Genomic DNA, 60,948 nt, shown 5'->3' on the forward strand with positions numbered 1-60,948 from the left:
TTGAATTATGATTTGTCTTTGCATTGGTTAGAATTCTTAAGACTTTCAATGAGGTTTGTCTTTATAATGTTGTTACTGGAGGAATTGCAGTCCTAGTTTTGCTCACTTCACTTCTCATCATTCAATCTTCCCAGGATTCTCTGAAATCATCTCTTTTATCATATACTTATAGGGAGTTTTCTAAGCCTAGTCCAAGATTAATCATTACAATCAGTTCAACTTGATGAACTGAGAAAATGGAAATCCAGAGGAGTTTGATCATTCAATGAAAGTTAGTTTGATGACCCTCAGTTCCTAACTACGAAGTTGTTATGGTGTCTCCTTTATTTTCCCATGACCTCAAGGAAGGTGATGCCATGCTGGGTAAGGGATTTATATTTGAGTGAGAGGCATCTGGATTCAGGGGCCAGATATGGAGCAGGATGACTGGAGATGACCTGCAACTACTAAGTCATTGGTTCTCTTCCCTCCTCTCACACTGCCTCTAAGAAGAAATCTAAGGGGGAGGAAAGTGTTGGGTTTAGACATATTTTTACTGGTAACTAGTATATCTGACCATCTATGACTATCCATGGCACTCCAAATACCCATAATTCTTCAAAGTTTTACATACTTCATGCTTTGTAATAAACATGAAGAAAAAGATTTCACTTACTGAGGTTAAAGTGGTGGTGCTGCAAAATAACCCAAATATTCTGGAAACCTATATGTTAGAATTATACTTTATTTTTTTAGGTTTTTTGAAAGGCAATGGGGTTAAGTGGCTTGCTCAAGGCCACACAGCTAGGTAATTATTAATTGTCTGAGACCGGATTTGAACCCAGGTACTCCTGCCTCCAAGGGCCAGTGCTTTATCCACTGTGCCACCTAGCCACCCTAGAATTATACTTTAAAAAAAATCCACACATGCTCATATCTCAGTGATACCATTATCAATCATTAACTTCAAGCACATCAAATGGAAAGGTTCTCTATATACAAAGATATTTATAACATCGTTTTTTGTCATAGTAAAAGAACCGAAAGGAATGTGAAGGGTGAGAGGCAGTGCTCTCACTAAGCTCAGCATCAAAAAGGGGAACCTTCTCCCAGGATGAGGGGAACACCAAATTACCCAGGAAAGGACAAACTAGATCAGGTAGGAATCAGAGTAGTTAAAACTCTTGTGCTGATCAATAGTAGGCCATTTATATAGTCCCTGAATTTCCAATCTAGGTGGTATAATAAATCCAAATTTGATAAACCCAGACTTAAAAATTAGAGCAGTATTATGATTTGAAAGTGCTTTTTATAAGAGACACACAAAGGCAGTATATTTGGAACTGAATTATAGGATCACACATTTAGAGTTAGAAGGGATCTTTGAATTAATCTAACCTGATCCTTTCCTTTTTACAAGGAAGTTGAAGCCCAGATGGTTATCTATAATCTCTCTTCCCACCCTCTCTATACTGTGCCAAACTAATCTTCCTTATGAAAGTATTTAGTCATGTCCCTCCTCATGCTTAAAAGCATTCGTGGCTCCTTTATGACCGTGAAGTGACAGAAAGACTAGATGTGAATCATCTGAATGATCTTTCTCCCAATCATGGGAGATATACAATTCTATTACAGTTCAGATATACAATTCAGATATACAATTCTATACAGTTCAGATATACAATTTCTTTAATCAAAACAAATTCAGCAGTTGTGAGGGATCTTACCTGTAATCTCCAATATTAGGGAGGCTGAAGCTGGTGGATTTCTTGAGCTCTTTATGGCTAAAATCTGATATTAATGGGGGGGGGGGGGATAGGATGGGAAGGGGAAGACTGCCTAAGGAGCGATGAACCAGGGGAGACTGAAATTGAAACAGGGAAGAGCCATACCAGTCAGTGGAAGGATCAGACTTGAGTGGCCACTGAACTTCCAACCTAGAAGAGTTTGGGGGAATCCATTCTTAAAAAAAAGAATCCCCCCCTCAATTTTGATAATCCCAGATAAAAACAATTCACAAGTTCCCTGGGTTCTTAGGAGTCCCCCATCACCACCAAGTCCTAGGGTGGACATTTAATATTTATTGTCCAAAGGACCTATAGCTGGATCCCAGATCTATCTGTGTTGTTCAGTCACATTCAAATCTTTGTGAAAATGTGGACATGGCAGGCCAGTACTGTCTATGGGATTTTCTTGGCAAAGATATTGGATTGGTTTGCTACTTCTCCATTGGATTAGGACAAGTGACTTGCTCAGTGTCTAAGGTTGAATTTGAACTTGGGTCTTCTTCCTGAGCTTCCTAGCTGCCTCTGTAGTCCATCTGTGGACAAAGCTATCTTAAACTCCTCCAGTTCTGCTCTAGTCTTGGCTCGTAACAGCCCTGGTTTAGTGTTTTAGGAGTGAAGAGTGCTTACTTTAGTGTACCATTTCTTATTTTAAAAAACTGGGTTTGAATTTTCTCATTTGAAAAATGAAAGATTGGACTAGAATTGGACTGGGATTGTTTAGGACCCTTTCCTTCTCTAAATTAGAATGCAGGCTTCTTTGCCTGACTTTCAAAGCCCTCTGTGGCCATTCCAAGTTTTTACTCATACCTCCCCATACATACTTTATGCTCTAGCTGTCCTACTCCTTTCATTTCCTAACAGTTTCCCAGGCTTCTAATATCTTCTTTCCTTACTTTGCAGACTTCCATCTAATCTTTCAAAGTCTCATTCAAATGTGACTTTGAGATTCTGTCTTGAAGATCCCACAGGTAGTGAGAGGCACAGTGACAATCAGCATAGCACCCAATCCATGGTGGGCCTGTTTCCACATTCAGTTTTCCCACAGGGGAATGTAAACTCCGGGAAAGGATGGCACTTTAGTTTATATGTGTAGGTTTCCATCACCAGACCTGAGACTTTGAACACATCAGCACCTCTTTATTGAACACATGAATGGTTGGTTTCCTCCATTTCAGCCTTTCTAACTATGCTGGTTCTGCTGGGGCCCAGGTGGCCAATTTATTGTCTTGGCTTGGTTTTCTCTGTTTTTAGTTTTTCTTTATAAGAGAGGTTACCAGGCCACGTAAAAGAGGCCAGATATTGTCATATTAATCTTCTTTAATTGTAACAGCACCTTAGATTTATGAACACAAGGTTTCTTCCAAAAGGGAGTTCAAAGTTTCAATGATAGCATCTCATTAATGCCCAGTGAAAAATAAATCAGTACAAAAGTCGGCCAACTTCCCATCCCACATTTAGTGCCTCGGTTAGTTTGAAACTATTTTTTGTTCGTCAAAAAGGGCAGGATGTCTTAGCAATACTAATAATCTAAGGGGCTTGGACAGTGGTTCTCAGCTTTAGAAAATGAAAACAGCTCAGGGTGTGGTGAGAGTTGTGGCAGCTGGGTAGGAGTTGGGAATAGAGATACTTAAATAATAAATTATTAGAATGTAGCATAATTTCATCTAATGAACAATGGACCAGGAGTCAAAGGACACGAATCCTGATCGTAGTTCCACCATTAGTTGGCTATATAGCCTTGGACAATTCTCTGGGCTTCTATTCTCTCCTCTGCAAAGCTCTTTTTGGCTCGTATCCAGTCTTCTTTCTACTATCAATATTGTGAGGTATCATCTATAAGATGGGGGTGATAATGAAAATGATCTCTTTCAGCTCTAGATGCCTATTAGATTGTAAAATCATAGGATAACCTCTTTGTGTGAAGAGGAATTAACCTCTTTGTGTGAAGAGGAATTATCTTATTATATTCTGTAAAGTTACTTTTATTTTTTCCAGGATGGAAGATGAATGGAAATGTGAAATTAAAGCCTGAAGTGGGTTTATGTAAAAGAGTTAGATGGGGGAAAAGTTAGGAAAAAAGAAAAGACTTTTAAAAAAAATTTATTTTTTTTCCAGTTACATATTAAGATAGTTTTCAACACTGATTTTTTTGTATGATTTTGAGTTCCACATTTTTCTGCCTCCCTCTCTTCCCGCCCCCTTCCCTATGACAGTGAGTAATCTGATATGGGTTATATATGTACAATCATATTTAACACATTTCCATATTAGTCATGCTGTGAACGAAGAATCAGAACAAAAAGGGGGGAAAAAGCATGATTAAAAAAACCATAAAACCAACTTTAAAAAGTGAAAATTGCTCTGGTCTGCAATTAGGCTCCAGTTTGAGAAAAGATTTTTTTTAAAAAGAAATCTTAAGTTAATTACTAATGGACATAAAATCATTCTTGAAAACTTAAATGCCTTATTTTTTTTTTTTGGTTGATCCACTGATGTCCTTTTTGGAACCTTTCAGTTCTAGTATAGTTTGTAACAGAAAATCAACTCTTGAAAATTCCCTCTCTGAGCTGTACTCAGGGGTCTCTCAGAGAACCTTAAGCCCACCCAGGCAGTCCTTCTGTTCCAGAAATCCTTTAAGTTCTCAATGTTTTAATGCTGTGAAGGCCCCTTGGGAATTAAAATGCTTTCATTAAGTCACTTCCATGATTTTAACTGATAGCATATGTCCTTTTATATCAAAAAAATTGATTTCATCAGACCATACCCTTTCTGCTAATGCAGATTATTTTTTCTGCTTGACTCAGAAGAGCTTTGAGTTACTGGTACTAAAACAGCCCATTACCTCTCCACCCCTGGTGATAGAGCCTATCCAAACCTAGGTTGATTGGTGCCTGAACAATGTAGTTGGTCATTGCAATTATGCTTAAGATATTCCAGAGCTCAGGTTGATCTGACAGAGCATTTGAGAAGGTAGGATAACCTTTAGTCCAAAAGAAGAGACCAGAAGATTCCAATGAACCACATATACCATATACAAGATATGTAGTTATTAGAGTTTAAAAATGGACCTAAGACTACATTTCCTTAGAACAAAATCAGTTTTTCAGGTACTCAGGTTGTACTCTTCCTACCTACTCCAACTAGGTTTTCCTGTGACTACAGTGGGTGTGGACACCAACACAAGGTCAAGATTCACCCTTTTGAAGCTTGATTAACTCATTTCTAGAAGGCTGAGGATGGGGAATAATCATACTTGTTTTACCCCCAGAAAAAGACTTTTCAAACTTAACATGTGAGAGAAACAGATAATCAATTCTGAGCTATCTGAATGGAATGTTTATAGCAAAGTTCCATACCTTCCAACAACAGCCTTCAGTCTTAGACAAGTGTTATTTCTCTGAGATTTTTAAGAAGACAACGACACTTTCAGAGAACCACAACTTTAATCAACTGGAGGGAACAATTACATTTATATGTATACACATAACAAGGCACTGCCAGAAGTGACATGCCTGCTGTCCCCACTCTGCCTCCTTTACACCAACAGCCCAAGAAGTTCTGAAAAGGTCTCTGATGGAATTTTTCCTCTAAAGATGGTAATTCAGAAAAATGATGCACCGGGTAACAACTACTTAGAGGGATGTGCAGAGTAATGAAAAGTGACATTTAACATTCAGTTGCTCTTAAGTATTTTGCTTGAACCTTTCGCCCTTGAAAATGGGCCTGAAGTTCTGTCTCCCAGGTAAAACTTCAACAATGACATTGGCAAAGGTCATGGCTCCATTTATTTGAAGGGAATAAATACTCACAATACGGCAAAAAGTAAAGGCTAATCAATCAATCAATCCACAGTTTTGGGAGCATTTGCTGGGCTGGCATCTGCAATGGTAGCCAAATAAATGAGATTCCTGTGCAAGATATGTTGGTACCTATGGGAGGTAAAAATCATAAACTCAATCACAGGAAGAAAGCAGCAGTTAAGCTCCCAGAATAAAATAAGCAAATAAAAGACAAAGTTCATAAAACTGAATAAAAGTGGAGTTAGCCTGACTATGGAAGCTGCAAATGATGGTAACTATGATCTACTTTAAAGGGAAGGTGTAGCTGCCACATGGGCACAGAGAAAAGTGGAGGGCAACTCAGAGACCACCTAATTCAAGTCCCTTATTTCACAAAGGAAAAAATCCCAGAGAGGTGAGTGGCTCAGCATCACACAGCTACTAAGCAGCAGAGAAGGGATCTGGAGGCTTCTCTCTGGAGCAAATTCTGAGTTCCAGTTTTTGTCTAAGAAATGCAGCTGATGAAGAAATTTTATTTAGGTCACTCCCACAAACGGGATGAGTCTACTGAAATGACTAATCATTTACTGAAGGTAACTGAACTTGTAGTCAGCTGATATGGAATGATGGAGTGATGATGGGCATATGATGACATCCCACAGCCTTAGTTTCCTCAACTGTAAAAATGAGAGGGTTGGCCTAATGATCTCTCAGGTCCCATCTAGTTCTAAGTCTATGATTCTAAAAGTGGTTCCCACTCACCTGCTTTCCTAGGCCTGACTGATAAGACTAAAGGCAACTTACTGTGTGCATTCTGCAGCCCGGCCCTTGTTCTGATACTCCACGATGCACCGGATCAGTTGGTCATTTTCCTCCAGCAACTGAAAGACATCAGAATCACTGCATTTATCTATGGGGAATTTTATTTCATTCAACAATGATTAACCACCTTCTGTGTACAAGTGTTAGGAGAGAGATAAAAGACAAAAATTGACATGTAAGGAGTGCTTGCTGTTTATAAGAAGTTGGCTGGTCTAGATACAGATAACTAATCCAAGTTACAAAATGTAAATGCTTAGAAGGTCAAAAAGAGCAGCTGGAGATAAGCATGGAACAGCATAAAGAATACGGGAACTGGGCAGCTAGGTGGCACAGTCGATAGAGCACAGGTCCTGGAGTCAGGAGTACCTGAGTTCAAATGTGGCCTCAGACACTTAATAATTAACTAGCTGTGTGGTCTTGGGCAAGCCACTTAACCCCATTGCCCTGCAAAAACCTAAAAAAAAAAAAAAAAAAAAAAAGAATATGGGAACTGAATTTGGTGGTCCTAAAAGTTCAAATTCCAAGCCTACTCTGTAAGACTTCTGTGACCTTGGGGAAAGTCACAGACCTCTTTGAACTTGTTTCCACCTATGTAAAGTGAAGCTGGACTAAGTAAAGTGAAGCTGGACTAAGTATCTCTAAGGTCCAGTGAAGCTCTAAGTCCTATGATCTTCTAAAAGATGTGTTCTTTGGATTGAATTTAGCAAAGGAAAGAGTTTCTGGGCACTCACTATCCAGAAGTGCTGGTACAGTATTAAAGATTTTATTTATTTTGAGTTTTACAATTCCCCACACACACAGAAAGCAATTTGTCAGTCCTTACTTTGTTTCCATGTTGTACACATTGATCCAAATTGAGTGAAGTGCTGGTATAGTACAGGCATACCTGGTGTGTTAAACCCCAGGTGACCTGTCATTCTATAAAAAGGTCTCACAGCCCTTGACTTGACAGCTTTTAAAAAGGCAGATTTCTTTGGTCTTGCTTAGTGGGATTCTAATGACTAATTTCTAGTCATCTTTATTTTATTTTTTGTTCCTGGCTTTACAGCGGCAGGATAGCCCCCCTCTTCACACTTCCCTAATCTCAGTGAACGTCAACTTGGTTTTACAGAATCAGAGCTTTGGAGCCCCGAAAGGCCTTCAGAGGCATGTAGGCCAGTCCCCTCCTCCGAAGGCTGAGGATACCAGTCCGGGAGGTCACCAAGGTAGGAGAGGCGATGGGCCTGGGCCCTGAAGCAAGGCCTCTGCTCACATGCAGCATCCTTTGCATTCATGCACAAGGTGCACCTTGTCAATCTGCTCCAGGACCTCCCCAAAGGGGGAATGAAGACAAACAGAGGCTGCGGACTGGCTCCTGAGCCAGGCCTGGCACAACTTGGGCGCTGCCAGGGTCAGGAGGATGGGGAGGGGGCGTCCCTCTGCCCCCGTCACTCGGCCCTGGGCATTTCTGGCGCTGACGTCGATCTCATTTCCCCTCTGACCTTTTCATGTGGGGCACAAGGTTCAGACCCAAGGCGGAGGGGCCACGAGGGCGGCAGGGCCGTGCGGCCCCGGAGTCTAAGGGGCGGCAGGACAAACACGGATGCTGTCCCAGGAAGCATGGGCCCAGGGCTCGGGAAGAGGCCTGGGAGGGCCTGGGCCCTCGACCTCCTCCACAGGGGCCGTCCCGGGCCGCGGACCCCCCGGGCGGGGGCAGGAGGCCGCCCGCGGGCGGGGCCGGGCACTTATTTTGGATCTACCCGGGTGGGTCCCTGAGCCCACATGGGGCCCCAGGAGAGGAGGGACGAGGCAATTATGGACGCGGAGGCGACCGAGTTGAGGAGGCGGAGGAGGCCGGGATGGCCCGGCGAGTCCGGCTGGCGCATGCGCAGCCCTTACCCGCTGGATGGTCTCCTGGTTAACTTCCGCCTTCCCCCTCAGCCGCTCTGGCACGAACGCCACCGACATCCCGGTCTCCGAGCGGCAGCGCTCAAGAACCGTCGCGGACGCGTGCGCGTGCGCACGCACGCACGTAAACACTCACGGGCACGTGAGCTCGCCTCCCCGCCCTCCCATAGGGCTACGTCAAACTCGAGCTCCAATCAACGGCTGCCTATGGGAGAATAGGGGTGGGAAGAGGCTGCTCGGGACGCGCGCGACGCTGATTGGTTCTCTGGTTCCGGGGAGGAGTTGAGAGGTCGAAGCTGGCGATTGGCCGACGGCGGAGGGACGCCTCTTCCCCTGACCGTCTCTTAATTTCTTTTACTTTATCCCTCTCCTAAGCATTTAATTGATTCTCTGATAAAATTTGACCGATGCATCAAGATCTGCAAGTCACGTGGCATGACTATCTCTCCAGCACCCTTCGTTTTTTCTAAAATATTAAATCCTATAATTGTAAGGTGCTTAGTATATGAGCTAAATCACTAAATATGGTGCCCAGAACTAACCCAATCCTGAATGCGCCGCCGCCCTAAGACTGACAGGCCACACCTGTTCGTATGGGCGTCCCCCACGGCTCTGCCTCGGATCCTCTCTTCCTTCTATACCTTTTCCCTTGGTGATCACATCAAGTGAATTCAGCTCTCATCTCTACGCACATGATTTTCAGATCTGTCCTAATGTCTCTTATCTCCGGTTTCTCATCTTCAGCTACTTATTAGACTCTAATAGGAAATAAATTCAACATGTCAAAAAAAAAATGCGAATTCAACCCAAACCTCCTCTCCTTAACTTCCCTGTCATTTTTTAACTTTTTATTTTATTTTATTTTTTTCCCTGTCACTTTTGAGGGTCCCCTCCCCTCAATCACTCAAGCTTGAAACCGAGGGTCTTTTCTCAACTCTTTATGCATTAATTTCCTGAATGCTCTCTTACACTTCCTCCACCCTAATGTCAGCTCTCATCACTTCATACTCAGACTTACTTGCAGCAGATTGATGGTTGCTTTCTCTGCCTTGATTGATTTCTTCCTTCGTTCTGGAAGAAGGTCATGACGTCAGGCTGGTGATGCCACGACAAGCAGGTGAATTGAATTTGAATGGGGAGGGCTTTGTACGTCATCAGCCTCACTTTTTCCTCCAGAACCATCCGGATCCAGTGGCCGGATAGGAATTAGGAGGACCAGAGATGACCCTGGATGTGAAGTGGTCGGGGTTCAGTGACTTGCCCAAGGCCACACAACTAGTTAAGTGGTAAGTGTCTGAGACTGATCCTCCTGACTCCAAGGCCAGTACTCTATGCCTTCACTGATAAAGTGATCTTCCTAAAGCACACATCTGATCTAGTCAATAAATTCCAGTGGCTCTTTATTTCCTTCAGGATCAAATCCTCTGTTTGGGTTTTCAAGCTCTTCATATTATGAAGTTACCTTTTGTACACCTTATTCCCTTCCATGTACTCTGAGATCCAGTGACTTGATTCCTACTCTCCATCTCTCAACTCTGCTCGTTTTCATTGGCTGTCATCATGCCTGAAGTTCTCTTCCTCTTTACTTTTCACCTTGATTATACCTTCTTTATGTATTTATTTATTTTTAGGTTTTTACAAAGCCACACAACTACGTAATTATTAAGTGTCTGAGCCAGATTTGAACTAAGGTACTCCTGACTCCAGGGCCAGTGTTCTATCCACTGTGCCACCTAGCCACCCCTTTTATGTATTTATTTTGTAATATTGTACATTATATAAACCGTCTGTTTCACAAACCCTACTTTCCCACCACTCAATTAGGCTGTGACTTCCATGACATTATAAACCATCCTAATATAAACTTTGAATATTCTCTGGTGCTGTGAAAACAGTTGTTTGTCCTTTGTTTTACCAATGACATTATGTATCATATTGTGTATGAATTAGGATTTAAGTGAGACAGAATTGTGCAGACTTGGCAGACTCCTCTCTTTTAGAGTCATCAAAGTTCTGTAACAGGAAAACAGAAGGACAGGCGATGGCCCAGGCTGTGGTAATTTACTTTGGTGTTTTTAATGTCAGACTGGGCTCTAAGTACTCCACAATGCCTACTATATAAGTCACCTTCATGGTGGTTGGAACAAATTTTTCTTATTCACCTACTCCACAGGGGAAGTCTCCACATGCTTGGGAAAGACATCTCCCTATCTCACTGATGGATTTGAGGCTTGTTAGTTACCCTCCACCAGGTTTAGCCTGTCTTCTGGGATGGTTTTATTGGAGTATGGTCACTGTACATGCTACAGCTTTTTGGAACCACAGGTGAGAGTTGGATAAAAGTGGACACCAAAGGTGGATGAACAGTCCTGAAAAAGGGCTCAACAAACCCTCACACCAAAGGAGCTAGTCCTCTCTGAACACACAAACTCTTGAAGTAGGTATTTAATAAAAGTTGGTTGCACTTTCATAAAAGTAAATGATATGGGTAGAGATAATACAGCAGTAGAGGGTAGTTATGAATCAAGGATAAGCATGTTGTTTTGGTTATTTTCCAAACCAGAGTAACGGAGTGAAAGGATGAAAGAATTAGGTAGACCATCTCTCTTCTTCAAGAATTAATAATTGTTTCTTTAGCAACTTGATATTAGGTTGAACAGAGATTAATTAGTTCCATAATCTCAGTGTTAATGTGGTAAAAGTAGTAAATTGCAGATCAGATTTTAAACTTAGAATTTCTCTACTATCTCAAGAAGTATTGGACTTCTCAACACTGGACATCTTGAACTGGTCAAGAATGTTATAAAGGGGGTTCTTATTATTATACAGAAGAAGAAATGTCCTAATCCTTTTGCCTATGCAATTTAAATTGGTTTTTCTCCTGAAAAGGAACAGAGTTGTTTTAGGGATTTGATTGACCCAGAACTCAAAGGCTCAAGCAACTGCCCCATGACACAGGTTCCTGGAAGCCATATAGAAGGTATTATTGAAATGGCTTCTTTTTCATCTAATGGCATAAAAAAGGATCAACCAGATAGAACTGGGGTCCTTCGAACTTGGAAGATACCCCAATACGTTAGAAATCATCCCCACATGTTTCCAAATAGTGGGGTCATGTCTACCCAAGGTAAATTCTAAGTATCCTCATTGAATACTCTTTCTGTGGTAATAATGTTGCTTGTCCTTTATTTATTTTTTTGCAAGGCAATGGGGTTAAGTGGCTTGCCCAAGGCCACACAGCTAGATAATTATTAAGCCTCTGAGGCCAAATTTGAACTCAGGTACTTGAAGTCAGGTACTCCTGACTCCAGGGTCGGTGCTTTATCTACTGTGTCACCTAGCTGTTCCCATTTGTCCTTTATTCTTGAAGAAGACATCAGGGAGGTGATGCCATTACATGCATATGGAATGGATTTGAGTGAGGGGGTACTGACTTGCTATGGTATAAAATAAAATGAATTTCCTTTTACTAATTGTTGAGATACCTAGGAGTACCTCATTTCATTACAACACTGAACCTGAATAACTGCCTAAGTCATTTCCTTTCCAATGTCCTAATTCTGTGCCTCTAGATTCTCTGCTATTTCCCACTAGACCATGTTGCTCTAAGAAGATATAGCACATCCCAAAGACATAACTAGAGGTACAAAGCCAAGTCAATTTTTTCACAATTAATATTTTATTTTATTTTTCCAATTACATATTATGAAAATTTTTCAACATTCATCCACATGCATATGTATATTTATAAGTTACATAATTTCTTTCCACTCTCCCTTCCCACCCCCTCCCCTCAGTGGTGAACAATCAGGTGAATATTGTACTTATACATTTGTGTGTAAATATGTTTACAGATTAGTCATTTTCTGTATAAGGAATTAGGACTAAGGGAAAAGAAAGAAAACTGTGGGATAGGAAAGAAAAACATAAGAGAAATTTTAAAAAGTGCATGTAGTGTTTATTCAGATTCTGTAGGTTTTTCTTTGTTTTGTTTTGTTTTCCTTTGAATGGGGATAGCATTGTCCATAACAGGTGTCCCAGGGTTATCCTGGCTTTCTGAATTGCTGACAAGAGCTGCATCCATCAAGGCTGATCAACTCACAAGGTTGTTAGTATGTACATTGTTCTCTTGATTCTGCTCCCTTCACTCAGCATCAGTTCCTATAAGTTGTTCCTTGCTTCTCTAGAGTCCCACCATTCAAAGCCAAGTCACTATTACAAAAGTATGCTGAATGAACTTGCTGAGGAAAAAATTGATAAGATATGATCATGAAACTCAAGTTCAGAAAATCTAATAACAAAGCCATGAATAGATACGTACTAGAGGTTCAAAAGTCATACCCCATACTCAGTATTGGGGATCATTGCTTAAAGACAAGGTAAGAATTTTGGAATGGTAGGATCCTAATCATTTTTCCTCCAGTCTTGTCCTGCCTGGCTCTCACCCAGGCCACTATTTAAGTCTCAAAGAATGCTCAATGAATTTTGGCCTGTTTGGCCAGAGTTTGTCTTAATAATAAATGTTACCAGAAGTTTTGGCCTTAAGAAAGAACAAATCAGAATTAGGTTAAAAAGCATATTCATTGATTTCTCTCCAAGTAGAGAAAGACTGGCCTATGAAGGGAGAGTCCAGCTAGAGTGCTAGATGCCTAAAGATGGAGGTCTACTGTCTGCTCTTTATAGTTTTGGCCATCAGGAGACATGATCACCTTTTCCACTCAATAAAGGGTATGCCCTGCCCCCGCCCCCCCCAGCCTGGGATGGGGTAACTCAAGAACACAAGAAAGGGAAGTTGACTGATATCAGACATTCCAGTAAAAGGAAAGCCTTATCCTCAAAGATCTTCAAAGCAATGAATAGCTACCTATAAGGGCTCTTGATGAAGTTAAGACAAGCCTTTGTTCTGTTTTCAATTAAGGAAGTCTTCTTTAAGCACCCTTTTCACTTACTAAGTTGACTTGAATACCAGAAAGCCTTTTTTTCTTATCTAAGTGAAAGTTTGCCAACACACACTAAACTCTATTCTTAAAGACCCAGAAAAATTATTAAAAGGGTAAAACTAACTGTTGACACTACCCATATGACTTGCATACAAAATTCTCCTTTGCTGAGCCAGGCCTAGGGAAAGGTGATCAGAGCTTTGTCCTAGAAATTCAGAAGATTGTGCAATTCAAATTCCTCAACAATACAAGAAACTAAGACAATTCTGAAGGACTTGAAAAATGCTATCCACTTCCAGAGAAAGATTTGATGGAATCTGAATGCAGACTGGTTTATTAAAAAAAAACTTTTCCCTTTTTTTTGTTTTTGTTTTTTTAGATTTTTCAAGGCAATGGGGTTAAGTGGCTTGCCCAAGGTCACAAGGCTGGGTAATTATTAAGTGTCTGAGGCCGGGTTTGAATTCAGGTACTCCTGACTCCAAGGCCAGTGCTCTATCCACTGTACCACCTAGCTGCCCCTCTTTTTTCTTTTTTTGTCTTCATTTTTTTATAACATTGAATTTTTTTTTGCATAACTACACATATGATCTATTATCAAATTGCTAGCTTCCTCAAGAAGGGGAAAGAGGATTTAGTACTCAAAATTTTAAAAAATGAATGTTAAAAATTGTTTTTACATGTAATTAGAAAAAATAAAATGTAAAGTTTAAAAACAAAAAATTATTATATACAAATGTTGAAAGAATTGGGCTAAATAATTTCAAAATTCATAAGGTTCTCCAAATTTCATACACAGGACAAAGGCTTTTCCCCAGGTACAAATTGACCCTTCTCAACCCCACCAGGTGTTCATAACCATTAGTGTTACAAAGGAGCTGGAGGAAAAGATGTTAGCAGCTCAGCATGATTCATCCTTAATAAAACACAATTGGAAATCCATATTCCATTGAGAGGGACCAGGATTATAGGATCATAGAATTTAGAGCAGGAAGTCTAAACTCTTCATTCATTTTAACAGTAAAGAAACTGAAGCCAAATGAAAGGTAATAAGTAGCAAAGGTAGCATATGAACCCAAATTCAGGATGCTTTATGATATATCATTATGAAATCTGACCAAGGCCTTTGATACCATCAGTTTGAGGACTTATGGAAAAAATTATGTCAAGATTTGGTTGTCCAGAGAAGTTCATCAGTATTGTACATCATTCTCATGACCACATACTTGCCTGGGTTCCAGATAATAGACTATGCTCTTGTGATTTTCCAGTCACCAATGGAGGGAAACAAGAATTTGTCCTTGCTGCCATACTTTTTAGCATGATATTTTCAGCCATGTTATCAAATGCCTTCAATGAGGATGAACGTGGCCTCAAGGTCAGCTACCGCACTGATGTCAAATTTTTCAATTTGAAATGGCTACAAGCCAAGACCAAAGTAGAGGAAGTGTTGGTGTATGATCTTCTGGTTGCAGATGATTGTACACTCAATGAAGACTCTGAAGCTGAGATGCAACAGAATATGGACTGATTTTCTGTTGCTTGTGCTAATTTTGGTCTAACAATGAACACCAAGAAAACACAGGTGCTCCATCAGCCACAATCACACCATCCATATGTGGAACCATCAGTTAAAGCAAATGGAGAAGTTTTGAGTACTCTGGACAAGTTCACTTCACTTGGCATTGGGGTTGACATATTCATTACCAGAGCTAGCTTAGTATTTGGGAGGCTCCAAAAGCAAGTATGGGAGAAAAGAGACATTGGACTGACTACCAAACTGAAGGTCTACAGAGCTGTTGTGCTGACCTCATTGCTATATGCCTCTGAAACCTGGATACTCTACCAGCACCTTGCCAGGAAACTGAATCACTTCCATTTAAACTGTCTTAAGAAGATTCTGAAGATCACCTGGCAGAAGATAACATTCACTGTGGTCTTTTCTTGAGCTAAACTGCTGAGCATTCCAACATTACTACAGAGAGTGTAACTGCAATGGACTGGGTATGGTGATAGAACGCCAGACATACACTTGCCAGAAAGACTATTTTATGGAGAACTCACACAGGGCTAATACAAGGGGGTCAGAAGAAGTAATATTGAGACACCATGAGGGTCTCGTTAAAGAACTTTAGAATTGATTGTACAGCTTGGGAGATTCATCAGTGAGGTGCTGCACTCTATGAAGAAGGCAGAATTGAAGCAGCTCAAAGAAAACATGATATACTGTAAATTTAGAATACCCATCCCAGGTGTTCACATGGACTACTTGTGACCAGCCTGTGGTACGGCATTCCAAGCTCATATTGGCCTGATCAGCCACAATCAGACACGTTGTAATTTGTCTCAAGCATAGTGACGTCATTTTGGTCTTCTTTGATAATGAAGGACAAGAACCAACCAACCATTTAGTGATTTGTAGTAATCTGTCTATGATCCAAGCTTCTCTGTCAAATTATCTTGTATTATTGGAAGCTGTGTTCAAAAAGACCCCAGATTTTAGAGCAAAAGGGACATGTGGCCAGTTAACCCAATCCATATTTGAACAAGAATACTTTCTATGACATAGAAGACTAGAAATCATCTGACCTCCAGGAAAAAAGAAGCTACCTCCTCTGGAAATGCTTTCTACTTTGGGATTGCTTTGAGTATTTATAAGTTTTCCCTTACACTAAGTCCCACTTGAATTCACATTTATAGACTCCTGGTTTAATGTTCTTTCTATCATGGTAAGGTATGTTTTAATTTACCAAAATTTTTGCTGCTTTGTTCTGAGTCATTCTAAAAATCTTTAAAGACCTGTCAGAACTGACCTGTGATCTGCAACTATGATCAAAGAACAATAAAACTGATTATGCTCTTTGACCCAGCAATACAAATATATCTCAAAGAAATCATAAAAAAGAAAAAGTCTCATGTGTTCAAAAATATCTATAGTAGCTCTTGAATTGAAAATCGAGGGTATGCCCGTCAATTAGGGAATGGCTGAACAAGTTACAGTATATGAATGTTTTGGAGTACTATTATTCTATAAGAAAGCATGAGTGGTTAGATTTTAGAGAAGCATGGAAAGAATTACATGAGCATCAATTCATACAATTCTTTCTATGCTTCTCTAGAGTTCAACCACTTATTATTTGCTCGTGAAATGAGCAAACTTAAGAGAACATGAGTACACATTAGCAGCAATATTGTGATTTGATCAATTGTGAAGGATGTTGTTCCTCTCAGCAGTTCAGAAATCAAGGACAACTCTTAGAAACCTGCTATGGACAGTGCCTTTCATATCCAGAGGGGAAAAACATGGAGTCTGAATGTATCCTTTGTTCACTTTTTAAAAACTTTTTATGATAATCCTTCCTTTTCATAGTTTTTTCCCTATCCCTTTAGTTCTAGTTCTTCTTTTACAACATGACTAATATGGAAATATGTTAAACAGGATTGTACATGTACAACTTTTACTAGGAAAATTTGCCATCATGGAGAGGGGGAAGGGAAGGGAAGGTGGTAGAAAAATGTGGAACTCATAAATTTGAAAATTTGCATGTTATTGGAAAAAATAAAACATTGCAATTTTAAAATAACCTGTGAGAAATGACTCTTTTGGTATATCAAAGATAATAGGTATGAGTATACTGATTTCAGAGTATGGAGCAGGTCCCCCATTCCTAACTATAGTGTATCTCATATTTCGGAATTGAACATCAACTTAAATCTATGCCAATTTTTCTTACCTGAATGCTAGTGCTAAGATCTGCAACAACAGAGGGCAAACAGCCTAGAAGAGAACTAGATTTAAAGTGCTGAGGGTTCATAAAACCCATTTGGATTTTGCCAGTCAACTGACTGGGTTATTAAGCTACATATTAAATGAGATTACAGTACATTGGAGGAAGTGCATATTCAAAGACTTTTTCTAAAAAGTGAGCCTTAGACTGCAAGCAGTTAAACATCTGACATCTTTACTCTCATTTTTAATCTTCTGGAGGCTACAATCTTTGGTGCCCCAAAGGTTTAAAAGAAGAACTACTTAATTTTTCTCTGTGTTATAGATTTTAAATAGACTGGTGAAGTCTTATGAACCCTTTTCAGAATGAGAATCACAGAAAAAGCTAAATTGAATACAAAGGATTACAAAAAGAAATGAAATTTAGTAAAAAAAAACAAACCCATATTTTCCCCATCCAAATCATAAATGTCTTAAAAACTATTTATCCCTTAGAGCTCCATGGATATCAAAGTAAGAACCCCTGTTTTGAAAGAAAGTTCCAAGCTAGTGATGTAATAAAATGAATGGGAAGGTGGGACTTGAAGCAAGGAAGACTGGGACTAGAGTCCATCTTCTGTCATATATATAGATTGAATGACCCTAGGCAAGTTTCTAAACCTCTCAATGCCTCAAGGGATTGCTGATGCATAATCCACTTTGTTAGAGGAAACTCCTCCTTTGGAACTCTCAGCCCAGTGAAATCATAGGTCTGGGCCCCTAAATCAAAAAAAGAATTAAACAAAAAGTTCAAAACACACCTCCATGAAGGGAGTTTCTTCCCATTGATTATATAGTATTTGTTAAGTTTTTCTTGCTCACCAGTGCCATCTCCTGCCTATAATAGTTTATGTAAAAAAGTGGTCAACAGTTGCCCCAGAAAAGTAGTTTTCAATCTCAGCAGACATAACTCAAATCTCTTCCATTTTTTGGCTGCCCTCCCCATCCCCACTTTCTTTGATCCCACTCTCCAGTTTTCTCATGAGACAGTACAGATGTAGAAAATAACTTGGCTAGAATGACTGGACAAAATCTATCATTTGGTATCTCCCTAGATTTATAGAAGTAGATATATAAGATGTACATAGCTTAACTTCATAATTCTCCTATAAAAGTACTAATATGAACATCTTAGCATATAAAGGGCTTTTCTTTTCTTTTTTCTTGATGTTGAACCATTCTTTTATCCTTGGTATAGGCTAGGCTTAAGGGCAGTCCTTGGTAGTTTAGGCTGGATATTGGAACAACCCAAAACATTCATAGGTCATTCAATAATTAACAGAAGGACATTTACTTAGCCACAACAGGAGGACTTTGAACGGGAAGAGACATTGAGAACTTCTTTTATTGATTCAGCTGAGCTGTTCAGCTGTTATTCTCTCCCATGGTAACCTATCAGCCAAGTACCAGAGAATTCTTCCAGCTCCTTGTAGTTGCTTTTTTCCTCATCTTTCTTGATGTTTCTTAAGATTATTAAGCACCCTCTTCTCAATATTTACTTCTTTCTAGGTTTTTGTAATACTGCTCTACCTTGATTCTCTCCTTACCCAACTGACCACTTTTTCTCTGTTTCTTTTGTTAGATCTTTATTTATGCTGTGCCCATTAATATCAAGGGTCTCCCAAAATCTTTTTCCATACACTTTTTCTCCCTCTATTATTTCATGTGATCATTGCATTAGCTCCCATAGTTTCAATGATCATTTCTATACAGATGACTCTTATATCTATTTCTCCAACTTTTAACTTTTCTCCCCGCCTCCACCCTCTGATCTTCAGTTGTCTATTGGACATTTTGAACTAGATGTCTGATAAACATCTTTAATTCATTATGTCTTAAACTTACTCATTATCTTTTCCTCTAAATCTTCCCCTTTTCCTATTCCTTCCCTGTTACTGTTAAGAGTACTACCACCACCACCCACCTCCTCATTTCATCCGTGCAATAATCAGGGACAATTTTGGCATATCTGTGATGTAGAATACCATCTGTATTCAAAGAGAGAATTGTAAAATTTTGACAAACACCAATTGGACAAAGACTATTACCTTCAATTTCAGAAAAAAAGTTATTTTGTTTTTTCCCTTAAGGATATGATTTTTCTTAACACATTCAATTTTGATCAATGTAAAGCATGGAAACAATATAAAGATTATTAGATTGCCTTCTGTGGGGGGTGGGGAGAGGGAAGTGAGTTTTGGGGAAAAATTGTAAAATAAAAAATAAAAAAACTGATAATAAGCAAAAAAAAAAAGTACCACCATCTTCCCAGTCATTCAGGCTGGCTAGCTAGGGGGTCATCTCAACTCATCAGTTGTCAAATCCTGTCATTTCTGTCTTTTTTTGTATCTAGTTTTCTTCTCTGACATTGTTAACTGTGCTAGTAGAGGACTACATCATTTTATACCTTGACTATTGATGATTGATCTCCCTGCCTCAACTCAATTTCTCCTCCACTAAGTTTGTACAAGTCTGATTATGTCATCTCTATATTCAATAAACTTCAGTGACTCCCTATCACCTCCAGGATTAAATATAAAATCTTTTGTTTGGCTTTTAAAGTCTTTCATAACTTGGCCTTTTCCTTTTACATCTTCTTATTCCATATGTTCCTCCCAACACATATGTTGCAATCTGCTTTCCTTTCTATTCCTCAAATACAGCACTCCATCTCCTAAATCTGAGCATTTTCAGTAGAACTCTTTCCCTCCTCCTCTTCACCTCCTAGCTTCTCTGGCTTCCATTAAGTATCAGCTACTAAAGCTAAAGGCATCACCTACTGCAAGAAGTCTTTTCAGGTCTTTGTTTTTGCTGTCTTCTAAAACTACCACCAAATTACCATTTTTATATTTTTTATATACATATATTTTTCATTTTGTTTGTCCTATTGAACTTGAAAACTGGAACTATTTTTGCCTTTGTATCCATGGAGAAAGTGCTCAGATCCTGGCACATAGCAGATTCATAATAAATGCCATAACTCTGCCAATAGTGTATTAATATTTTCCCCTAGCCACTCCTTTCCAGAGCCCCTACAAAACTATTTCTGTCTCCCTCATATCTGTTAGTTTGATGAGGGTGAGGTGAAAAATTCATTTGGTTAAATTTGCATTTATGCAAATGAATCACAGGAAAATTTTCATATATTTATTGATAGTTTTTTCTTCTGAAAAGTTTATATCCCTAGATCACATATATTGAAGAGAGGCTCTTGGTGATCTTTTTTTGGTATGTTTCATTTTTATCCTTTTTGGTAGACTTTTATCAGATATTTTGGATACAAATTCTTTCCTTCTCAAAATAGTTTATTCTTCAAATTATATTGATTTTGTACCTTCAATCTTATGTAGGCAAAATAATCTATTTTTATAATTTATGATATCTTTTATCCCTTGTTTGCTAAGTCTATGATAATTGGGAACAGCAAAGCATAAGAGAGGAAGGTTAAATAATTTCCTCCAGTCATATATCTGAAAGGTTCTTCCATTCTTTTAATTTTGGAATGATGTAATCTTTCATATAAAGTCATGTGTCTATTTGGAGTTTATTGTAGTATATGGATTAATATACTAGTCTAATCATTTCTGCCAAAATACATTTCAGTTTTCTAAACTGTTCTTCCTAGAGTTTTTCCTCTAGTCTTTTCTGTTCATGTATTTATTGAAAACTATGTTGTTAAGTTGCTTCTCAGTCTTGCTCATCTACCTTATTCTATTCATTTTTCACTTTAACCCGGTATCAAGTATTTTTTAAAGATTCCCATTTCATCATAATCTGCTACCTGTAAGGATCTTTCCTTTTTACTTAAAATAATTATTTCCTTTAAAATTTTAGAGCTTTTGTTTCTCCAAATGAATTTTGCACATTTTTATTCCATTAAAAAGTTTATTTGTAGTGCAAGTAACACAATCTCTGAATTAATTTAGTTTCCAATAGTCTTTCCACTGTCCTATTATGGTTTATCACAGTCTCTGCTCCCAAAGATTATGTTGCTGAAGTGGTGGTGGGTGAAGAAGGGGAAGGAGGAGAGAAGGATTAATCCTTTTAACCTTACTTTAACTCCCTTAACTATTCAGTAACTTCACTCCCCTGTTCCTAAGCATCTACTGATTCCCTTTATCACCAAATCCTATGATCTAAATCTTCATCTTGACTTCTATACAGCATTTGGCAGAGAAACCAATTAGGAGGCTTTTTTGTATTGTTTTCAATTTCAGTCTATTGAAAACATCCCTGGGCCAGGTTGCTAATGAGAAGGGTTTTGGATTAAGTTGGGGGAACCTGAGTAGAAAATACCTACACGTTAAAAGTAAACCAAACCAGGTAATATCTGGATTTTAGCTATTTCCTTGCATAGAAGGAAGGCTAAGAGGAAGAATTGTCTCTTGGGCATGATAAACTCTGGAGCCAAAGGTGCCAAACTTCAGTACCTGTTAGTCTGTGCTACGTGTACTCTTCCAAGATCAGCAGCGTCACTTCTGTGGCATTGAGCCAATGTTTTCCAGGAGCTCTGAGGCTTTGTCATCTACCTGCCAACTCAGGGGAATGTGTCAAAGTACAGCCAACTCTCCATTGTATGAATAAGAAACTGAGTGTATACTTTTCTTAATCTAATAAAAGAGCATGATTTTAGGATTTTGACTCTGTGAGGACAACGGTCTTGTTTGGAGCACCTTAATCTCTCTGGTGTTTGAACTGGTACATACCTACACCTGTGGAAGGCTTGCAAAGTGCTTTAAGGTCAGCAAAGCACTTTCTTCACAACCACTCCATGAGGTAGGTGTAGCATAGTGGAAAAATCATTGAGTTTAAAATCAAAAGATTTGTATTCGAACCCTCATTCTATCTACTACCTCTGTGGCCTTTTACAAGTTACTTCACCTTTATGGGCCTCAGCTTCTTCATCTATAAAATAAATTGCAGGAAGGGATCAACAGTTAGTTATAGATTTATATTTAATTGATTTAGAGGTCTTTAATGGATTGCCATGGGAACCCATCCTTAGCTTTGTCAACTTTTCAGAGTTATTTGGATTAGGGCATAGAAGTTGTGATTACAAAATCTGTAATGTCTCAGAACTGGGAGGGTAAACTAAATCTTTGGACAATAAAATAAGTGATCAAAAGGATCTTGAGAAGCAAGAATAATGGGCCAGATTTGAAAAGGCAAAATTTAGTAGGAAAAATGTGAAGTTCTATGGTTAGCTTAAGAAAATGAATTGTATACATGCATGATGCTTGGTTAGACAAATTTATGGGAGAAGAGCTCTGGGGGTTTTAGTGGAAGGCACTATGAATCAATGCATTGACATTTATGTAGTACTTTGTATACATGATCTCGTTTGATCCTTATAAGAACACAATCAAGTCAATATTATTATGCTCATTGACACTATATAGATGAGAACTCTCATAATCAAAGAAAATGAGTGATTTATTCATGACCAAAGATATTAAAAATGAGATTTGAATCCAGAATTCTCCTGACTTCAGTCCTGAACTCTATAACAGTTCATCAAAAACTGTCATATCAGTCAAAAAAGCTAATGCTATCTTAGATGGAATTAATGCCATTGTGTCTAGAATGAGGGGTGTGTCATGATTCTGTCTTGGGCAGATTAGATCCAGAGTCTTGAATTTAGCTTTGAGAACCACATTGTCAAGATGGTGTGGAAACTAGAGATTGTAACATATAATCATGTAGAAAGAACTGGAAATGATTAATTTGGGGTAAGAGTAGACTTAGGTGACACCTGATATTCAAGTGTTTTAAAGACTTTCATATAAGGAAATAAGATTTATTCTTTTTTTTACCACAGGGGTCAGAACTAAGGGAAAATGAAGAGAGGGAGGCAAAGAGGGAGAGAGATTTTGGCTCAATGAAAGGAAAGGCTAATAGTCTGACCTACAAAATTGAAAAGGAACTGCCTTCCGTGGCAGTTCTCAAGAAGGTGCTAGATGACCATTTTTTAGGAATGCTCCAAAGTCGATTTTTGTCTGGTTGTAGATTTGAGCAGATGCCCTTTAAGGTCCCTTCTGACTTTAAGATTCTGTGATTAATGTTCTCCCAGGTCCCTCCCAGTTCTAAATACTATGATATTTCGAAGTAAGCTATGCACAATTTATTATCATTTTGCAAGTGAGAAAACTTGAGTTTAGAACTGTAAGATTTGGTTTCAGCATCTTTTCTAAATGTCAGACTTGCCACCTGCAGAAGGGGGTCATTTCACATTGATGGCTCCAATTATGAAGATTTTCCTTATATCAAGACATATTTTCCTTCTGACATTTCCCTTATATCGAGCATTTAAAATATAATTTCTAACCATCCCCCCCCCAGATTTACCCTCTTGGTCCAGAGAGAACAAGCCTAAACCTTCTTCCATGGTACAATCTTTCAAGTGTTTGAAAACAGGATCCCTTCCTCTTCTGAGTCTTCTCCTCTCCAGGCTGAACATACCTTGTACATTTAAGTGATTTTGACATGGCTTAACCTTGAGGCCTTTACTATCTATTCCTAAACTCTGGCACTGAAGCTTTGAGTTCCCCAAATTACTATTGCTTTTAGGCAAGGCTGTAGTCAAAGAGGACAAGTGTTTAGTGGGTCCTTAATTTCAGAAGGGTCCATAGGTATTTTGCTTAAGATCATCTTCACTGAAGCATACTTTTGATTCACTTCTGCTTGGCAGTGATTCTTGCTTCAGTCTCTTTCCCCACCTGGATGGAGAACAAGCATTTATTCATCTGTCATTTCTAAAGTGCTAACCAAGTGTCTGCCAAGCAGAGGAGGAAAAGGGAACAACAGTGTTTCTACAGCTCTTGCTCTTCAGTCCAACTTATTTTTTCTCCTAAAATATAGAAACCAGAACTAACTGGACACTTATCTGGTTCTGAACATTATGTCTTTTAGAAAGCAAAGGATTGCTTTAGTTTTCTTGGCAGCCATATCAAACCCTTGATTCATATTAAGTCTGTAGACCACATGGAGGTATGTATTGGGGGGGGGGATTATAGGAACATAGATTTAAAGTTGGACAGGGACTTTAGAGGCCTTCAAGTTCAAATCTTTAATTTAATAGATGAGAAAACTGAGTCTGAGAGAAAATTTAAATGACTTGTCAAGTCCACAGAGAAAGTCATTACCTGAAATAGGGTTTGAACCCAGTTCTTCCCAAGTCAACTCTATAATTCCTTGAGTTTACTTTGGTTTGAGTGAAGAATATGTTCCAAGTCCCTTCTTTGAAAGTCCCTTCTATCTCTAATAAGACTCTGATAAATCTTTTCTAGCTCTAAGATCCTTCTCAAATTTTGGGTTCTAGGTTCCTAGCTACCTTCTAACTCTGACTTATTTTAAGAAGCCTCCCAACTCTGACATTCTATATCTTAAGGGTCCTTCTGGCTCTTAAAATCTATGTTCCAAGGTCCTTTCCAGCTCTAACATTCTATCCTCTGTGGATCTCTCCCATTCTGGGTTCTACATTCTAAGTCCCCTATCCCTTCTAGCTCATTTTATGGTTCTGTGTCTTAGGACGCAGATCTTACACTCGGAGGCCTTTCTCAGCTCTGACATTCTGTGTTCTTTGTTCTAAGTGTCCCCTACTTCTGACATTCTATGAGCCTGATATTCGTGTGGAGTTGTCCCAAGGGGAAGATCTTCTTTGTGTTTTAAATCCAGTTTAAATAGGAAAGGTTTATGGTTAGGTGGGGCAACTAGGAGTCAGTGTGTTGGTGTCTGGGTAACAAAGCCTTCCCCAGGACGCAGTCAGCCATCGCCTCTCAGATCCTCCGAGGGTTAGTCTTTTGCTAGGGTTGCCATGACAGACCCTGAGCCCAGCTGCTCCCCATCTCCTTAGGGACTGTGGGTGCAAAGAGCTAGCCTTCAAGCCACCATTCCTATTGAGGAATGGTGTGAATTTGGCCTTCAAAATAATAATTGAATCAAATTTGTGTCAAACTTCAGCCAATAATAGACGAAGTTAACCTTCCAGGCTTTTTGGCCTTACAAAGGAGCAAGGCAGAATTGGGGTAACATACAAATGGATGAATATTTCTCAAAGTTCACTGCTTATGCAGGTATACATGCTTGTGTGTGTGTGTGTGTGTGTGTGTGTGTGTGTGTGTGTGTGTGTATGTGTGTGTGTAGACTGGGTCTTAGACAACCAGACCTCCCCCCTCCGTGGAATCTTAACAATTGGGCCCTCATAGGAAGCTACTGTCTCCACCAAGGCATGCTCCTCCCAAACCAGAGTCTTATCAGCTCTGCCAAGGGCACCCCTCCAGGACGACAGGGCATCCAGCACCCCGACAACAACAGGTTTTGTTATGTAGGGCCGATGCCACCCACAGGCAGAAGAAGGGGCCTAGAAAGGAGTTTTGTCGCCAGATCTTTTTGGAAGGGTCCTTGGAAATCATCTGTGCTAGCCCCTATTTTACAATTTGGGAAACTGAGGCTCAAGGAGGTAAAAGGGCTCGTCCTGGTTCACTTGGCTCCTGAATGGCAGACTGGCCCATGGCAGGCGCTTTGTAACTGCTTATTGACCGACTGACAACCAAAATCTCTTCCTTTGCTTCTCAGAGGGGGAGGTTCTGGAGATCTCCAAGCCCGTACTCCCTTTACGCAGGCCTTTAGATTTGTTACTGCCCCTTTAAGAATCCTCTCGCTTCCCGCCCGCTCCGCTTTGTGCCCCGCCCCGGAGGCGGAGCTTAACCCCCCACCCGGGATGATCCCCGCCCCCGGCACGTTCGGACGCCGGGTCATTAGCGGCTTTGCCAGTTCACACATGCGCACACGGGCTCCCGGCCCGCGAGGTGTAGGCGGCCAAGCCAGGCCCCGCCCCCTCGCCTTTCATCTCCTCCCCTCCCCCGCGGGCCCAGGCGGGACCGGCCGCCCAGCTACAGACGGGCGGTAGGGGAGGGCAAGAAAGCCCGACCTCGGAGGGGCGGACGGACTGACGGGGGGTCTCGGTGACGCTGAGGCGGCTGCGGCGCGAGCTCGGAGGGGAAGTAAGACGCGGGGGCGTGGAGACAAGCAGTCCCGAGCTCAGGGAGCCGGGGCCCGCCGCCCGGCGGGGAGAGGCTGGCGGGAGCGGGGCGCCTGCGCAGAGCGGCCCGGCTACGGGTGGGCGAGGCCTCCGCGTGCCGGCTGTGGTCGCTGAGGCGGGGCCTGGGAGGCCGGACGCCCGGGCGCGGGCTGCGACTGCGCGTGCGCATGCGCGGGAGGGCGGCGCGGGGTGGGTCTGGCCGCTGGGAGCCGCAGGAAAAGGCGCCCCCGAGACGGGGGTCCGAGGAGCCGCAGGTCGGGCCTCCGGCCGCCTTGCACGGGCCGCGCTCGTGATTTGTCCTGGGGGGAGGGGAAGAGAAATGGCGCGGCCTCCAGAAGCCGCCTCGGCTGCGCCCCACCCGCTGAGCCCGTCGGTGGGCCACGAGGAAACTGAGGCAGCCAAAGGTCAAGTGCCGCCGAGGGTCATCCGCCCGTGTCTGAGGCCGGATTTGACCTCCAGCCCCAGCTCCGTCCCTAGCCCCCCTGGAGGGCAGGAGCAGGGCCACCCTGGAGGGCTTGTCCTGGTTAGAGATTCAGGCCGGGAGCAGCCCCCTCAGTATGCCCGGCTTCCCCCCAGACTGTCTGCTTAGCCGCAGCCCGACCTGCCGGGGGGCGTGAAGGCGTGCCTGGGGGGGGTGAACTGGACCCTAGGAGCCCCTTTTCTTCTATTGGACCAGTCTGGACCATTTTTTCCCACCACTTTTGAGCCCCTGAGACTCCAATCTAGTGATGCCAATATCAAGTCACCTGTGTGGCTATTTCCGACCCCCCCCCCATCTCTCTGTCTCTGTCTCTGTCTCTCTCTCTCTCTCCCTCTCTCCCCCCTGTCTCTGTCTCTCTCCCTTGCTCCCTCTCTCTCTCTCTGTCTCTGTCTCTCTCTCTCTCTCTCTCTCTCCCTCTCTCCCCCTGTCTCTGTCTCTCTCTCTCCCTTGCTCCCTCTCTCTCTGTCTCTCTCTGTCTCTGTCTCTCGCTCTGTCTGTCTCTGTCTCTCTCTCTCTCTCCCTCTCTCCCCCCTGTCTCTGTCTCTCTCTCCCTTGCTCCCTCTCTCTCTGTCTCTCTCTCTGTCTCTGTCTCTCTGTCTGTCTCTCCCTCTCTCTCCCGTCTCTGTCTCTCTGTCTCTCTGTCTCTCTGTCTCTGTCTCTCTCTCTGTCTCTCTCTCCCTCTCTCCCCCCTGTCTCTGTCTCTCTGTCTCTCTCTCTCTCCCTTTCTCTTCCTCTCTCCCCCGTCTCTGTCTCTCTCTCTCTGTCTCTGTCTCTCTGTCTCTCTCTCCCTCTCCCCCCCCGTCTCTGTCTCTCTCTCTCTCCCGTCTCTGTCTCTCTGTCTCTCTGTCTCTCTCCCCCCTGTCTCTGTCTCTCTCTCTCTCTATATATATATATATAAAATGTGTGTGTGTGTGTGTGCATGTGTGTGTTGTCTTCCCCCATTAGATTGTCAGCCCTTTTTCTTATTTGTGTCCTTATAGCTTAGCAAAGAACCTGGGCCATAGTAGGTGCTTAATATTTGTTTATCGATTTAAAATCACCTTATATATATATAAAAACACCATATATAATAAAAACACAAATATATGCTATATTTGCATTGGTAGCATTCATATAAAGTGCTCTACTATGTTTTGAGCAAATCCAAGTATGAAAATTTAAACTTAGAAATAGACATATTTAGACCCTTAGGGCTAAGGAGAACTTTAGATTTCCAGGCTACTTAATTTTAAATTTTGGAATTATTTACAAAAGGATTTGTTATATTATCAAATAATTTATAATAGAACTCTTAAATAGTAAACTCCCTTACTATGTTTAATAGAGGATTTGATTTCTAAAAAACTGATATGCCTCAAGTTTTTTTTTTCTTTTTTTTTTTTTAGGTTTTTTGCAAGGCAAATGGGGTTAAGTGGCTTGCCCAAGGCCACACAGCTAGGTAATTATTAAGTGTCTGAGATCAGATTTGAACCCAGGTACTCCTGACTCCAGGGCCGGTGCTCTATCCACTGCGCCACCTAGCTGCCCCTCAAGTTTCTTTTTTTAAAGGACTATAATTCCATAAATCTGTATGTATAGCCAGCTTTTATTATTATTAAGGTGAATGGAGTTATGTCAGTCTTTTGAGAATATTTGATTTTGTCAGAATTGTCTTTAAAAATTTCTGTGTCCCCCAAAATTCATCACCCTGCAAACAAGCTGCTCTGAAGACATATGATCAAGGACTTAGGATTGGGGATAATACAGATGAATAGAATGTGTTAAGCAGTAATATCTCAGTTATTGGTTCATTTGCTTTAAATGAACTCTTACTGCCTAAAACACAGTAAAAATGACTTTTTTCCATTGTCTCCTGATGGAAGCACTAAAAATCATCAATGAAGGGTAAAGAATTAAGGGGAGGGGCAGCTAGGTGGCACAGTGGATAGAGCACCGGCCCTGGAGTCAGGAGTACCTGGGTTCAAATGCAGCCTCAGACACTTAATTACCTAGCTGTGTGGCCTTGGGCAAGCCACTTAACCCCATTGCCTTGCAAAAACTTAAAAAAAAAAAGAATTAAGGGGAGAGATGGAGAACAAAATGACAAGTTGTCTCCTGAGCAGAATCAGAAAACCACAGCATGTTAAGAGTTGAGAGGGACTTTAGAAAGAAATTACAGAAAAATAAACTTCAGGTTGATAGGACAAACTTCCTTATAATTACAACTGTGTCAAAATGGAAGGGACTACCTTTCAAGGAGTTTCCCAACATTAGACTGACCACTTGGGAAGATTGTAAGGAAAATTCCTGTTTGAAGATAGACTTGAAAATGATTGTTGAAGTCTTTTGTTATTCCAGGATGCTGATTCTTTAATCTATATTGGTACTATGAAAACTTCTTTTGACCCAAAACAACCTATCTGTAAAATAGGTAATTTTTTAGTAATGGAATGAGATTTGCTTATATAGACTGGTAATACTTTAATTTTTTAAAGTGTTCTTATTTATATTGATGTCTTTAATGATGTTTTTATTAAGTGTCTATAGATATTTTTGAACTCTAAATGAAATTATATTTTTAAGGGGACTAATCCTAGTTTGTTTTAGACTTCCTCACTAAATTTAGTGTTTTGTAGCATTAATTGGTTAATCACTTAGAACCTGTAAAGAGGGGTGTCTTGCATCTTCAGTCCTAATTTATGTGAAGAGATTTATGCCCTGATGTTTTTTAGCAGATGTAAATGTGTTTCTGAATTATGATATTAATAAAAAATATAAATTAGTTGTGAAGAGTTCCTAGAGACTATTGAATTAAAGGTATAAACTAGACACATACAAAAAGCAGATGCTGCTGCATGGGTAATGTCTTGTGGATGCTTGAAGATAAGTCTGACTCCATGGGGCTGCACTAAAACAGCAAACCAGCTCAGTGATAGAGTAGTTCCTAACAAGCCCCAATAGAGTCTTCTCTCTTCACCTTCCCCCCCCCCACTGCCTCTTTCCACTAGATTGTGACCATTTGAATTTAGGTTGGATAATTTAAACTTTCCAATGGTTTTGTAGTAGCATTGAGAGTTAACAAATTAGAAACCTGAAGAAAAGGCAGACTCAAGGTTCTTTCTACAAGGTAATCCACACCTTCACACCCCCACCTAGGGCAATTTGAAGTCTGGTAGAGTTTTACACATACCAAAGGAGAACTTCATGATGACTTCACAAAAGGAGAGGATTTCTTTCTTTCTTTTTTTTTTTTTTTTACAGAATATCATATTTTATTTTTTTTATTAAAAATTTTATTTATTTTGAGTTTTGCAATTTTTCCCCTAATTTTACTTCCCCCCACTCCCCACAGAAGGCAATTTGCCAGTCTTTACATTGTTTCCATGGTATACATTGATCCAGATTAAATGTGATGATAGAGAAATGATATCCTTAAGGAAGAAACATAAAGTATAAGAGACAGCAAGATCAGACAATAAGATATCAGTTTTTTTTTCTAAATTAACATTAATAGTCCTTGGTCTTTGTTCAAACTCCACAGTTCTTTTTCTGGATACAGATAGTATTCTCCACTGCAGACAGCCCCAAATTGTCCCTGATTGTTGCACTGATGGAATGAGCGAGTCCATTAATGTTGACCATCACCCCCATGTCACTGTTAGGGTGTACAGTGTTTTTCTGGTTCTGCTCATCTCACTCAGCATTAGTTCATGCAAATTCCTCCAGGCTTCCCTGGAATCCCGTCCCTCCTGGTTTCTAATAGAACAATAGTGTTCCGTGGCATACATATACCACAGTTTGCTAAGCCATTCCCCAACTGAAGGACGTTTACTTGATTTCCAGTTCTTTGCCACCACAAACAGGGCTGCTATGAATATTTTTGTACAATTGATATTTTTACCCTTTTTCATCTCTTCAGGGTATAGACCCAGTAGTAGTGTTGCTGGATCAAAGGGTATACACATTTTTGATGCCCTTTCGGCATAGTTCCAAATTTCTCTAAAGGAGAGCATTTCTAAGGAGCTATGAGTTTACCTTGGTTCATGTGAACTCTCTAAGTTTGAACCCACTATCCCTAGGGAGTTTGTGTATATAAGCAAAGGGAGAAGAACATATCTCAGTTTACTGGAATGATACTTTGTTCTGCCTGTTCTTGCTACTTTAGTAAATACCTGTTGTTAAAAGCTAATCAGCATTGGCTAACTGATGATTGATTAGTGGAGAGCACATTGTGGGGGTTTTTGAGCCACTGTGTTAGAAATCAGGTCCAATCCTTAAGAATTCTAGATCTCTTAAAGAAACAAGTAATTACTCTTCTGAGGAAACAGCTTTTCTGTGAAAACTGGAAAGTGATTCCAGAGAGTGTGTTACATTGCAAGTAATCCTCAAGTTTTAGTTTACTTTCAGTAACTGAAAAGGTTAATCTATATTTAAAATTTATGCATAAATACAAGTTTCTTGAATTGCCATTGCCAAACACAATTAAAATCACAAGCAACTTAAAGGGTATGGGAAGAATCATAGCATCTCTAAAGTTTTGGTTGATTTTTTTTATGTCAACTTCATTTCTGAATTTATCCCACACCCACACAGCAAGCTTTCCCCTATAACAATTTTAAAAAGACTTAGGCATCTTGTTCTAATCACAATTTGAATGAAAGAAACAGAATGAAAGACATTGATATTATATATGAATGTAGTGAGTTGGTAAGGAAGGTATATGGTAGGGACCAGTTGAGGTTATAGAACATAGTAGACCCAGTCAGAACAATTTATTGAATAGGGTGATAGCATAGACTTGTGATTTAGGAAGATAACTGAGAGCGAGGTGGAGAATAGACCAAAATGAGGAGAGACTTGTGGTAGGGAGAACAACCTGAACTTTTTTATATGTGTTGATTTCCCACATCTGAATGTGAGCTCCTTGAGAGAACAGAGACCACTTTGTGTTTCCTGTTAGTATCCTCATTGCTTGGAGGGAAGAGGCCTGAAGGGGACATGAGAAGGGAAGATGGATTCCTCTGTGGTTTAAGTGGGAGCCAGGAAATGAAAGAGAAGGAGCAGTACCCCAAAGAGCCCAGACTCCCTTGGAAGTCAAATATCATATGCTGTAACAAGATGTCATTTGTTTCTGTTTTTTTTTTTTTCAGGGATCCTCATGAATTCCTTTTTAGAACATGTCCATGATCCTTTTTGCATGTGTGGTACGGGTGAGAGATGGATTGCCCCTTTCTGCCTCCACAGATTTTCATCATAACCAGGACTTTTTGGAATGCAGAAAACGGCTAAAAATGTTGTCCTTAATTTTGACACAGTTTCCAGAAAGAGGGACTGCAGAAGGACATAACCTCTGTATATAGTAAGTTAGTATTTTTCTTTTTTAGTAAGTCATTAGCTTGATAGCGACACATTAAAACAGTTTTTAAACAAACATGTTCTGTATATTAAGCATTTTAAGTTACCACATCTTGATCAAGTCTTGTACTAAAAATATTGACCTAGAATTTTAACAATGATTTGAGAATAATAATAGTTAGCAAAGCACTTTACATGTGTCAATTCATTTGATCCTCACAACAGCCCTGTGATATAGGTGATATTATCCCCATTTTAGAAACTGAGGCATAGAAAGTTTAAATGAATTGTTCAGGGTCACATGGTCAGTAAGTGTCTGAGGCAAGACTAAATTTTTCTGACTTCAAACCCTGAGTCCTGACCATTGTGCTACTTAGAATAATAGTAATAATAGGGTATTTTGGGGTAGCGTTTAAAGTTTTATAATTATCTCCCCATAGTCCTGTGTAGTAGGTATTGCCATATTGTTAACTTCCCTCACTCAAACCCAGGGAAGGGAAATGATTTGCCTAAGGTCACACAGTAGGGAGCAGACCTAGGATTCAAAGCCAGGTCTTCTGACTCCAAATCCATTGTCCTTATCATAATGTTCTTTTTTCTTCTACTTTTATATTGTCTTCAGTGGTTTTTTTTTAATAGTAGTTTCTTAATAGTAGTTTATTTTTTCCAATTACATGTTGAGCTAGTTTTAAACATTCAGTTTGGTATAATTTTCTCTCTCCCTGCCATTTCTCTCCCTTCCCAAAGACACTAAACCATTTGATACTGATGTTATATGCACAATCATGTTAAACATATTTCCATATTAATCATGTTGAGAAAGAAGAATCAGAATCAAAGGGGAAAAAAAAAAAGAAAAATAAAAAAGGTAAAAATAGTATGCTTTGATCTGCATTCAAACTCCATATTCTTTATCTGGATGTGGATGACATTTTCTATCACAAGTCTTTTCAAAGTCTTTGATCACTGTATTGTTGAGAAGGGCTAGGTCAGTCATAGTTGATCATCGCACAATATTGTTGTTTCTGTGTATAATGTTCTCCTTCTTCTGCTCACTTCATCAGTTCATGTAAGTCTTTCCAGATTTTTCTGAAATCCTGTTCATTTCTTATATAACAATAGTATCCCATTACATTCATATACTACAACTTCTTCAACTACTTGATGGGCACCTCCTCAATTTCCAATTCTTTGACATCCAAAAGAACTGCTATAAATATTTTTGTTCATGTGGATCTTTTCCCCTTTTTTTATGATCTCTTTGGGAACTAGTTGTATTGCTGGATCAAAAGATTTTATAGTCCTTTGTTACCAGATGTTGTTAACTAAAAATTTGCAGCAAGGAAACTAGCAGCCATGTAGCCCATGTGCTTAATCTACACAAAAAAGTAGAATTGTCTCAGTGCCTAATCCAAGCAAAACTCATTGACTTAGAGTAATTTACTGATTTAACTATCTTGACTATTGCTGCTTCCTTCTTTTACCCTAAGCTATTCTAGCTTAAGACAAGGTAATATATTGAACAGAAGAGATTATTTTTGAAACAGACCTCAATTACAGCTTATAGAATATAAAGAGAGAAAAATCATTTGGTAGACAGCCAAACAACCTTTGTAAACCCTTTAAAAAACTAATTTTTATACCATTATACAGTCAAGGATGTTCAGAATGTTGACTCAGTGTCATCAGGAAAATTTTAAAGTATATTCAACACTCATTTTTTGCAAAGATAAGTAATTATCTGTTTTCAAGTTCTATGAAAGATGACTTAATAAATTTTAACTTCTAAAGTGTGTACAAAATTTTCTCATTGGCATGTAGATGATATGTTATTTTAATATGTTTCATTATTATATTTAAGTTTTTTTCTCTTATAACCAAGTCAATCAGTATTTCCATACTTTTTTCCATACCTCCTCTAGCTTTTATTCCTAGACTCTGGCACAAGAGCTTTGAGTTCCCCAAATTACTGTTGCCTTTAGACAAGAGTTGTCAAAGAAGAAAATTGTTTAGCAGACAGGAGGGTCCATAGTTATTTTGTTTAGAGCATCATCACTGAAGGATCCTTTTGACTCACTTCTGCTTGGTAGTGATTCTTGCTTCAGTCCCTTTCCCCACCTGGGGAAACCGGCATTTATTTGTTAATCATTTCTGAAGTGCCAATCAAGTGTCTGCCAAGCAGAAGAGGGTAAGGGAACAACAGTGCTCTGCAGCTACTGCTCTTCAGGTATATAAATAATCTTTTGTTTTCATTCTCATAATTGGAACCCTATGCTTCAATATTTTAGACGAGTTCTTTTCACTCTGATTAGTAACCTAGTTTAGTCTACTTAAAGTCAATCTGATATGCTCTGACTTCCTTTTAGGGGAACCGAGTCTCAGAATATTAGTACCATATTATGAAATGTTGTCTTTTAAAGAAGCTAAATGTAAAGCTAAAGAAACTTGGGCTGGAACTGGAGACCTGACTTGTGATTTTCACTGATGTGAGAAAACTCCCTCCTCTAAGGCAGGTCTGCACAGACTCCACTTCTTAAAGTCTTGGAGTTGCCTAGAACATTGAGAGGTGAGGTGACTTAAAGCTGGCCAGGGACTTCAACCCAGGGCTTCCTGACTGCACTTATTACTATCTTCAGAGAAGTTTTGTACTGCTGATAAAGTGAACTTCATGGTATCAGGAAAGAAGAATTTAGTTTTACTCCTGAAGATCTATAATGAGCTTATATAAAGTTTTTGGGATGGCAGATGATACTGGAAGTTGGCATGTTTCTATTGAGGATTACTTAGGTAAAAAGCACAAGCTATTTTAGTTAAAAATACACCCCCCCCCACACACACAATCTATCTGCTTTTAAAATTAAATCTTTTCCCTCATTTTTGCTGGAGAATTATCCTAACTTTATTCTTTAAAAGGGTTAGAAGTACTCCATCTCATTTTAAAAACTAAAGAAAGGGTTCTTTCTCATGTCGTAACACCCCCATCTTGTGGAAATTAATATATTTCTTTGTAAGATTTTTAAAGTCATAATATAATCTCACAAATAAGGATGAAAAAGTCACACCACCTTGCCATGTTTGCCATAAGAGTTAGAACTTTTTCATCACAAAAGTTTTGGCTTCAATCAAAGTTGTATCAACTACAATTTTCAGTGTTTTCCTCTGGTTGAGATTGTAGTTAATATCCATGGTTCTCCTGCTCTTCTAAATGGAGGTGGGATCCCATAACCCACTGAGTAAAGTAATGGGTCTTTTAGTTTTCTTAATGGCTGAATTTTAAGATAATTGGTTTAGGAGGTTTCTTATTCTAGTATACGTTTTTGTCTTAACACCATTTAAACTTTTTTTTTAAATTTGTAGAACTACTAATTAAGTTGTACCTTGGTTATTATGTTGATTTAAGTGCAAACAAAATTAGGACTGTGCAAAAACATTTAAAACTAAGAACCAAGTGATTGAGCAGCTATTTACTGGCCAAGAGGAAGAAGTTGACCCAGCTTTTCCCATGTGGTAAATGGCATGGAATTCTGTCTTTCTCATGGCCTAAGAGGTCAAGAAGGGTTGGGAATTACTCTGAAGTGGAAAGTGAAGGATCATTAATTTACTTTCTTAGAGGAGAAATTTGGGCAGTGATGGGTCCAGATAAAATTTTTAGTTATGATTAATAGCCATTAAAGCTTACTAATATTAAAACTTTTAAATATGGTAGTTGTATTTAAAAACTTATTCTAAAAAATGAGCCTGAAACAGTAAATTAGTTAAGATTCGGTTTTAGTAAGGCCTATTTGGGTTTAGGTCTTTCATCCAGACAATATTTATTAAGTGTCCACTAGTGTATTGTATTGTATCGTATGTAGATTATATTGTAATTATCTTCTATGTGTACTGTGAATTGTTGGAGAAGTAAAAGTCTTGGCCTTTGCCCATCCGGGAAAGCCTAGTTCCCAGCTTCTCCATGACCTGGAGGTACTGACTCTATTTCATTAGGAATTTGCACAAACTCTGCCTTTTTGATTATCCATAAATTTTTGCTTGAATTCTCCAGCACTCCTTCCTCTGGTTTTTCTAGAGTATTTTGCATCTATTTTTTGCCCCAACTATATTCTGCCATGTGTCTTACTTGTGTCCATGCTATTCTTTCTTGTTAGATTGCAAGCTCCTTAAAGATAGGAACTATATAATTTTTCTTTTTATCTTCAGTGATGCTCACAGAACCTTGCTCACAGGTACTTAATATATTTTTGAATTGGGTAGACATGATGTAGACAACAAAATAACTAGAGAATGATTCAAGGCAAAGAAAATGTATCTGTTGTAGGAGCGATGCTGCATACATATGTTATATGCTGACTGTCAGATAAGTAATTACTTCTGTCCGTGTTTCATTTAATTTACCTTTGGTGCTCTTGTTTCAGTTTTGATTCTTTTGGAACCATATCCTGCATGGGGATCTGCTCCCGCAGTTATCCTGTGGCCATGGCCTTCTGCTTTCTAGAGACTCTTCGGTGGGAGTTCATAACTTCTTATGACAATACCAGCATAGGCCTGGCTTCCAGACCATATGCCTTTCTCAAATTTGGTTTGTAACTTCTTTACTATTGAGTACTACCTTATATTTGGGGGTTTTACAAGCTGCATTTTTTTTGTTAAACCCATTCTACATTTATTAAGTACTAAAATAGATATGATATAGAAACTTACCTAGAGGTGCTTCTAATCTACTGGCAAAAAAGACATGTAAATAATGAACTAGGGTAGTATCTTTATGAATGGTGAAAAGGAGATGGATTTGAGAAAAACTGTGAAGATACAACTGAGAGGATAAGTTGAAGAGGAGGGCAGGGAGGTTGGTGAGACCATGTGAATCTCAGCTGAAGAAACTGAGTATAGTTAGCCTGGAGAAGAGAAGATTTAGGAGTTTGAGAGCTATCTTCAAGTATTTTAAGGGCTCTCAAGGGAAGAGTAATTATATATGTTCTGCATAGCCACAGAGGGCAGAAGTAGGAGATCTAGGCAGAAATTTAGAGGAACAGATCTGGGATCGAGGGCAGGGAAATCTTTGGAATAAGTTGAACTCTCTCAGAGTGGAATGAGTTCCTTGGAGCTGCAAGTTTTCAAGCTGAGGCTTGAAGAACACTTGTGGATGGCTGCCCAGGTGTGGACTGGACCAAATGGGCTTATGATCTAAGAGTCTGTGGTTCTATAATTGTGATTCATCTGCAAAGATGATAAGTGAATCAGTAGGCCTGGGAAAGGGGGCCCAGGACAAACTTTTGGGGGTACCTAGGCTTAGGAGATGAGAGAATTATCCTGTCTAAACTGCTGAAGTTTGTAACTTCATCTGTTACCCAAATCACATGATTTTCTTCTCCCATCTTCATATTGAATACCCTACCCTTGTCAATGTTCTTTCTAAAATAAGGGGCACAGAACTGAACATAGTGCTATCCAGATGTTGTCTGATTAAGGAAGAGTACAGTGGGGATATCATGTCCCTTGCTGTGGAATTGTTAGAGATTATCTCTGAAGTAATTTTTTATGTATCAAGAAAGTCAAAGGACACTCCCTAGAGTAGGCTGTGGGACATTCTGCTTGTATTAAGTAGTTCTGCATTTCTCTTGTATAGTCTGCCTGTGTGACCTTAACCAAGTTACTGTTCTTTCCTCCTTTGCTTCTTAAGATAATATGCCTTAATATCACCTTGGTTGATTTGGCCAGGTGGTACCCTTTTTCCTTTGACATTGCATGTATATGTTCTTCCCTTAGTTTCACACTTAGCTGTATGTGAATTGTCTCTCACATTATGTTTTTTGCTAGGTCTTGAGGGTAAGGAGAAAGATCTGCAGACTAAAAGGGATGAATACCAACAAAACTGCTTGCCAGTGATAAATATGTTGTTTGGTATAATTCATGTACTTAATATGATCATATAATAGAATAATATAATGTTCTGGCACTTTGGTATTCAAATATTAGTAACATAAATTACTAGTGACAAAGGCCAATTATTTTATTCTGCTTTATAGTATTAGGGTAGTATAGTTATTTCAGTTTGACTGTGTTTTCAGAATATGGATTGTTAGCTTCCTTGGAAATGTGAACCTCATTTTTAAATTCTAATATAAAATTCTAAATCTATATAAAATTCTATGCTGTACTCTACTGAAGTTGGTTGATTGTTTTTTACAGATAGTGTCATTCAGAAAGTGAAATGGCATTTTAACTATGCAAGCTCTTCTCAGCTGAAGGACAACTTGGAAAAGATTCAGGAAGAACTGATGCTCCAGCCTCCACTGGTCCTGAGATTAGAGGATATGGAAGTGATTAATGGACTGAGAAGTAGTCATTCACCAATGCAGGTTGAATATGGTGAGTGAACTAAATGGTGTCCCCTGTGATGGTGATGATAGAGGAATAATACTTGTGTACCTTGCTTTTTCTCAGATGAATTTATATAAGTGTAAAATGAATCTAGACAGACTTTGTCCCTAGAATGTAATAGAAAAACAATTCTATTGCCCTTTGAATTTTCATGTGAATAAATTGTGTGAGTAAAGATCACATTGATATCTGGGAAACTGTGAAGAGTTAATGTGCCTAGAATGGATTTTAGAAATGGAATTAAAGAGAAGTAGTATCCTGTAGAGAATGTTGGATTTGAAGAAGGAAGACCAGGATTCAAGTTGTACAATTGACACCAGTGTGCTAATTAGACCTCAGGTAACTTCCCTTCTCTGAGTCTTAGGATCTTCCTCTCTAAAAATGAAAGGGTTGAACTGGAGACCCAAGCTCTCTTCCATCTCTTTACTGTGGAAGTTATGCTGCATTGGGGCACAGGTCAGTTATTATGATTTCTCATAATTTTACCTCCTTGTACAGTAGAGGTAAAACTGATAGATTCTCTTAGACTGGAAACTTTTAAATTCTATTCTGGTGCCTGATTGTTATCTAATGAACAGAGTAGTTAAGGATGGTGGAGGCTTTTCTCAATAGTTTGACTTCTAGCTAAAGAATTATGAAACATTTTCTTATTATTTATCTAGAACATAATTATTTATAATTTCATAATTTCCTGCAGATGTTCAACTTTTAAGAATTTTGACTTCCCCATCTTGATAAAATGCATGATAGTTACCTATGTTTCTTTTATTTTCATTTTCTTACCTAAATTTGAGATGTGACATTAAAAAAAAATCTTAAGGTTATCTTAGGTTTAACTGAAAGTATAAATAAAAGCTATTTTTCTTCTAAACTCTTGAGTGAGTCATTATGCCTGGTCCCTTTAATGGCAGAACTGATTTGCTGTTCAAAGTCACAAATATAGCACTTTGAATTTATAGAACAATACAGAACAATACAGTAGTCCTCAAGTCATGTCCTCTTCACTATGAAAAATATGTATTTAGGAAAGGGATGTTGTAGTAATGGCTTTGCTTGAACTACAACCAAATTCCAGAAAGTTTAAACTTAGCCCTTCTTTCTAGGACATTTTACTGTGCTTTGGCTCACCTTCTTGTGTCTCAAGGCTAGAAACCTAAAAAGGTAGCATGTTCAATTCTAATGGGGGAAACCTTGAATTACTCAGTGGGAACACTAACATACTAACAGTAGAGATGGGTTTGATTGTTATTTTGTGGTAAATATGAGGACAAGAAAGGATGATAAGAAAGGAAAAAGAAGGTGATGCCATACCATATCTCTGAACATTGTGGAGGAAATCAATTCATAGGGTTTTTGAAACAGCAAAATAAAACAACTATTTGTTCCAATCATTCTAAGAATATCTTTTATGCTGAATATTCCCCTTTTTTGCCCAAAACTTGTAAACATTTTGAAAATAAAAAGATACTTGATTGAGATGGGGGTTGGGGGGAAGGAAGAATTGGAAGAAAGACCAAGAATATTTTTATAGCTAGAAGTTAAGAAAACTAGAATGTTTTATATGATGAATGTTAAATTATGTAACTAAATTGCTTGTATGACTCCACAACCAATATAAAAAATAAAGCTGTAGCACTTTTTTTTTTATCACAAGAGGTTACTTTCAATTGAAATCTGAAAAAAATAGCTCCAAGACCCTTGTTTGGTTGGACTGGGGATGTCCAGTGTTGCAACAAAATCTAGAAGAAATGCCCCTGTGAGACTAGATCCTTTTCTGTTCCTCATTTTCCACTTTTGTTTTTTTTTTTGGTACCTAACCATTGCTTCATTTTTATTAATATAACTATAATTATGTCTGAAACATAATTTAAATTGTGTCCACAGTATAATTTAAATTATGTCTGTAACATAATTATAATTAGGGGAAGTAAAGTTTTTTAGCTTTTCCTCTATGTAGACACTATGTAACCAGAAATACTTTTCATTAGGAACTTAATATTATTATTTTAAATTGCAAAGCTCCAAATTACCGGATGAAGCCAGTGACAGCTCTGGGGATTCTGTCTCTTGTTTTAAACATCATGTGTGCTGCTTTGAATCTTATTCGAGGAATTCATCTAGCAGAGCATTCTTTACAGGTAACTTTTTCCTTCATATTTGGAATTGTAAGTAGTCAGCAGTAGAAGAGACTGATCTGGATGTGGTCCATTTATTATAGCTATAGACCATAACATTTGCGAAGGTTTTAAAATGAAAATGCTCAAAGGAAATAGTGTTTATTCTAATAACTTGGTGTTCCTTAGAAAAATAAAAGTGATTTTGGATAATCTATTGCTATCCCAAGGAGACTTTTGGCTTGATTGCTGAAGGCAGAACTAGAAGTAATTGATAAAAGTTGAAAAAGTCATGCCTAAATTTGAGAATTAATATAGAATGGGATTCCTCTAGAATTAGTGGTTTCCACCCGCACTGGAGCTCTTCCAGCTAAAACTGAATGATCAATTATTAGGCATGTTGTAGAAGGAAAACTTGTTTAAATAAGAATCAGACTATCTCCATAATCCCTTCTACCTCTTAGATTCTGTGCTTTTTTATGAGTTTCTTTGCTGCATGGAACAATTTTGCCTATCTTTGTTTTATGGCTTTTGGTGCTTAGGTGAACATGTCAGGGTTTGGAGTGCCAAATAAAACTTCCTCTTTCACTTCTCCACCCCCTGCCCTCCATCCCTACTTCCCTATTTCTATTGAGGTACCATTATCCTTCCAGTCTCTTGGGATATTAATCCCAGAGTCATTCTCAACTTTTGATTTGCTTCCTTGCTTGTATTTACACTGTTCCTAAATCTTGTCACTTCCACTAACATCTCCTGTATCTGTTCCTTTCTTATTTAATATAACTACCAACCTATTTCAGGCATTTAGTTGGAGGTATAATTGACAGCATGTTGGTAATCTGGAGTATCCAAAAGAGCACAGTCAGAACATCAGGAAGCATTGAGATCATGGTCCCTTAGAACCATTTGAAGGAACTGGAGATCTTCACCTAGAGAGGAGGAGAATTGGGGAGTGGGGATGAGATGGCACATGAACCATCTTGAAGTATTTAAAGAGCTATCACATGGAAGTGGAATTATCTTCAGAGAGGGAAAAACTAGTTTTTCAGAATTAGGAGTAAGTTTCAGAAAAGCAGATTTCAGTTAATAATAAAGGAAATTTTCCTAAAAGCATTCAGAAATAGTATGAGCTGCCTTGGAAAGTAGTGGGTTCTCCTTCATTGAAGGACTTTCAGCTGGCCTCTTCTGTTTGAGGGATATTGTGGAAAGGGATTCTGGGACAGATATGGGTTGCACTAGATGATCTTTGGATTCCCTTTTAATTCTGAAATTCTATAGTTTTAGTTTTATAATAATGTTTAGAGAGACATTTGTAAATACGTTTTGGCTAAAGAATGAATAATGACCAATTTAAAAAACAGACTATATATACATATATATCCACATAAATGTCTGTGCACACACACGTATAAATAGGTAGGTAGATGTGCGCTTTATAGCTATATATCTTGTTTTGACAGTTTCTAACATGTATTTAGGGGAGATCAGCAACAGTTTTATGTTAATATAACTAATATCATATCTTGTTCTTGGCTGATGTCTGGAAATGTCTTTTCCCAGTATTGTTTTCATTTTCAGCTAATAATAATTTTAGGTGAATAATCTTGATATTAGCAAGTTTTGAGATATATATATATATATATATATATATATATATATACATTCGTATAAAAATAAATCTTATCCTTTATACATGTAAAGATGGCTCTCTGGCATGTCTTCGTCACAGATTTCTCATTATTCCGGTTCATCCTCCACTCAGCTATCAAATTATTCTTCCTAAAATGCAGGACTGACATGTTAGTCATCTATTCACTTCCAGGATCAAGTGCAACACTGTCTGTCTGGTGATTAGATCCTGCATAATCTGCCCCTCCCTCCACTTTCGAGTCTTCTTTTCCTTTACTTCCCCATGACTCTGGCCTCCTTGCTCCATTTGCCAACTGGAAGCATTTCCTTGGGCTCTCTGCCATTTCTGGATTTCTTTCCCTCTTCATCTCCACTTTCTGCCTGCTCTGGCTTTCTTCAAGTTCCAGGTAAAATCCCACCTTTTGCTGGAAGCTTGACTCAATCACCTTTGCTTCCTGTTTATCCATAGAGAGTTTGTACCCTCTACAGAGTTGTTTTTGTGTTTGTCTTCCCCAACATATTGTGAGCCTGAGGGCAGGACTCTCTGTAATCTTTTTCTGTTTCCCTAGTTAGCATAGAGCCTGGGTCACTGAATACTTGATAAATCTTGTCAACATTTAATGAGCGTGTGGAAAAAGACAAACAGTGCACACATTCCTGCCAACTTGTATATGCAGTCACCTTGTCATGTATTTTTCATCTTTATCTTTCTTTGTCTCAGTATCACCCTATGATCCCTTCTCTAGACTCTTTGTCAAGTTTTGACTTTCCATTCTTTCTTTTAATTCTAGTGTTCTAGTTAGCTTTGGTGAAGTAAGAAATTGTTCATTGTAACAATAGATTTTTAGGAATTGTGACATTTTGAAAATATTTTTTTAAAGTTTGTAATTATAAATTCTCCACTCAAGTTGTATTATGATTGCTCTTGGTTGTATAGAGGTGACTTTGATTGTTTGAAGGCTGTGTTAATGGTGCTCAAGCTCTGGTTGATCCTAATATACTGCATGTGGTCCTTGCAACAAACTTTGTCAGTTTTCGGAGAATAAGTCTTGCTAAATTTATATAGTCTCATTACCAGAGAGTTGGCTAGCGTAAGTCCATAGAGGTCACTGTATTGGTCACCAGTAAATTGGTGCCCTAAGAGGTGAATTATTTGGCTATGGAAACTCATGAAACAAAACCACAAAATGACCTTCAACCCTTGGTAACCCTCTTTCTAATCTGGCAGAATCTGGGGCAGAAGATTCTAACAGTCACATAATCCTATAAATATTCATTTGATTGTTGGCACTCAGAATGTAAGATCCTTGTGCAGTAACCACTAAATCAACATAGTTCTAGAGGAACTGAATCTTGCCAATATTGACATTCTTACTTTAAATGAAACTGGAAGACATTAGAAAGTTAAAATTAAATGAAAGGACTATTAGGTTCAATTCAGCAAGCATTCATTAAGGACCTACTGTGGACCAGACACTCAGGATACAAAAACCAAAAGGAAATAGAATATACAGAAATGGGAGGTGGGGTGAGGAAAGCATCAACAACCAGGAGTATCAAGAAATACCTTGCTAGGGAGTGGGACTTGAGCTGAATTTTGAAGGGAATTAGGAATGTCAAGAGTTAACATTAAGTAGGGGAAAAGAATACTGTATGCCTAAGGGGTAGTTGGTGAAAGTCATAGAGATGGGAGAGGGAATTTTTGTGGGGTGTTTATATTTTATCCTAGAGGCAACAGGGAGCCATTGAAGCTCTTGCATAGAGGAGTCTTAGTTTAGTAGCTGTTTGGAACTTGAATTGGAAAGGGAAGAAAAAAAAGGGCAAGAAAGTGGCAGTGAGACCTGGCCATGGGCTTTGGACTTGGGCTGTTCAATAAGAGGTCTGGTTATAGATCTTTACAGCTGAACCAGACTAAGCATATATGGAGGAGGTCAGTGCTGGCAGTGACACAGGTTTTTGAAGGCCTTTTGGATTGAGACTTAATGATATCTAAAAGAAGGCATTGACAACTATGAAAAAAATCATCAATGTCCTATTGAATAAGGTGTCTGGGAATGCATCATTTATTATCAATCTGCTCATTAAAGATAGGGGAAAGGGATAGAGATAGGAAGGGAGTATTTTGCTAATAGCCTTTTAGTCACACAAGTGACAGTGTGCAGAGAATTATAAGATTGTACTTTGAGTATTGGTTGTTGAATATTAAAAGAATTTCACTTCACTGAACAAAATTCAATCCGAAGATTCTTCTCCAGCAAATTTACTCTCATCTGTGTTTAAGCTCATGCAAGATTCTTTGATGCAACAACAGAGTCCTTGCTGCTGATTTTGGGCAGGGGGAGCCTAGGTAGGGATTTGGGTAGGCATGGGCTACTGATGGTGGCCAAAAGAAGTAATGTGATGTCAGCCAGGCCATGTCAGGCTAATTAGGAGACCAGTCTCGTACTTGGGTTCCCTTTTCTTTGTGTCTTATTTTTTACTTTCTTTTGTATCCAATTCAGGATGATCCTGAGGCAGTTGGGAATATAATGGCATTCCTTATCCCTTTTGTAGCCTGCATTTTTCAGGTGAGTTCTTGTTCAACTTTGGTTGCCAGGTTAAACTTCTATATTTTGTTGTTTTTGTTTGATGTTTCAGCAGACTATTAGGTACTTATTTTATGTCATAAAATCTTAATTGAAATATCAGAGCCAGAAGAAATCTTAAATATCATCGAACCTAATCTCCTCATTTTACAAATGAGGGAGTAGACTGTCCATCTCAGATTGCAACTTGCCCTAAGTCAGACAGTTAGTAGATCTAAAGCTACCAGCAAGACAAAGGAAGCTTAAGAGTTGAAGAAACAATTTTATCTGGCCTATCCTATGTGACATTTGATTTATACTCATTGTTTAGATACATAATTATGCATAGCTTGAGTCTCAAAAAATAAAATTTTTGTCATACTCTTTGGAAATCATAATATTGAATTAGGTAGACTGGTAGGGAAATTAGCCATAAAAATTACTATTTTATTCTCGGCAATTTTTAAAAACTCTTCTTAGATAATGAAACAAGCATAAGAAATATTGCAAGAACTCTGGATTGTTTTAAGTCATTTTTCAGATAAGCCATCTACCTAAAACTAGTAGAACTCTTAGGTCCCTATGAAATGAGCCAAGGTGCAATAAAATTTCCATTAATCCTTTCTTCTCAATGGCGAAAGTCTGACTGTTGTTATAGAACACTTTAGAGCTAATAGTATTTTATTACTTTAAAGTGCATATGGCACCTGGTGACCATTCTCTGCACATACAAGTAGATATGGATCATTTCCGGTGGTTCTGTCACTGATTAGCTGTGGGGGACCTTAAGCAAACCCATTAACTGCTGAGACCCTGAAAGAGTGACTCTTTTTTTTTTTTTAGGATTTTGTAAGGCCAATGGGGTTAAGTGGCTTGCCCAAGGCCACACAGCTAGGTAATTATTAAGTATCTGAGGCCGGATTTGAACTCAGGTACTCCTGACTCCAGGGCCGGTGCTCTATGCACTGTGCCACCTAACCACTCCTTGAATGAGTGATTTCTAAGAACCCTCCTCTGCTCTGACATGATGGGTTTGGCATCAGAGTACTGGCTTTCAGATTCTAGTTTTGCTACTTAGATGATTTGAGTCAAGTCATATTTCTCCTTCAGCATAATGATGGTGCAGACTAGATGATCTCTAAATCTGTGACTCTTCCCCTATCTGTGATGGCTATGAGGGCAGAGCACTATGCTTTAGACTTTCAAGAGACTTACAGATCATTTCATTTTGCTTTTGCAAATTCTACAAGTAAGGAAACTAAGTGCTCTGAGTCCTAGAGTTTCATTCTGTGTATGAATTAAATTGGTACACTTACATCTTTGTACAGAAGAAAACCACATGTGGATCTATGTAAATTCCAGTGTTGGTCAAGTGTTTAACTAGTTTGTTGGGGTCAAATAGCTAGTTTGGTTTAGTTTAATATTTTTACCAACCTATATCTGACCAATTTCTTAATTAGAAATTTGTCTTGCTGAATGCCATTTTGCTTTGGCATATATGGACTAGAGATAAAATTTTTCATGATATTATAAACTCAGTCAGATGGTAGAAATTTCATATGATGTGTGACTAATATTCTCTTTCATTTGAAATATTGGCCATATAGTTCTTCCTCTTCTTCCTCTTTCCCCTGCCCCCTCTCAAAGAAATCTAGATGATACCAAAACCTTTTATCTTGTCATGGTAAGAGTATGACAATAAGTGACCAAGAAGATGAAAACAGTAATGATAAATATTAATACAACATTTATTGGCATTAAAATCTTTTACAATAAAATTTTATATCTATATATGTATATATATATGTAGTAACTAATTATTTTTCTGGGTATACATATTTATGTTTATATAATTTCAGAGTTATTTCATTTGGGGTATGGTAACTTTTTCTGTGTAGCCTGTTTTGACCAATAAGGTAATAAGACTGATTTTCTTATGTATTTAATTAAAATCAACTCATTATTTTAACTATTCGGATGTTTGCAGTAAACTTTCTGATTCAGTCAACATCCTGTATTTACAACATTATATCCCCTTCAGAATATGTTTACATAGTGTAATGCTCTATACTGTCCTACTTTTTGTGAGTTCTGTAATCATAGATTGAGACAAACCAGCTAGTGACAGTTACCTGTGACTTACTTAAGAGAGAGATTACAGGGGCGGCTAGATGGCACAGTGGAAAGAGCACCGGCCCTGGAGTCAGGAGTACCTGAGTTCAAGTCTGGCCTCAGACATTTAATAAATACCTAGCTGTGTGGCCTTGGGCAAGCCACTTAGCCCCATTGCCTTGCAAAAAAAAAAAAAAAACCCTAAAAAAAAAAAAAGAGATTACAGCTGACTCTGAATTTTATAACCGATTAATGTTTAGTATTTCAATGCTAAAGCACATAGAATTGGGACATCTGTTTATTCCACTATTCATTTTGGCATATTATCCAAATCTCCCCTCCATTAAAAAAATCCTTATTAATTATCCAAATGAAAAGTGTCTGTTTGGGGGGCAGGGAGTTGAGGTGGGGGGTAAGGATGGAGAGTAAAGAATGCCAGACTGGACAGCTCAGGAGCTGTGGGTTTATGTCTTAGCTCTACCACCACCTGGCTGTGTGTGACCTTGGGGCAGTTTCTTCTTCCTGAGCCTCAGTTTTTTCCTCTGTTGATTTGAAGAATTTTTATTTATATGAGGTTTGAGGCTCCATATGACTCTGACAATCGAAATCTCCTTTGATCTCTATATTGCATCTTGAGTCATCAGAAATGGCATAAATATGTTAAATGTGGAAGTGTTGATAGCTACTTCTGTCTAATAACCAAGCTAAGTCCTTGGTCTGAAAGGAAGTTAATCTTCAATTTTCTTCACTTTGGTTTGTACTATCTTTTGAGAGAAAGAAATGCTGGTCTGTTCTCATCTGAAGCTGTCTTCTACCTCTCAGATAATGTCAACTGAAGTCAAACGAGGTCTCTTCTCTTCTGTATTAAGTGGGAGACCTAGCAATGTGCTCACTCTCTTGACATTTTAAAAAAGAATCAGGCTCAAGGATACCACCCCTGTGAGAATTACAGGAAACATAAAATCAAGATACAGCTTTCAGGAAATCAGACCCTGCTTAATTATTTACAGAAGTGGATTATGAAAGTCTGTGATGGAGCAATGAGAATTTCAGACTTGTGGAATCCCAGAATTGGAAAGGCCTTTTAGGAGTATCTCCTCTGACTTCCCACCTGCAACAAGAAGCATAAGGTGTTTGAGTGGTAGGCAAAGTGCTCCAGAAGTAGACAGGAGTCCATCCCTGCCCCACCCCCCACACTTTGGCAATGATAGAGAGGTCAGGGTTTCACCCAACTCGTTGTCCAGGCAATTCAGAAAACTAGTCGGTGCCACATGTTCCAGGCCCTGTGCTAGGCCTTGTCCTTGAGCTCTTTAAAGTTTAGTCATCTCCTCCCTAGTCCTGGCTCAAGTCTGACTCTGCTTCAGTGGCGGCAGCTTTGCACATGATAGAAGGTTGTATGCAGGTCTTCTATGAGGATGGCATCCCTGGTTTTCAGTAATGGGCTATCTGATTGGAAAGCCAGGTGAATTAAACTGTTATTGGGATCATAGGAGAATAGATTTAGACCTTGTGCACAACTTAGCATCCTGCTTGTCCAGTCCACTGGAGTGAAAGACATTTAGCTTCAATCACCACTGGTGTGATACCCAATGCCCTGCCCATCAGGGGTCACAGGGTCCAGTGGGGGGTGGGGGAGGGAAAGAAGGGGCAGGTGAAGGCTTTGACCATTGTGCCTCCTGTTGCTTGGTAACCAGGAAGAGATTTTGTTCTTGTTGACTAATCAATTGAATTGATAGACATGACTATAGTAATAGTAGCTGGCAATGCACCTGATCATGTGTGCTAGTCACTGGGACAGATTCTTTTGTCTAGAAAGCATGGCAGGAGCACTCTGGGAGGGGGTCAGAGGTTCATCCATAGCCATCATGTTCAACACCGGAGAACATAACTGTGGGCACACACTTCTACTTTTTTGAATGAGTTTTGTTCATTTGTATATCTTGTAAATCATTAAATGTCTTAGCTGTATGTTGTTTTGTTGTTGAGTTATTTCAGTTGTGTCTGGCTCCTTGTGATCCCATCTGGGGCAGAGGTCCGGGACAGGTTTGTCATTTCCTTCTCCAGCCCATTTTATAGATGAGGAAACTGAGGCAAATAGAGTTAAATGACTTTCCCAGGATCACACAGCAGGTGTCTGAGGACATATTTGAATCCAGGTCCTGCTGACTTTAGGGCTGGCACTCTATACATTGCACTATCTAGCTGCCCTGGGGTGTTTCAAAATAAGCTTTTATTTATTAGAAAGACATCTGTGAGTATTGAGCTTTCATTTCATTGTTGCTAATAGGACTTGTTTCCTTCTGTACTTGCAGTGTTATCTGTACCTGTTCTACAGCTCCACAAGGCTTCTGAAGGTGGCCATCATCCTGTTCTTCATTTGTCTGAGCAATATTTACCTGTACGGACTAAGGAACCTCTGGCAAATCCTCTTCCACATAGGAGTGGCTTTTCTGTCCTCCTATCAGATACTGACGAGACAATTGCAAGACAAGGTGCTTGACAGCGGTGTTTGAGACCATGGGCAGTCTCCCTCCTTCCTTCTCTGGTGAGGGGAATGCACAATTTTTCCTGTGGAAAGAGGCTTAGAGCCACTTGTCTGGTTCAGCCTTTGCCCTTTAAATTTTGGATCTTGTGTGTACATGACCTATTCAACTGGACAGAAGAACTGAAGGTCCAGACTTCATCATACCACATGTAGTAGAAGGAAAGAAGAGAGCTTGCTGTGTCCCCCACACAATCCAGGTGGAGACAGCAGAGTGAAGGCTCTCCCATTTTATCATCTTTTTTGTAATACCAGTGACTTAAGTTTCTATAGTGCTTCAAAGTTTACAAAGTTCTTTCAGTAACCCTGTGAAAGGGGGAGTGCAAGGATTATTATTTAGATTTACAAAGCATAGGATTGTAGGTTGAGATTTGGTGCCATCTTGTCCAACTCTTTCATTTTGCAAATTAGGAAATGATGTCCAGAGGTGAAGTGATTTGCCCAGGGTCACATAACTAGGAACTGTTGGAACTTGGATATGAAGCCAGGTCTTCAGACTCCAAGCCTCACCTCTAGAGAAGGAGCAGTTTGCAACATCTTGTCCAGAAACAAAAATGGAATTACTTTGGATTGGACTAATTGAATCAAGAACTGAAAGAATGTTTTTGTTGTTGTTGTGCTATGCAATCATTTGGTAGAGGTAGAGGAAATACTTTTGGAGATTAGATTTTTGCCTCAGAAGAACCACTTATTTTTTATTTATTAATTTCTTAATTCTCTTGAATTAGACAAAATATGATGGCAGACATTTTTTAAAAGGGACTGTAGATAGTTTTAAGAGTAATTCCTTTATAATAATTACCAGAATAAATTATGAAGTTGAGCTCTAATTGCAGTCTAAAAAAACACAAACTAATTAGATTTTCTGAAATCTAATTTTAAAATTTCCAGTACTGATTAGTATGATTTCACCCAAGTTCACTTTTAATGCTCATCTGGCATGAGGAAAAACATGAGCTCTCCAAGTGTTTAGAGCTACTGATTTAAATTTTTTTTTTTTTACATTTTGAACTACATGATAGTGAGAAAATTTGTTAAAGTAGTTTTGGGTAAGCAAATACCTATTTGCAACTATTTGTACAATTTACAAAGCTAATCTGTGACCTAATCATTTTTAAAAATCACTAATATTTCATATGTTAAGCACATTGAGATGGGTAGATCTGGATGATTGGAAAAGCACTTATTTATGTGTCAGGCATTATCCTAAGCACTTGGGTATGATAGCTCAGGAATTGCTTGCAGACATGATCTCTAGTTGGCCAATAACTGAATTAATTAAATTACATTGATTCAAGAGCATCATATTATTGATTGAGAAGAGTTGTATTAGAAAAGAAAAATGAAAAGAGATCAATTAGGCACAGAGCAGATAGTCAAACTTTGTATATTGAAAACCTACCTGTCACAACAAATAAAAGTGGTTGGAGTGAAGCTGTCTGGTTGTATAGATGGGGCAGCACCTGCATAGAACTACCATTAACTCCACAGTCTTCCATTGAGCTTTACAGGCTTAGGGATTTAATATCATCATCCCCTTCCTCCATCATATTCCCTGTTCCTACCACTCTCCATCTTGGTCAGGCAATAGCCATATTATCTAAACTCACAAGACATGACTGAATTATAAATCAAAATATTATTAATTTACCATAGGAAGCCACTTTGAAGTGGGCCAGGTAATTGAAATGGTTAGCCAGCAGTCTTTTATTCCTTTGTGGAAACCCTACTAGGAAAAACCAAGTTAATAATATAACTTGCTTAGTTAGAGCCAGAACCAAGAGGCATTAGAAAATGTTAAAGGATAGTCTCAAACTCTCAATTAATGGAAGCATTTTTATAGGGTTTTACAGCATTGTAAACTGGATGTTTTTGCTGATTGGTTAGGATACCCTCTCCCCTGGTGAGTTCTAGATTAGAACTGAGAGAACTTTTTGGTTTTCCTCTTTTCTAGATTGGGTGTAGACCCTGTCTTTCTCCTGTGACATCATTGTCTTGAATGTTACAATGTGACTAGGTCCTAATTTATTTTACCTTATTTATTCTTCAAATGGGTATTTCTCCAAGGTAGTTTTGGAAACCTTTTTAGCCTCATCACCAAGCCATCTCTTTGTATAGGTTGGTTTAGTGGGTGGCTAATAACTTTATCCATTTAATATTTATTTCTCTGGCCACACATGTTTTGTCACATGGAAATTTCTTGGTATTCCATATGTAGTTTTTGAAGATGAATTCAAAACTACCAATGGAATGCTCACTGTTTTCAAAGTAAATAAATTTTTATAGAAATGTGAGAGAATAATAAAACATGATTTTGGGGAGATGGAAATGTGTTAGGATAGTTGATATGTTTACATATATGTTTAGTTATGCAGTGAAACTCTCAACTTGTAGCAGACTGTTCTTTGAGTTCACTGTCATTTGGTAAACATCGCTATTGTTTTTGATCTTGTTTTCTCAGATATTTATAATTTGGTGTGCACTTTAAAAATTCCCATTTTGTTTCATAAGTGTGTCAATCATCTGAATGTTTTTAAGTGTGCGGTGAACTAACTTTGAAATGTTAGAGATAAGATTTTATTTCTCTGTTTAGGAACTGGATGGATTCAATTGATGATCAGAACAAGGCCTGATCTTCTTACCTGTTCTCTGTCTCTTATATTAGATCGCTAAGTGGCTAGAGACATAGATCTTGTCATGAGTCATTTGAAATTCCTATAATTTGGGGAGAACAAAGAGTATTCAATAGACTGTAATTTTTTTTTTTTGCTTAACAAATAAATCAGGGATTACCTCCACATCTAAACATAAACCATGCAATATCCAAATTTATCATTAGTTCTCCAGATCTGATTTATATAGTAAAGATCTACCTGTACCAGCATCATCAGACAGTTGGACTTTGGATGAAGATAATGGACCAGATAATGGTGATGAGGCTCAGTCTGCTAAGGTATAAGAAATAAGCAAACAAGAATATAATATATGAGAATATAACTTTTTCATCCTCTCCTCCTCTTTTAGTAATTCAAGATCCAAATAACCTTCCTTGTTGATATTTTTAACTCATCCAAAAATGAAGTTAAACCTTGAGGCAAAAAGACTGGCCTCTCCTGCAAGAGGGCACTAAACATGTTTAAAACAGGACATTTCTCCAGAAGCATTACATAAAGAAAGTATTGGCAAGTCTCTAAGGATCTCAGAGGGATTCCTCTTTTACTTGGATTATAAATTATAAATGCTATTTGTGATCAGGAGTACAGAAAGAGAATATCAACCAGCATTAAAAAAAGACTGACTTGGAAGAACCGATTTCAGGAAAGGAAAAATATGAACCCTAGTCAGTTATAAAAAGTTTTCTTTTTATGATATTAAGCATATTAAGTTTGTTTAATGACAGCATTTGTCAAGACAGTGTATTATAATAGTGCAAACTTAATTTGTTTACCTGAAAAATAAATTTCCAAGACTCCATGAGGCAAAATTACAAAAAGACATTTTTTGAGTCTCCAAATAAGTGATGAAAGGTGAACAATTAAGAGAATAGCTGGATGAAGGAGCTTCATTAAATCCTTTTAAAAATGGAGAAATTTTCTAGCAAAATACTAAGACATAAATTTACTAAGGAGTTTGGTTGAAGAAGATGAACCTGATTGCTTAGGTTGTAATGATGGGGCTCCATATGACAAGGGAGGAGACCAACCACATGTGGATCCCCCTTTTGAAGTAACCTTCCTGTCTATTGGCAATCACTTTTTTAGAAATTTATAAGGTTATGGAATGGAGTGTCACTCAAGAGCCTTGGATTCATTCATATTGGACTTCTTTCTGGGAAATCTAGGTGATATCAGTGATGAGCACAGAAATCTCTACACCAGAAAGACACTATCAGGACAAGCAGAGGCCAAACATGCTAGCTAATTGCTCTTTGGGCAATTAGAAAGCTAAAATGTTTTTCAGTCATGTCTGACCCCATTTGGGACTTTGGTGGCAGAGATACTGGAGTTGTCTACCATTTACTTCTCATTTTAACAATGAGGAACTGAGGCAAACAGGATCAAGTGACTTGCCCAGGGTCACACAGTCAGCTAGTAAGTGTCTGAGGCTGGATTTGAATTCAGGAAGATGAGTCTTCTCGGCTCTAGACCCAGCGCTCTATCTGTTACACTGGTTAGTTGCCAGCTGAGATTTAGCAGGAAATAATCCAAAGTTGTATCTTAGGTGAGTTAAACTAATATAATTTTGTCCAGTAAAAAATTTTTTTTAAAGTATAAAACTGATTCCGCTGAAGACAGTAGAAAAAAAATCCTTATTTAAAATCAGTAAAAATATATTTGAGGTGATAAAAAAAGCTTATTATCCAGTAGTTTTGTTGTTGTTTGTTTTGTTTTACTTAGTCCTTAAATTTTGGGGGTAGATCTCATTTGAACTGATAGTACCTTGGGCACTAAACCCTTTGAAATAACTAGAGCTCTTAATTAACTGTTTTCTCTGCCTCAGAATTTTAATGGCAGTGGCTTAAAAAAGACCTTGAAACAGGGAAGTCTTTTTTAAATTTTAACCCCCCCCCAAAAAAAAAAAAAGATAACAGAGTAAGGAAGGATTAGTATAGAAAATTCAATTTGGAGGTTTAAATTCCAGCTCTACCACTTTGTAGTGTGTTTGATCCAGCCTCAGTGTCCTTATTTCTGGAATGAAAGGATTGAGGTAGATGGCTTCGAAGGGACTTTGCAGCTCTTGAATCTGATCCTGTAAACTAGCAGCGAATATCTAGGGGTGAGGCTTTGGGAGCAGGTCTAGTCTATGTGGACCTTGACCATGGAGTGTCATACTTTACAGTCATTATCCCTGGGAAAGACTTAAATCATAGGACATCACTGAGCCTGGGAGGAGCCTTAGAGATTGTTTAGGCCAAGTAAGGAAACAGAGCCTCTTGTCTAGAATCTGAAGTGGATGGACCTTGAGAAGGCTTGTAAAATATAGTGTCATCCTCATAGGATGTGGTTGTAAATATCACAGACTTCTCAGAGTAAATCCAGTATAGAGAGTGTGGTACCAAGGAGAATGGATTTGTGGTGTCATAAGATTTTTCAACAAAGGTTAAAACAGAATGATCTCCCTATTCCTTAAGCATCTTGGTACATGGGAGAATTTGCTATGGAACTATGGATCTAGGTTCTGTGCTTTCCTCTCTCTTTCTGCTATGGCAAGGTAAAAGAAGACATTTAAAATATTTTTTGTCTTTTACATTTTCCACAATTGTTGCATATTGCAAAAAAGGGGGCCTCCCCCAAAAAAGGTATTTTTAAAAAGTTTGTGTTTTAATTTGTTAAGCCTCTTTCAGGAATGTTGTTTCCTTTCCTTAGTTTCCCCCAAAGCTTATGGGACTGGGGAAGCTAGGTGGCACAATGAATAGAGTACTGACCCTGAAGTCAGGAGGACCTGAGTTCAAATGTGGCCTCAGATACATAATACTTACCTAGCTGTGTGACCTTGGGCAAACCACTTTACCTCACTACCTTGCTAAAAAAAAAAACTTACAGGACTGAATCCTTCAAAATACTATTCTTTGACAAAAGTAGAACATTTTTGAAAACTTTAAAAATGTAAGCATTCACTTGGAAATATATGTGAAAAGTCTCTTGCCAAGAAGGGAACACTTGGCAGCAAATCTACCTAAAGAAGCCTTGTCAGTAGAATCTGGAAATGACCAGCACTCGGAAGTCCATCTAAGAGTGCAATTTGCTTTGTTTAAAGAGATTAGTTCTTTGCTCTTTTTGACTTCAGGTACAGATTGGGTTCAGCACAAACTTGTGACTTCATATGTATGACCTTTATCTTTCTTTATCTTTGGATCTTCGTTTCTTTCTCAGCAGCCTTTTTTGCCCTCTTATGAAATAATATCTTCAGGGGTGACTAGGTGGCACAGTGGATAGAGCACCTGTCCTGGAGTCAGGAGTCCCTAAGTTCAAATTAAGCCTCAGACACTTAATAATTACCTAGCTGTGTGGCCTTGGGCAAGCCACTTAACCCCATTTGCCTTGCAAAAACCTTAAAAAATATATCTTGAGGGAAACAATCTGTCATTCTGGAGTGATGCTTTTTGTATTTTTTTTTTTACTAATACCCAGAATATAGACTCAATCTGACCTTATACCCTAAAATCCACTGTGTTTCTTTAACTTCACTTTTATGTCTAGAATCTGTAAGGTACTTAGATTTCTGTTCTTTTCACCCCAAAGATTTTCTCTTGTTTTGAAATGATGGGTACATTTGAAGTGGCATACTTGAATTGTGGTTGCTGAACTTGCCCGTCCAATGTAAAGTGTTTTCTTTGGTTTTATTTACATATAACAGGTGGAGTTGGTTAAGAGTTGAAAAAAGAATAAGTTTTTGTAAACACTGAGATTAAGGGCCCATGTTTGTAGAACCTATCTAACAGTGAGGAACTTATAAACCAAATGTATTCATCCAAGGACATCTCTGGGGAACAGACAAAATTGTTATCCTGAGGACTGGCCTCAGTGCCTAGCAGTTCTAATTCTTTGCCTTCCCCAAAACATGACTTCTCTTAATGAATACATGGTATGTATAAAGTCATAGACGTCTGAGCTGAAAGGGATCTTAGTGATTGCCTAGTTCAACAAGTAAGGAAAGTTAAACCTGGGATGGGCAAGAGATGGATAGTATACAACAAGTACCACCTTGGTCTTTCTCAGATCCAGAGTTGTTTCCTAGCCTATAACAGATATTTTTTTTGGGGGGCAGACAGATAAAAGAGCATCGCTAAGGATAACCATCTTAATTGCTTTTGAAACCCACAATGTTAGAAGAAGAGTTTTGAATTTTTATTTGGTCTTCATTTGACAGATAAAGAAATAAACAAAGTAATATGACAAATTAATGGTAGAGCAGGAATTAGGAACTGAATCTCCTTACTAGGAAAATCATAGGATTTCAGAACCATAAGGGATCTTAGAGGATATCTAAATTCAGACTAAATAGAAATCTCCTCTACACCAAACTGGATCCTATGTCCACTGGAAAACCATTGATAGTGGGGATAGCCCTCATTGTTAGGGAACCTTTCAAGAGTAAGGCTACTCGGGCAGCCTGTGGGAGATCAGAGCTAGGTGTTTGACTATAAAGACCATTTTTATGAAAATGTAATCACTGTCACACTGCCAGCTAGAGAGGAAGTAGGACGATGGGCTGACAGAAATGACAAAGCATTATTGCCCGGGGCCAGGCCATGTTGGGGCAAATAGCTTTTCCATCTCACTGTTCATTTCCAGAGTGCCTCCCTGTATCCCAGCACTGCCACTGTGGTTGTTAACCTCACTTTAGAATTGACCATAAAATTAGCCATAATTTTATTCCTCAAGAAACGAAGAGTCCAAAGAAGGAAACTGCTCTTCTGAAGAGCTATCTGCCAAAGGAGGGATAATAGAAAATGTGAGAAGAAATGACCCCTTTATCTTATAATTTGTATTCTGGAAGGAGAGAAAAGATAGCTTTATATAGATTTTTGGAGCTATATTTGTTTTCCTTTTCCTGTTTGTACAACCCATCCTTGGTTGCTTGTATTTCATAGAATCTCAGATGTTGGAAGGGACCTTGATGTTTGAAGATTAAAGTAAACTGAGAGAAAACATTTAAAGTATGATCAATTTATTAGTTTATTAGTAAGTAATTAATTGGTTCAATGAACTCTCTCATTGACCAAAGATTCAGATGTAGTACTCACTGGCATTTCCAAAGTTTTTTGAAATACAGAATTGGTATGGTGGAAGTACAATGCAATTAGTTATAGGTAGATAGCATTATGAAGGTAGCATTATAAATCAAGGAAAAGAGGTCAGCACCCACATGAGGCTAGTAGCCACCCCCTCCAACAATTTAGGAATATTAGTTGTTTTATAGGGCCCGTCTCTGACCTCCAAATTCCAATCAATATACAGCAAAATACTATTGAGGCCCTCCAAGCATCTTCAATTTATTGGGAAATCTAGGAGTCCCTCATCAGTTGGATCCAAGATCTTCTCCACAATTAGGGGCTAGCTACTTTATACACTAAATATAAAATGAGGCAGTACATTTTCATGACTGGAGAAGGGGCAAAGAGAACTCTTATGAGTTCTTATGTCCATCAATTACAATGACTTTGTCAGCAAACTTCTACTTGCCACCTCAGCAGGGGTTTTCCTAGTAAATCAAGCATCTGATGTTTTGGTCAGCAGTACCCTAGGACTTAAAGAAGTGATTGGCAAGAGGACATGTCAACAGGTAGCAGTGATAATGATTCATAGGGTGAAGGGTATTGATGCTGCTGTAACAAGCTCCAGGGTTAATGTAATATAATTCTCTATAACAGTAATATGATTTTATCCTTTAAATTAATACTAACATAAAAGAGGTTTGGTCCTAACATCTGTAACTTCAGCATTAACATACACGACTAACCTAAACTTTATTCTCTTCTGCCTAATTCACCAATACAATCACTGATACCCATCAAATCATAATAAACTGAGTAAATGTAGATTAATTTGAATAGGGGGTTATCAAAATTATCATACACCTGCATCTAGGGGATCAAAACTACCAGACTTGTCTCCTTGGAAGAAATAAAAATCCTCTAATTGCAAACCAACAAGCAAAGACAGACTATATATTTTAGGCGTGGTTCCATGTTAACTTCTAACTTTAATTCTGAAATTAAGCTAAATTCCTGAACTCAACTCAAGAATTTAGAAAGGTAGTTTTAGTCAAATACAGACTCAGTTATAAAAACACAAAATATAAAATTATAATATATAAATTTAAATAAAATATGTAGCATAAAATCAGTAAATGAGGTAATTTGATTTTTTTCAATATAATCCCCAGTCCTTCCCAAATCATGTATTCCTTCTATGGCATAAAAAATGAGTTCCTTTATAGGAGCATCACTTGCCACTCATGGGAGTTCATTTATAAGGTAAATCTGTTTCATATCCCAAGAGCTCTAATTTTTAGATTTAGAATTAGGTTAAAATCTGGCTCTCCATTGTTCCCATGCATTTGTCCTGCTTCTGCCACACCTCATGTTTAATCTCTCTTCAGATACTTGAAAATGGCCATTGTGTTCTCCATAAGTTGTTTTTTTCAGGTTAAACATCTACTTTTTCCTACTATTCCTTAAAGGATACATGAAAGGGGACCCTGCAGTCATCTGATTTGGCGATTGCCTCATATTTTGGCAAGAGATGAGCAGGTTGCAAGGAAGAGATGATGATGGACAAACAGCTGGAGCACCTTTCTTCCACTTGGGGCTCCATTCTGAGAAGCTATGGTCACAAGGTTTAAAGGATTTGCATATCCACGGTGACTTTCAAGGTGACTTGACTCGAGCCCTTGACCTCCTGGCTCACTGGGCAAGTTGCTAACATCTCTTTTTCCTCCATGGGGTTTCTTTCACCAAGTGAGCATACTTCAACACCTGTTTACCTGACTTAGGATATCAGGGTTTTAGGTCATTGTGGAATATAAAATAGAAAGGACTCCCAAACTTACATTCTCTAGAAATTTGGGAAATTGTACTTTGGAAAAAAGGGTGATGAGAGTATTTGCTATACTCGTCTTTGCTAATATAGCTTGCATTCTATTTTAAGTAAATGTCTTTTTATATTGCTATGATATGATTAATTCTGGATGATCAGTTGGAACTTCAGGGTCAAAAATGGGGGCTTCTAAGTCCTGTTTGAATTTGATGAGTCTGAACAGGTTCCAGTCTTCTGAAGGTGGCAGGGATGTGAAGTTTAAAATCCCATTTGCTTCCTTATCACCCTCCCCTGGAAATGCTCTTAAAATGCCAAGTGAACTTTTTGCAACATCAAAAACCCTGAGATGACCGTTGTTTGGGGAATAGCTAAACAAATTAGACAAAACCTACTAAGGCATAAGAAATAACAAAGATTGTGGAATTAAGAAATTTGAATGAACCAATATAGAATGAAGAAAGCAGGATCAAAAGAACAGTGTACACAGTTACTGAAGCAGCTGAATGTTGTGAACCAATCAGCCTCAGAGAACAGACAAAACATACTGCCCTCCTCTTGGTGCAGAGGTGGGGGACTGCAAGAAGGGAATGTTCCATAGGCTGGCTGCTAGCAGCATCTTGGTGTTGGTTGACTGTGCTTACCTCTTTCAAGGAAGAGTTCAGTAGGAGAGAAGTGCCTTAGGAAATGACTGCTACTTTAAGCAAAGACAGCAACAAAAGGTAATAGAAAAAAGTCATACCTGAGTATTAGTAACCCTGTCACACCCACTGAGCTTTGAGTTCAGCAAAATGCTCAGGTCTTTTTCACAGAAATTTAGTTAGGTTTTTCCCCTTTTCTCATAGACATATTTTGGATTGTCCATATATTTGGTAAGCATGTTAACTGTGCTCTCATCTAAATCCCAGATAACAATTTTGAACAGAAAAAGCTTTTAGGCAAAAATTTTGTACTCCACCTGCCCTTTTCCTCACCCTTCTCTAGCTCACCCTCCAGTCTGGTCTCAGTTTATTAATGAATGCTCTATATTGTCTAATACTTTTCACACTAGAGAAGAACAAGGATTTCAAGGATATAATGACTTTTATTTTGCAAAACTCATCAGCCCAGGTTGCTACTTAATGGGCAGAGTTGGGCATTTCTCACTCACCTGCACAGACCTGTGCAGAGCCCCTAATGGGGTTCACTGGGGAAAGTCCTCCCTAGCCGTTTGATTGAATGCTGTAGTTGGAACCAGAGACTTTGTTCTTTCAGGGAGTCCTGATCTGATATGGGAGTGATATGGGAGATAAGCCAGAGCACAACTAAGATGAAGGAAAAAGTAAAAAATGTAAAAAAGGAGCGGGGTATAAAACTGCATAAATATATAATTACAATTAATGTACTAGGGGTTATCTAGATCCAAAGAATTATTAATATGCTTCATGGTAAATTAAGGGGTTAATCTGGGGCTAGATTTAGGGAAGTTCAGCTTGTAGTCTGGTTGAGTTTCTTTGGAAGAAGGGAATAAAGGCAGAATCAAGCTCCTTGACTGATTTGGTGAAAAATATATTCACACTCATTTATCTATACACACAACACACACACACTCACACAGGTATATATATATATATATATATATATATATATATATATATATATATATATATATATATATAATATCCTTTTTCCTCTTGTCCAATTCTCTTTCCATATGAGAAAACAGAGTTAGTGATTTGTCCAAGGCTATACAAATAAGTAGTAGCCAGAGGAAATGAAATTCAGTTCCTCCCATTCAAGATCTTCCACTACTTTAGAGAACTTGTGGAGTCCCTGCTTTACTCTTTACTAGGTGGCTTTGGGGAAGGCAGTTAAGCTTTTTGGGGAATCTGTGTTCTCATCTGCAAGATCATAGCAGTAAATTGGATCATAGGTTCCCCTTTAGCTCTGAGTTTGTGGATGAAAGACAATGATGTTATCCCTAAACTCTCCCCAGAAGGTGTCCAAACTTTTACTGGACCAAACCCTACCAGGGGCACTTACTGATAAGACAGTAAACTCCTTGAGGACAAGAACCATTTCTCACCTTTTATCATCCAGTTCAGAGAACAGGTTCCCAACCCTCTTCCCTCCCAAAAAACGCCAAACTAAATCATACAACAGATGCTCAATAAATGTTCATTGAACTAAATTGTTGGCTTTTGTCTCTTATTTAGGGGTAGATGGGGGCCTCCCAAGAATTTCCCTATTACCTACCCTTTATAAATATAATATATGCA

The 60,948-nt window shown here is 38.6% G+C and overlaps 2 protein-coding genes across 4 annotated transcripts; one reads left to right on the top strand and one right to left on the bottom strand.

Moving 5' to 3' along the window:
* Positions 1-3,874: 3,874 nt before the first annotated feature.
* Positions 3,875-8,382, bottom strand: SS18L2 (SS18 like 2). Its single transcript, XM_074197860.1, has 3 exons — positions 8,246-8,382; positions 6,350-6,426; positions 3,875-5,695 (listed from the first exon to the last, which is right to left on the bottom strand). The coding sequence occupies exons 1-3, from the start codon at positions 8,312-8,314 to the stop codon at positions 5,608-5,610; spliced, it is 234 nt and encodes a 77-aa protein (XP_074053961.1). The 5' UTR covers positions 8,315-8,382; the 3' UTR covers positions 3,875-5,607.
* A 13,162-nt stretch (positions 8,383-21,544) lies between these two features.
* On the top strand, positions 21,545-60,282 carry SEC22C (SEC22 homolog C, vesicle trafficking protein). 3 transcript variants are annotated; one of them, XM_074197863.1, is made up of 8 exons: positions 25,811-25,959; positions 31,608-31,816; positions 36,225-36,388; positions 37,999-38,178; positions 40,210-40,328; positions 44,435-44,500; positions 48,922-49,154; positions 58,338-60,282. In XM_074197863.1, the coding sequence occupies exons 2-7, from the start codon at positions 31,635-31,637 to the stop codon at positions 49,120-49,122; spliced, it is 912 nt and encodes a 303-aa protein (XP_074053964.1). In that variant the 5' UTR covers positions 25,811-25,959; positions 31,608-31,634; the 3' UTR covers positions 49,123-49,154; positions 58,338-60,282. The 3 variants fall into 3 exon arrangements, with proteins under 3 accessions (XP_074053963.1, XP_074053964.1, XP_074053962.1); XM_074197862.1 differs by lacking the exons at positions 25,811-25,959; positions 58,338-60,282 and adding an exon at positions 21,545-21,733 and having other exon boundaries at positions 48,922-58,331; XM_074197861.1 differs by lacking the exon at positions 58,338-60,282 and having other exon boundaries at positions 48,922-58,331.
* Positions 60,283-60,948: the final 666 nt, after the last annotated feature.

Source organism: Macrotis lagotis, chromosome 8, assembly GCF_037893015.1.
Source record: "Macrotis lagotis isolate mMagLag1 chromosome 8, bilby.v1.9.chrom.fasta, whole genome shotgun sequence".
NCBI classification, from domain to species: Eukaryota; Metazoa; Chordata; class Mammalia; order Peramelemorphia; family Peramelidae; genus Macrotis; species Macrotis lagotis.

Excerpts from the sequence above, each read along its gene's own strand:
- SS18L2 (XM_074197860.1), bottom strand. The coding sequence starts at position 8,314 with ATGTCGGTGGCGTTCGTGCCAGAGCGGCTGAGGGGGAAGGCGGAAGTT. Across the intron at positions 6,427-8,245 it reads ACCAGGAGACCATCCAGCGG|TTGCTGGAGGAAAATGACCA; the intron begins GTAAGGGCTGCG and ends GATGTCTTTCAG. Across the intron at positions 5,696-6,349 it reads CGGGCTGCAGAATGCACACA|GTACCAACATATCTTGCACA; the intron begins GTAAGTTGCCTT and ends TACCTCCCATAG.
- SEC22C (XM_074197862.1), top strand. The coding sequence starts at position 31,635 with ATGTCCATGATCCTTTTTGCATGTGTGGTACGGGTGAGAGATGGATTG. Across the intron at positions 36,389-37,998 it reads ATATGCCTTTCTCAAATTTG|ATAGTGTCATTCAGAAAGTG; the intron begins GTTTGTAACTTC and ends TGTTTTTTACAG. Across the intron at positions 40,329-44,434 it reads TAGCAGAGCATTCTTTACAG|GATGATCCTGAGGCAGTTGG; the intron begins GTAACTTTTTCC and ends TATCCAATTCAG.